This window comes from Pteronotus mesoamericanus, unplaced genomic scaffold, assembly GCF_021234165.1.
Source record: "Pteronotus mesoamericanus isolate MK-2021 breed Mesoamerican mustached bat unplaced genomic scaffold, CSHL_Meso_final contig_173, whole genome shotgun sequence".
NCBI classification, from domain to species: domain Eukaryota; kingdom Metazoa; phylum Chordata; class Mammalia; order Chiroptera; family Mormoopidae; genus Pteronotus; species Pteronotus mesoamericanus.
Window position 1 is genome coordinate 18,080,888 of NW_026555072.1, and position 72,089 is coordinate 18,152,976.

General features: G+C 44.2%; 3 protein-coding genes and 3 pseudogenes across 3 annotated transcripts; all 6 read right to left on the reverse strand.

Annotated features, from left to right (window-relative positions):
* Window positions 1-2,468: 2,468 nt before the first annotated feature.
* Window positions 2,469-3,497, reverse strand: LOC129065086 (melanoma-associated antigen B2-like; annotated as a pseudogene).
* A 9,460-nt stretch (window positions 3,498-12,957) lies between these two features.
* Window positions 12,958-14,001, reverse strand: LOC129065087 (melanoma-associated antigen B2-like). Its single transcript, XM_054566347.1, has one exon. The coding sequence runs from the start codon at window positions 13,999-14,001 to the stop codon at window positions 12,958-12,960; it is 1,044 nt and encodes a 347-aa protein (XP_054422322.1).
* Window positions 14,002-26,193: 12,192 nt separating this feature from the next.
* LOC129065088 (melanoma-associated antigen B3-like) lies at window positions 26,194-27,254 on the reverse strand. The gene is given in 2 exon segments (XM_054566348.1): window positions 26,194-26,318; window positions 26,321-27,254. Coding segments are annotated over 2 exon segments (1,059 nt in total).
* Window positions 27,255-31,701: 4,447 nt separating this feature from the next.
* On the reverse strand, window positions 31,702-42,957 carry LOC129065090 (melanoma-associated antigen B4-like; annotated as a pseudogene).
* Window positions 42,958-45,927: 2,970 nt separating this feature from the next.
* LOC129065091 (melanoma-associated antigen B3-like) lies at window positions 45,928-46,891 on the reverse strand (annotated as a pseudogene).
* Window positions 46,892-56,038: 9,147 nt separating this feature from the next.
* On the reverse strand, window positions 56,039-57,082 carry LOC129065092 (melanoma-associated antigen B4-like). The gene has a single exon (XM_054566349.1). It carries the CDS (start codon window positions 57,080-57,082, stop codon window positions 56,039-56,041), a length of 1,044 nt encoding a protein of 347 aa, XP_054422324.1.
* Window positions 57,083-72,089: the final 15,007 nt, after the last annotated feature.

A 72,089-nucleotide genomic window follows, 5' to 3' on the forward strand; every position in this document is an offset into this window, starting at 1 on the left:
GGGACTTGAGCCTACCTGTTTTTGCCTGTGCCTCCAAAAGATCACAGCAGAGGAGGGATTCATCATAGTCTTGTCAATTGTGATGCTAATTTGTCATCATGCAAGGTTTTTACTTTGACTCTGCACCCTTCCTGGGACAGCACTCTCTGCTGATCTGAGCCAATAGCCCACAGACAAAATCCTCACCTTCCAGAGACCTCAACTGTAAGTAAGTGTTAGGCACAAGCAACCAAGACTCTTCTGAACCTCACAAGGGCTGACAACCGGGATGGAACTTAGGGTCTTGCTGTTCTGGCTGAGTGCTGCATCAGCCTCATTAAGGTTTATTGCTGTCATTTCTATGAGAATGTCATACTCCTTCCACTACTGATCTGAGAACTCTGCCCTTAAACCAGGCTCTCATGCCCCTGAGAAGCTAGAATAAAAAGGGAGGGTATGTTCACCCTGACAGCTGTTTCTCAGGCCTCGGTCTTTGAGAACAGATGGGACTGGTGTCCCTGTGACCCTCTATATTCTAGGGTGTTGTTGTCCCTCTACATGAGGCCCTTTTCTTGGTCTCTATCTCTTGTTTTAAACATTTACTGGCAAATTCCACATCGCTGCAAACCCTTAAGCAGTTACCACTCTGAATACTTGCATGGAATGGCTCCCTCTCCAGTAAAAAACTGTAGAACAAGGTAGGAGTCCCTGGACAGATGATGGACTGCCAGGGTAAAAATACATTGATCTGTTCCTTCTCGTCATCAGCCAAATAAGAATTCTCCTGTAACTTCTGTTCTGACAGATTTACTTTCTACAGGAAAGAGACTTTCCAGGATAATTTTAAGAGGTCCTCATCTTTTGAGGTTATCTAATATTGCAAATGTAGATGATCATACTATCACAGAACACTGTCTTTCATTTATGTATTTATACCTTTCAATTATAATGTTTTTCTTATTGTTCTGACTATATATTCCAATCCAGTAGTTTGGGACAGGGCCATTCCTTTCATCACTTCAGACATATTTTGGAGTACTGCGAAGAAAATGGAAATCAGAGGTACAGGATGTATCTTTGTGCGGGAGGAGTAGAACACCATGGGCTCACTGTAATTTAGACGGGAAGTCTAGTTCAAGCATTGTCATTGAGGAGCCCCAGGAAGTTTGGCACATTATCAAGCTCTACCTGTATGAGCCTCAGATTATCCACTGTAGAATGAGTCTGATGAACCCTGTCTTGTAGGACTAGTGGAATACATGTAACATATGGAAAACATCTGTCACTGGGCTTGTTTTGGAATGAAACATTAGAAAATGGAAGTTGTTACTACGATTATCTCTGACTGTGGATGTTATCATCCCATTCAGCTGGATTCTTTTAAATCTAAGAGATGTCAGAATATAAGCAATGTTCTAGAAAATAAGAAACATCCCATTGGGACAAAATTGTGTTTAGTAACGCAAACTAAATAACATGCTATCTCGCTCTCCCTCTTCACTCTCTTTTTCACTTGTTCCGTATGAAGTAGAAAGAATCTCACCCTCTTTGGTAATGATAGCTTGTCCTACAATCTATAATTGCATGGGTAGGGGCAGGGTCTTCTTTGCCTAAATATCCCAAGTGGAAGCATGAAGACTTCCAAAGAGCTGATGTTCCATCAATGACTGTGTCAAATAAAAGCCATGAACCAAGAGGTCTTATTCACTGTGAATTATCTAAAACATTCTTGAAAAACATGAGCAAATCCAGGTACATATCTCTTTGATTTACACAATGAAAGACTAAAGGTAGTAAGCAAAAAAAGAAAAAAAGGGATCAATTTTATATATGTACTCCACTTTCTTTATCTCTTCATCTATGTGTGAACACTTACTTTGCATCCATGATTTGGTGGTAAGAGATAATGCTGGCTACAGCATAGGTAAAATAGTCAATGAAATTGTAATAACTACATATGGTTCAGATAAGTACTTGGCTTATAGGGGTGAACACTTTGTAAGTTACGCAAATGTCTAATCACTACATTGTACAGTGAATCTAAAATAATATTCTATGTTAACTGCAATTGGAAAATATTTTAAAAGTTGCCAAATTTTACTTTATCTATGCATCTATGTACTTATCTATCTACTGTTCCCAACTATTTTTAGTGTAAACTCCTTCCAAAACTCAAAACATTCTTATTCCAAAGCCTTATTATCTTGTTCTGGTTCACAAAAGTGATAGAAGGACTGCCAATCTGTATTTCAAAAAAAAAAACACCCCAAAAAACCTCATACTACTAACCTGATAAATGGCAATAACTGTGAAATCCATGCCATTCATAAACGTATATTCTGAATCTAAAATAACATTCTATCTAAAATAACACTGCTTAAACATTAAAAAAAAACACACACACAAAGATAAGCCAACAAGTTATTCTGCATATTAGTCAACTGCCTTACAGGCCTTCTCAACCAAAAAGTGAACACCCCACCTGGCATTCACTGAGGGTGGGGGTACTGGCTGGATGTGGCTGTGCAGTGCCCACCAGCCTTGGAAGGACTGCCAGCCCCAGGTTCAGCTTGGGTTCTGGCTTGGGCTCTCTCTTCCTCCTCTTTCAAAGCCTCTTCATAGTAACATGGGAAGGCTCTGGGATCTTGGCCAAAAACTCAAGGATTCTCATCTTGCTGGTCTCAGCGTGGGCCCTTGAACCCCATGGGAGCTCATAGCGTGGAGGATCACTGTTGGGCACCTGCTGGTACACCAGCTATTCTTCCTGCACCAAATCTTGGGTGATAAGCTTCCTGGGTTCCCCAAAAATGAAGTGACTTTCTCCATCATAGGTGTCCATCACATTCAGGGATTCCCAGGGATCCTCCTCAGAGGCGCAGTTTCCACTCAAGAAGATCGTACTTAGGAAAGGTGTCAGAATCCCTTTAATGGGAAATCTCCAACCTCTGCTCAGACTTGCATCATTGGTGTCATCTTGATTGTCGACAAGGGAGTACAAGTTACCATTGGGCTTGGCTTCTTTCAATTCTAGGTCATAGACAAGATCCAAGTGGTCAGAGGCCTTCCTGAGAATCTCAGAAAAGTCTTTCCTGTACTATTTGTGGACTATCTTCAGCATGTTTTCCTTTTTAATGGGCTCCTTTATTTTATGCTGATTCAGAAGATACTCTACCAACTTATTGGCCTTCTGAGATAGTATACTTAGGCCAGAGCTCTTTGTGGAAGGTGAGGCCCTGGAAGAATTTTTACTTTTCAGACCGGAGCCTTTGGCTTTTGCAGGAGGTCCTTCGCGTGAAACACCTGCAGTGGCACTCATGGAGGCTGAAGCAATGGAGATGTCTGGAGAGGGCGAGCACCAGTGGCACTTGAGCGATCGTCACCTAGGACAGAAGAGGAGGAGCAAGTGGCCTTGCTTCTTCTCCTGCAGTGGCCTGAGCACTCTTAAGGCCTTTGGTATCAGCTTTGTTATGCCAGCGTTTCTCATGAGCACGGAGCTTACACTTGTGACCACGAGGCATGATAGTTGTTCAGGATAGTAGACAGGGGTGTGTGCCAACAAAGAGGTGATTTTGGCACCTGGTGGATGGAGAATGAGGGGATGTGAGTGCCTTCAACAGGTAGATTCCACTTTTGTATCATTAAATGTTGCCTCTGCGGGCTTTCTTGTGGGTACTACTCTAGGAACCCAAAAAGCTCCTGTTGTCCTGTTCAGTCTGATTGGTAGGAATCTCATAGAGGAACCCGAGAATCTCTAGAGTGTCTTACGCTGCATCCAATCAGCCCTGCATATATTTTAGTCAAGTTACAGCAGGTGATATCTGTGTAGATTCCTTAGTTCTGGCATGTGGGGTACTCTCAGTTCATCTGAAGTATTATCATGTCAACTCTGGGCGGAGCCTGGGCACCTTCCCCTCTGCTCCTCTGATGTTGATGCCTCAACATTCCCTGGGATGCAGGAAAAGAAACTAGAGGGGAGCGTCAGTCCTCCTGCTTATCAGGGGACACCCAGTGTTGAGTGTTTAGTGGGCTCCTTGGTTTCCTGAGTTCATGTGAATCCTCAGTTGTCAGCCAAGGTCCTCACATTGGCTCCCTGGCCTGGCACCACTCTCCTTTCTGTAACCGGAGGCTGGACCTACAGACTAAGGATCTCATCTCCTGTGGACCTGATATAAAGAAATGAAGGGGAAGCTCAACTTGGAAACCTTTCCTTGAGATTCCTTGGGCTGATAGCAAAGGGTTGGGAAGGGCGCTTTGATGTCCCCTTTATTCAGGGTTGACTGCTTGCTTGAACCTTCTCTCATATTCCTCATTGGGCTTCTGGTAAAGAACTTCTCACAGTAAGAGCCAACCTCCTCAACCCTATAAAAGGATATGAAGGGGACTTATGTGAAAAAACCTGGTCTACCAAGAGTTGCAAGCAGGTATGTGTTTCAGTACAGGATCTCATTGTAAGGTCTAAATTTGAATCCTACTGGGGTCATGATTTTTCTGTCTTAACCTGGGACCACTCCACTCACTTCTCTTTCCCTTGAGGGCAGACTGATGGGCACTCCAGCCTGACATCTATCTTGATGTCTGCCAGGGTGGAAAACAGGGAGGATTCTTTGCATCCCCACCAGCATGACGTTCCCACAGTCATCAATGGTCTCTCCGAGAAGCCTGGCATAATATCAAATCCCGCCACCTATGACAGAGGCTACCCTATTTCACCTGATCTGTCCCCTCCCTGAGATGGCCTGAGAAGAAGTGAGTGTAATTCATCTTGGCGACATGCCAAACTCCCAGTGCTGAAAACAAGGATGAGACTTTAGGCGTCCCCCCCCCACCCCGCCCCCGTCTCCCCACCCCCGTACTTTCTGGGCAGGGTCCGCCATCCTCCTCACTGTCACAACCCTGAATCCCCTTAGGGACCTGCTCCTGTTTTCGATTTGGGCTTCCTCCAATAAACCAATGCTCTCAGCACCCTGAGACCAGCGCTAGAGGAAAGGGAGGCCCAGCTCAAACCGCCAGCTCAGCCCGGGACGCCTTTGCTGAGTTGGGGAGTGGGCGGGTGCAGCCCTCGCCTCCCTTAGTTACCACTAGAGGGGATGATACCTCGCTTTTTCTGTCTCCTCTGCCTGGTGCTTCCTAGAGCTGAGGGCTGGGTTGCTGCTCCTTGGGGCCCCCGTTTGTGCAAAGAGCTCCGCCCTTAAGCGCTCAGGCCCTCGTCTTGAAGGCAGTTCGGACCTACACGTCGCCTATCCTCCGAATCAGGCTACTTGCTTGGAGCAAGGAAAGCCTTCTCACTAACACGTGCGAGGCTGAATTCAGCTCGATGGCTCTGTTGGGGCCTCTCCGACTCTGACGGCAAGGGAAGGATGGGATCGGTACTCACCTTCGCTCTGGGAGGGCTGTGGTTTCTATTGCTCCCTCACAGGGTCCTCACCTTGACTGGAGGCCTGTCCTGAGAATCCGCCCTCAGCCGGAAAGTTGCTGTCAGTACGCCATGAAAGGCCCTCGCTCCGAAACCAAAGTTGGTGGGTCCTATCTGGCAGGGCTGTCCTCGGTGCCTGACACTGGAGAGCCGCGCCGGGCTCTGCGGGACCCCGTTACTTAGGAGTCGGTGGGCCCACGGTCCTCACTCAGGGTCTGCTCTTCTGTGTCTTCTGAGTCTGGGCTCGTCCCTCTAGGGATCCGGGTGGTCCCGGCCGCAAACCAAGTGCTCTCTCTACTGAGACCCAGTGTGGCAGTTGGGGTGGGCGGCTTCTGATGGGCGCCCTGGGCCTTACAGGCCTGATGAACGGAGGGACTCTGTGAGGCTCCCGCTTTGTAGGGGAGGTCCTCTCCTTCTGAATTGAGTGTCATCACCTTGCCTCGGTTATATGCCAGACTCCTTTCTTTGCAGAGCTGGGCTTTGACCCTATTAGGCAAGGCCCTTTCCCGTCCCGAGACCATCCATGTCGAAGATGTGGACTCCTCAAGGGTAGCTCCTTTGGGTTTCCCAGAGCTAAGGAAAGTCCTGGACTCTATGTGGCCCCTCTGCTTTTTGTGTGCTACTCTGTTCTTTGGCATGTCACTTCCTAACACTGAGGACACTCACATAGATGGATTCCTGTTAGAGAATCAGTCATTACCTCTGCCAGACAAACTGCGTAAATTACTCTAGGCCTCAACATCCCTGAGACTTCCCAGGCTCAAATCAGCCTGACATCTCTGCCAGGGGCTTCTCGGAATGAGAGCAGAGAAGGTTTTGTGATACCTTTTCTTATGCTGTGGGTGCTACCCCTAGTCCAGTTCAGGATCCTTACTTTAACAGATGACCAATTCTGTAACTTCGGCCTTTGCATTCCCTCCCCTGCTCAATTTACATTATATTCCACTATTCTCAGAGCTCAAAGTTGGAAATCACAGGATTCCTCATATGATCATGGTCCTTCGAGGCCTCCAAGGACAGATGAGAGGGTTGTGACTCTAGGATCTTAGTGTTCTGGCTGCTGCCTTCTAACCTTCCTTACATACGATCTTCACCCTATCTGTCAGAGCCTCAGACTTTTTCTACTGAACCGAGACACCCTCCTTAAGTTTTTGTTTGATCCCTATATTTTGGGATAGTTTTCCCCCTAAGCCCTCAGTCATGGGAATCCTCAACTTATCACCTCTCTCTTGAGTAATGGATTCCTGGGTAGTGACACCTCCCTGCTAATACTTGGGAAGTTTGTTTATTGCAAATCTGCAGAAAATGGGCCTCCTCCACGAGTGATGTAAGATTCATTACCTGCAACACATATCAGAGCCCATGGGCAGTGCTGTTAGAGAAAAGAAAGCTGTCATATTCTTTCTTTTCATGAGCCAGACCTAGGAAGCATAGAAAGGTAGAGCCTGATGTGTGTAAACGCTGATATTTTGACCCTGTCTGATACTGCGTATGTAGCTATCTTTTATCCCTATCTTTTATGTGGGCATTCTCATTGATTTTGTCATATAATCTGTCCAGTGTTTTGGTCACAGGGTCTTCTCTTTTATCACTTGAGCTCTACTTTGGAGTAGTAGACAGAAGTGAATTAACTGACACATGGTCAGCTGGTTGCAGTTTTCCAGTGTGAGCTCTGGACAAATCCCGTCCAGGGGGCCTGTCCCACTGCTGTCACTTATTCACTGTCTATGAGTCTCAGGTTCTGCCTTTGTCATGGGGTTTAGTTAGCCTTCTACTGTAGGGTTTCCAGATTGTGGTTAATGTATGGAAGTCATGTGCATAGTGCCTAGAATGCATTGAGATTTTGTCCAGTATCTGTTATGCCTATGATGATGATTATTTTGACCCCAGAAAATACCACTCACCTTAAAAAATAAACAATATTCTGTAGATATCAGAGAATATGTGTCACTCTAGTACACAGAACACCAAATCAGTTCAAAAGGCTATTTGCGAAGCTCTGAGTAAACTTCATCCCATTAAATCATATTTTGAGTGTAAGTGTGTTTTTCCAGCTGAATACTACTCAAATCTTCTAAAATTTGGTTCAAAGACTAACTTCCTTCCCACCTACCTGCACTTCCATACAAACCTCCCCTATCATCATTAATTTCACCATAACGTAAAATCTATTCTTGTCTTAGTCACTGCCAAGTGACAGCAACAAAAGATTTTGAATTCCATTTTAACAGAATGGGTTCTGAGTCCCTAACACACAGCAAAGAGAGCCAGACTGATGGCTGCTGAGTTCCCGTCACAGATGATCTCCCTTATTTCTCAGATTCTCCCTGGAGATGAAGTACATACAACACCTGTCTGTGAACTGTGGTCACATGCAGTGGAACAGGAGCACAGGATGCGCTCCATCCCTGTCCCAGGTGGAGATTCCCTCTGGTTTACTCACAATTCCAAAGTAACTGGTCAAGGTAGGTTTCCTTCCAGGTGTCTTTTTTTCCCTTTATTGTTGTTCAGTTACAATTGTCCCCATTTCCCTCCCATTACTGTCCCCTGCCCTACCCACCTCCCTTCCACATTCAATCGTCCCATCTATTCTTTGTTCATAGATCCTTTATACATGTTCTTTGACATGACTTTGCCTTTTTTCCCCTTTTAGTCCCCTCCCCCAACCCTTTGTGCACTATCAATTTCTTCATTTTTCTTTATTGTTGTTCAATTACAGTTGTCTCCATTTTTCCCCTATTATTCTCCCCTGCCCTACCCAACCCCTTCCCACATTCAATCCTCCCACCTCCATTGTGTTTAGCCATGAGTCCTTTATACATGTTCTTGATGATCCCTCCCCTATCTTTCCCCCATTATCCCCTTCCCTTATATCTTCTGGTTACTGTCAGTTTGTTCTTTATTTCCACATGTAAATCTTTCAACTATGAGACCCACTATCTAAAGGTCTGGCCCCTGTCCGCCATTATCACAGCCTCATCTAACCCACTATGCTCTGAACTTCATTTACCTCCCACTGCAAGTCTTTCACTTTCCTGGTGTTGCACTACCGTGCCGGATGGCATCTATACTAGGCCCCTAATCTGGAACCTCCTGCTGTGCGTATAACCCCTTCATTCTACTGGTCTTCTAGATCTGATGGAGAATCTGACCACCTATTTTATATGAAAACTGCTCTTAGACTTTAAAATCTTACAGTCAGTGGTCCCAGAAGGTGTGGTTCAGTGGATTTAGTGCTGGCCTGAGAACCGAAAGATCACTGGTTCCATTCCCAGTCAGGGCACATGCCTGGGTTTTGATCCAGGTCCCAGGTTGGGGACAAGTGAGAGGCAACTGTTTTTCTCTCTAATACAATGATATTTCTGTCTTCTTCTCTTCCCCCCTCTCTAAAAATAAATAAATAAATAAATAAATAAATAAATAAATAAATAAATCTTTTAAAAAATCCTATGGGCAACAAAGGCAGGGTCTGTTTCTCATAGCATCGTAATACTAGTCTGGAGCTTACCAAAGAATACATGCTACATTAATATTTGGAAATGTAAAGTGCAAGTGTACAAGAAGTCAATCTTATTATGATTTAGTTTCTCCCACATCCTTCAGTTAGCTGAGCTAATCCATGTCCATATACTTCAATTGTGAATAAATTATAAAAGGAATAAAACAAATGAAGAATTGAAAATATTTTACATTTTTTCCATTGTCATGATAATACAGAACTTACTGTGTGGTAATATCCCCTCTCCCCCACCTACTTACCTTTCTTTCTTTTCTTTTTTTCAAAAATCCATATATCAATGTTATGGTATCTTGTTCTAAATAGGAAATGATCTAGCAATTTTCAATTTTTACCTAATACCAGAATTCCTACATTTCAGTTTGCTAATCTCCCATAAATGTGTGATCCATGTCACTCATATACTTATGTTCTGGAACTAGATAACCTCATATTGAAAGGAACAACATTAAAAAGAGAAAAAAAGATAAACCTCCAATTTCCCCATACTCTACAGGAACACAGTATGCACTGTGTTTGCAGAAGCCCCACCTTGGCTCCTCACTGGTTAGAAGACTGGCTGCTTTCTTGAACCACAAAGTAAAGACTCTGCCTGCGGCCTCACTGGGATGAGAGAAGTTCGGGACATGCGCTGGACAGCAAACTGGCCGTGGCAGCAGTAGGGGAGCCCTGGCTGCAACTCTGACATGATGTGGATATACCATGTATTTTCAATCACTATGGAGATGCACATTTATATATTTTTGTATTGTTGAGTGTGTGCCTTAAGGAAAAGTTTTCAAAGTGTAATGCTGGCTCAGGGTAAATGTTTAGTTTTGTTACATATTGTCAAATTTAACACTAAGAATTTTTGCAACAATGTTCTTAAGTGATATGGGAAATAAGTAATATTCTTAAGTAATATAATAATAAAGTGATTTTGAGCTTTTTATCTGGTCAATATATTTGTTTCATTTAAAATTTTGGAAGTTTTGATTTTTTTATGCTCTGCAATAATTTGTGTGAGGAAATTTATACATTTGCAGTAGTAAGAGAATAGTGTAACCAGTGCTCCAGGTACTCATTTCCCAGCTGCAGCCATATCAACACACAGTCTTGTGTCATCTTTTATCACCCTCAGCTCCTAAGTTATTTTGAGGCAAACATCTGTAACAATATTTATCTTATTATGTACCTTTAAAGGTGAAAGTTCTTAAACATAACCACAGTACCACAAGGGCACTGGCAGTCAAAATTCCAAGATGGCCTACCAGATTCCTGACTCCTGGTGTACATACATCTTCTTCCACTTAATTCATCAAACACTAACCTAGGTGCTGCCATGAGAGATTAGGCAGATGTAATTCAGGTCTCAAATCTGATATTGTTAAAATGAGATTATCTTCTGGGCCAGATCTAATGAAGTGAATCCTTAAATGGGATGGGGCTTTTCCCAGTGAAACAAATCCAAACGGTGAGAGGGAGGTTCTCCCTGCTGGCTTTGAAGATGGAAGGAGCTGAATGGCATAGCACAGAACTAAGAGTGACCTGAGAATGGTCCCTAGCCTACAGCATGCAAGTAAATGGGAATCTTTGTCCTTCAATATCTGGTAGCTGAATTTTGCCCCCCAAATGCATGGTATTGGAAGGAGCTCCTGAGCTCCACATGAGAACAAGGCTACCAGTTGCAACGAGTGCAGAGTTGTGAGATTTCTGAACTAGGGAACCCAGCTGTTCCATGACCAACTCCTGACCTATGGAACTGTGAGGTACTCAATGTCTGTAAGGTGAAGGTATTAACTTTGTGGCAATTTGTCATAAAGTATTATAGCATATACAATGAAAAAATTTTATCTATGGATTATTTTTTCTCATAACTAGATCATTTAAGGTATAATGGCTTGGCTATGTTTACACATCTCATACTGTATTACTATTTCCTTTCATCCTGTGCATTACTTCCCCAGGGGTTATTTTATAACTGAATGTGTGTACCTTTAGGCCATTTTCACCAATTTGCCCACCTTCCAACCCCCGCCCCCCCACCTTCCCTCAGCAAGCACCAGTCTGTTCTGTGAGTTAACTTTTTAGTGCGTTTTAAAGATTCCACATAAGTAATACCATATAATATATGCCTCTGTCATTTGTAAAGTTTCTAATGAAGTAACACTATTTGAAAATCATTCCTTATTTCATCTAACCCATGCTTTCACAAATATCAGGAATTCTTTCTTTTTTATGGCTGAATGATTTATCTTTTTCTCTGTGTTTGTGAGTGTGTGTGCTAGTATCCCATTTCCTTTGTACATTCATTCACTGATGGTTACTTAGGTTGTTTCCATGTCTTGGCTACTAAAATTAATATTGCGATGAACATGGGGGTACATATACCCCTTCATGTTAGTGATTTCATTTACATAAGTAGCCAATAGTGGAATTACTGCCTAAGATGATAGTTATACTTTTAACTTTTTGAGGCATCGCTATACTGTCTTTTATAGTGGCTGCATCAATTTACATTCACGTAAACTCATTAATTTTTTAATAATCTAGGGATATCCAGGTATATAACTTTTAAAATTAAGAAAAGATGGAAGGGCATAAGGCAAACTCATAATTGACCAACTTTTATATCTTTCTACCTCTGTCTATTCTGATCCAATCTAATTTGGGGTTTTTTTTTCACTTTAGCAAACATATCACCAATGGAATGCAATGCTGTCTTCTTCAGGATCACAAAAGTAATTTAAGGATTTTCAATGTGTATTTCAGACCACAAAACTCTTACTCCTAAACCGGACATACACAAGAATAAGTGTGTGATCCCTGTCTTTCACATACTTACATTCTGAACCTAAACAGACTTTCTGTTGCTAAAACACCACTTGTAAATTAACTCAAAATAGAAGTCAACGAGATATCTGTGCACATCAGGAATACTCGTCAACAGGCATTTCCAACCACAATGTGAAGACTCCACCTCAGACCTCTATCAGGGTGACAGAAGCGACTGGATATGGCCCTGGGTCACCCAGTGACCTCCCAATGGGACTAAATTCTGCTTAGAGACAAAAACTAAATAATATGCTATCTCTACTCCCTCTTTACTTTACTTTTTACCTGTTCCTTGTGAATTAGAGAGAATCTCAACGTCTTTGGTAATGATAGCTTCTCCTACAGTCAAATTGCATGGGCAGGGGCAGTGTCTTCTTTGCCTAAACATCCCCAGTGTAAGTATGATGACTTTCAAAGCGCCAATGTTCTATCAAGACTGTGCAAAATAAAAGCCATGAACCAAGAAGTCTTATTCACTATGATTTATATTCTCAAACAATCTTGTAAAACATGAGCAAATCCAGGTACATATCTTTACAATCTACACAACAAAAGACTAAATGTAGTAAGGAAAACAAGAAATGACCAATTTTATATATGTACCACATCTTTTTTATCCATTCATCTACAGATGGGACATGTAGTTTGTGTCCCTGTCTTGGCTGTAACAGACCAGCTGGGTACAGCATAGGTAATATAGTCAATATCATTCTAATAACTATATCTGGCTTAGATGGGTACTAGTCTTCTGGAGAACACTTTGTATTTTTGGTAAATTTCTAACCATTATACTGTACACCTGAAACCAACATAATACACTATGCCAATTGTAATTGAAAATTTTTAAGTGACCAATTTTATCTTTATTTACCTACATACTTACTCATCTATATATCTATTCACTGCTCCTATTTTAATGTAAACTTATTTCACTTAAAGATATTACTATTCTAAAACCATGTTATCTTGTTCTAGATCACAAGAGTGACTTGACAGTTTGCCAATTTATATTTCAAAAATAAAACTTTTACTCCTAACCTGACATATGGTAATAAATATGTGATCCATGTCATTTATAAACTTATACTCTGAATCTAAGAAAACATTCTGTCCTAAAGCACACCTTTTCAAAATGCACAAAACGCACAAAGGTAAGCAAACAGGATATTTTGCATATTAGGAGAAACTGTTTAACAGGCCTTTCTAACCAAGAAGTGAAGGCTCCATCTTGAGGTCACTCAGGGTGAGAGTAGTGGCTGGATGTGGCTGTGGGGTGACCGCTGGCCTTGGAAGGACATCCAGCACTGGATTCAGCTTGGGCTCTGGCTTGAGCTCTCTCTTCCTCATCTTTCAAAGCCTCTTCATAATGGGTGCGGAAGACAGTGGGGTCATTATCATTGAGCTTGGCCAAAAATTCCAGGATTTTCATCTTGCTGGTCTCGGCTAGGGATTTTGGGCCCCACAGGAACTCGAAGCGTGGAGGATCACTGTTGGGCACCTGCTGGTACACGAGGTATTTTTCCTGCACCAAATCTTGGGTGATAAGCTTCCTTGGCTCCCCAAAAACGAAGTGACTCTTTCCATCATAAACACCCATAATTTTCAGGGATTCCCAGATCAAATTCTCAGAGGCACGGTTGCCATTCAAGAAGATGACACCCAGGAGAGGCATCAGAATCCCTCTTACAGGAAATCTCCAGCCTCTGCTCAGACTCCCATCACTGGCGTCATCTTGATTGTCAACAAGGGTGTAGTAGTTTCCGTTGGACTCAACTTCTTTTAAGTGTAGGCCATAGAGCAGAGCCATGTGTTCAGAGGTTCTCCTGAGGATCTCAGGGAAGTTTTTCCTGCATGATTTTTGGACTAACTTCAGCATATCTGCCTTTTTAACTGGCTCCTTCATTATATACTGATATAGCAGGTACTCTACCAACATACTCGCTTTCTGAATTAGAAGATCTTGACCAGAGCACCCAGTGGAAGTTGAGGCCTGGGAGGAACTTTTACTTTTAGGACCATGGCTTTTGGCTTTTCCAGTAGATCTTTCGCATGAAACACTTGCTGTGGTACTGGTGGTGGCTGGAGCACTCGAAGGTGCCTGGAGAGGACCATCACCAGTGGCACCCAATGAAGGGTCACCCAGAACAGAAGAGGAGGAACAAGCGCCCTCTACTTCTTCTCCTGCAGTGGCCTGGGCACTAGTAAGACTTTGGGTCTCAGCTCTGTTTTGGCGGCGTTTCTCACGAGCACGGAGCTTACTCTTTTGACCACGAGGCATGATGACTGTTGTTCAGGAAAGCAGAAAGGAGTGTGGGCCAACAAAAAGGTGATGTGGGCACCTGGTGGATGGAGAATGAGAGAATGTGAACACCTTCAACAGGTAGATCCAGCTTGGCTCTATTGAAGGCTGCCTCTGTAGGCTTTCCTGAGGGTGCTACTCTAGAAACCCACAAGGCTCCTGTTCTCCACATCAGTCTGTTTGCTAAGAATCCCACAAGGGAATCACTTAACCTTTAGAGAAGGTCTCATGCTCCATTCTACTAGAGTGCCTTGATTTTATTCAAGTGACAGCAGGTGACATCAGTATATATCCCTCTGTATGGCATGTGGACTCCTCTCAGTTCATCAGTAGTATTATCATGTCAACTCTGGGCAAAGCCTGCACACCTTCCCCTCTGCTTCTCTGAAGTTGACAACTTAACACTCCCTGGGACCCAGGAGAAGAACTGAAAGGGAGCCTCAGTCCAACAGCGTATTAGGGGACACATAGTGCTGAGATTTTAGTGGGCTCTTTTGTTTCCTGAGTTCATGTGGATTCTCAGGTGTCAGTCAGGCTCCTCAATTTGGATTCTTGTAAGGACTGGCACCTCCGCCCTCTCTTTAACTCATGACTAGACCTACAGATTAAGGATCTCACCTCCCTTAGAACTGATATAAAGAAATTCAGGGAAAACTCAATCAGCACATCCCTGAGATTTCATATGCTGATAGTTAAGAGTTGGAGTGGATGCTTTGATGACCCCTTTATGCAAGGTTGGCTGGTTCATTGAGCTTTCTCTTATATTCCTCAATTGAGCTCCTGGAAGAGAACTGCTGCTCACAGTACTATCCAACCTCCCCGAGAACCAATAAGAGGATATGAAGTTGATCTTATCACACACAAAAAAGAGTGGGGGTTGTTGCACACAGGTTGATGTGCTATGGTAAGTGGTTCCACACAGATCTCAATTCAAGGTCTAAATTTGAGTCCTGCTGGGGCCATGATTTCTCTCCCTACTAACCTGAGACCACTCCCCTCACATCCTTATTTCCCCTGAGGGAAGACTGATGGGCACTCTAGCATGATATCTATACTTGAGGTTTGCCAGGGCCGAGCACAAGAAGGATTCTTTGTGGTCCCACTGGTATGGTATAGCACGTGCTCACACTCCTCGGGTCTTTAAAAAAAACTAGGCATAACATGAAATCCTGCCACCCATGAAAGGAGGTTGCCCCCTTTGAACCGAACTGTCCCCTCCCTGAGATGGCCTGGGAATAAGCGATTGCAACTCATCCTGGCGACATGCCCAATCTCACAGGGCTGAAAACAGAGCTGAGACTTCAGGTGGCCCCCCACTTTCTGGGCAGGGTCCCCCATCCTCCACACTGTCACAACCCTAAATCCCCTTAGGGACTGGCTCTCCTTTTCGGATTTGGGCTTCCTCCAATAAACCAATGCCCTCACCACCCTGAGACCACCTCCAGAGGAAAGGAGGGCCCAGCTCAGGCTGCCAGCTCTGCCCAGGCCCCTTTTGCTGAGTTTGGGAGTGGGCGGCTGCAACCCTCGCCTCCCTTAGTTACCACTAGAGGGGATGTTACTTCGCTTTTTCTATCCTCTGCCTGGCGACTCGTAGAGCTGAGGGCATGGTTAATGCCCCTCTTTCGGCAAGTCGGGCTACTCACGTCGGGCAAGAAAGGCCTTCTCACTAACACCTTCGAAGCCGAATTCAGTCCCACAGCTCTGCTGGGGTCTCTAAGAACCCTAACGTAGGAAAGGGGGACAAGGGGGGGCCCACCTTCGCTTTGGGGGGGGTGTGGTTTCTGCAGCTCCCACTCAAGGTCGTCACCTTGACTCAAGACCGGTTCTGAGAATCCGCTCTCGGCTGGAAAGCAGCTGTCGGCGCGCGCCAGGAAAGGCCCTCCTCCCAAGCGGAAGTCGGGGGGTCCTATCTGGCAGGGCTGTCCGCGGTGCCTGAGACCGGAGAGCAGCACGGGGTTCTGCAGGACCCCATAGCTTAGGAGTTGGGGGACCTCGGTCCTCACTCAGGGTCTGCACTTTTGTGTCTTCAGAGCCTGGGCTTGTCTCTCTAGTGATCCAGGTGGTCCCGGCTGCCAACAAAGTGCTCACTTTCCTGAGTCCTAGTGTGGCAGTTGGAGCGGACAGCTTCTAATGAGCGCCCTGCGCCTTACAGGCCTGACAAGCGCAGAGGGACCTTGTGAGGCTCCCGCTTTGTGGGGGAGGTCCTCTCCTTTAGTCCTGAGTGTCCTTGCTTTGCCTTGGTTATGTGCTAGACTCCTGTCTTTGCAGAGCTGGGCTTGGATTTTATTAAGCAAGGCTCTTCCCTCCATGAGACTACCCTCCTGGAATACATGAACTCCTCAATAGTAGTGCTTCCTCTCCCCCAGGGCTAAGGAAAGCCCTGGTCTCTAGGTGGAACCTCTGGTTTTTAATGTGTCCCCTTACAACACTGAGGATACTCACATAGATGGATTCCTGTTAGAGACTCCATCGTTCCCTCTGCCGGACCAAAATTGCCTACATTACATGGATGTCCTCACCTCCCCAAGACTTCCCAGGCTCAAATAAGCCTGACATCTCTGCCCGGGGATTCCGAGTATGACAGCAGAGGAGATTTTGTGATACCTCTTCTCATGCTGTGGGTGCTACCCCTATTCCAGTTCAGGGTCCTTCCTTTGACAGATGACCAGTCCTGAAACTTTGGCCTTTGCTTTCCTGTCTTTGCTCTTCTTACAGTAATATTGCACTTTGATGGGAATTCGAAGTCAGAAATCAGGTTGGTCCTCATATGGTCATGGACCTTCAAGGCCTCCAAGGATATACAATAGGGGTTCAACTCTAAGACCTTGGTATTCTGGCTGGTTCCTTCCAGTCTTCCTTACTTAGGATCTTCATCCTATCTGTCAGAGCCTCAGACTCTTTCTACTGAGCTGAGATACCCTCTTTAACTTTTCTTTGATCCCCATAAATTGTGATGATTATTTCTTCCCCTTAAGACATGGGAGTCCTGAACTTGGCTCCTGTCTCTAGATTAAATGTCTCCTGGAAAATGACACCTCCCTGCAAACACATGATCCATTTCCCTATTGCAAATCTGCAGAAAGTGGGCCACCTGTTTATGGGGGATGTAAAATTAGGAAACTGCAGTGCAAATAGGAGCCCAGGACTTGGGCTTTTCTGTCTCAGAAAAGCCAGCTGATACAGTATTTCTTCTCACTAGTCAGACTTAGGAAACATAGAAGCATAGAGCCAGCTGTATGTGAGTCCTGATTGACCTTTTTTTGGTAGTTTTATTCATTTATTTTTAGAGAGAGGGGAAAAGAGGGAGAGAAACATCAATGTGCAAGAGAAACATGTGTCAGTTGCCTATTGCACACTCCCAACCAGTGACCTGGCCTGCAACCCAGGCATATGCCTTGACCAGGAGTCGAACCAGTGACCTTTCAGTTTGAGACACAATTTCCAATCCACTGAACCACACTAGTTGTGTCCTGATTGATCTTTTCAGGTATCTTATATTACACATATAGATGATCATATTGTCACAAAGACTGGTTTATTTCTCTCTTTTTTTTTCATATCTTCTATTTATTTGGGTATTCTTATTGTTCCAGTTTTGGAATCCAATCTAGTGTTTTGTTCACAAGGCTCTCCCCTTTATCTTCTGAGATACACTTTGGAGTAGTAGACAGATGTGAATTAACTGACTCATGGTCAGCTGGAAGGAGTGCTCTAGTATGAATTCTGGACAAGTTCAATTCAGGGCATGTAGTCTCATCCTTGTCACTTATTAGCTGTGTGACCTCAGGTACATTAGCCACTCTGTGAGCCTCAGGTTCTGCATTTGTGAGGAGGTTTGTTAAGTCCTGTCTTTTAGAACATGCAGATTGTAGTTAATGTATGTGAACACGTGGCTAGGTGTCTGGAATGCATTGTGATTTTGCACAATGTTTATTATGTCCATTATTAGGATTATTTCAACCCAAGAAAAATACCACTCACCTTTAAGATTTATTTTTTAAGTATATTTTATTGATTATGCTATTATAGTTGTCCCAATTTTTTCTCCTCTTTATCCCCCTCCACCCTGCACCCCCTCATCCTCCAGCATTCCTCCCCCTGCCTTAGTTCATGTCCATGGGTTGTACCTGTAAGTTCTTTGGCTTCTCCATTTCCTATACTATTCTTAATCTCTCCCTGTTTATTTTATGCCTACCAATTATGCTGCTTCTTCCCTGTATCTTTTTCCTCTCCATTCTCCCCTTTCCCACTGATAATCCTTCATGTGATCTCTATTTCTGTGATTCTGTTCCTATTCTAGTTGTTTGCTTAGCCTTTGTTTTTTAGGTTCAGTTGTTGATAGTTGTGAGTTTGTTGTCATTTTACTGTTCATAGTTTTTGATCTTCTTTTATTTCCTAGATAATTCCCTTTAACATTTCATATAATAAGGGCTTGTTAATGATGAACTCCTTTAACTACCTTATCTGGGAAGTATTTTATCTGCCCTTCCATTCTAAATGATAGCTTTGCTGAATAGAGTAATTTTGCCTTAAAGATTTAAAAAATCCTGTAGATGTCAGAAAGTATTTGGTACTTTAGTACATGAACCACCAAGTCAGTCCAAAATGTTTTTTACAAAGAAACTCTGAGTACATTTCTTCCCATTAAATCATAATTTGAGTGTGAGGGTGTTTTTGCATATGAATACAACTCAAATCTGCTAGAAATTGATTCAATGTCTATCTTTCTTCCAAAGTAGCTTCCTTTCATACAAACCTTCCTTTCATTAATTTCACCAGCAGGTAAAATCTATACCTCTCTTAGAGTTTACCAAATGATAGCAAAAGGAACAAGGTGACAAAAAAATTTTGAATGCCATCCTAGTAGAATGGGCTTTGACCCCAACCTATAGCAAATACTGTCAACTCGATGGTTGCTGAGCTTCCAAACACAGATTATCACCCTCATTTTGCAGACACTCACTGGGGATGAAGTGCATACAACACCTAGTCTGTGCACTATTGTCATGTACACTGGGACAGGAGCATAGGATACACTCCATCCCAGTCCCAAGTGGTGATTCTCTCTGGTTTACTCATCATAACAAAGTAAATAGTAAGGGTAGTTTTCCATTCCTGGAGTAAGTGTTAAACTTTTGATACCAACTATCTGAGGGTCTTGCCCCTGCTCACCATTTCCACAGCCTCATCTAGTCCACCATGCTGTGAACTTCAAATTACCACCCACTGCACAACTTTCAGTTCTCCATTCTCTAATTTTCTTGACCTACAGCTGTGACACTAGACCCTTCATTGGAACCTCCTTCCTTGCTTGTGACTCCTTAATTTTACTGCTCCTTGGAATCCTATGGAGTACCTCACCATGTTTTTTATATGAAAACTGCTATTAGAATATAAAATCCTATTGGCAATGCAGGTAGGCTCTATCTTTTCTTAGCATTCTTAGTACTAGCCAGGAGCCTTTTAAACAGCAGATGCTAAATTAATATTTGGGCATGTAAAGAGTGAGTGTACAAGAAGTCAAACTTATAATTTAAATTCTCTTACATTCTTAAATAAGCTAAGCCAAGCCAGTACCATATACTGCAATTTTACAAAGAAACTGAGTAGAATAAAACAAACTTAGATTTGACTACGTTTTACTTTTTTTTCACATCTCATGATCATACAGACTTTACTGTGAAGTAATTTCCTTTTTCACAAAAATCCATATTCCAATCTCATTCTCTGTCTTGTTCTGAATAACAAGAAATTGATGATATATGCATTTGTGTCTTTAAAGTAATATTGGAATTAAGTAATATCTTTAAGTAACATAGTAATTAAGTAATTTTGAGCTATCTTTACCTGGCTTAAATAATATTGTCATACTTGTTTCATAAAAAGCTTTTGGAAGTTTTGTACTACTTTTTAAGCTCTGGAGTAATTGTGTGATGAAATTGTCTGCAGAAGTAAGAGAATAATGTAATCAACTCTCCATGCACTCATTTCCCAGCAACAGAAAAATCAACACATAGTCAGTCTTGTCTCATCTATACCCACCCTCAGTCACCAGGTTACTTTGAAGCAAACATCAAATAACAGTTTTTATTTTATTATGTACCTTTATTGGGTAAAGCTATTAATTACAAACAACTGCAATACCGAAAGGACACTGACAGAATTCCAAGATGGCCTCCCAGATTACTGACTCCTAGTATACACATACCTTCTTCCAGTTAATTAATGAAATACAAATCTAGGTGCTGCTATGAGGAGTTTACCAGATGTAATTGAGGTTCCAAATCTGATATTCTTAAAATGGGGATATTATCCTCCATGGGTCAGACCTAATGAGGTGAGTCCTTAAATGGGATGGGGTTTTTCATGGTGAAAGAAATCCAGCAGCTGAGAGGGAGCTTCTCCTTCCTAACTTTGAAAATAGAAAGAGCTGCATAGCATAGCAAAGACCTAAGAATGACCTGAGAATGATTCTTGGCCAAGAACTAGCAGGCTAATGGGTGGGTATCTCAGTCCTTCAATTTCTGGTAAGTGGATTCTGTCCCAAACATGCATGGTATTGGATGGAGCTCCTGAGCTCCATGTGAGAACACTGTTACTTGATACAGTGATTGCAGCACTGGGAGGTTTCTGAACTACAGATCGCAGCTACTGTGTGCACACAATTCTGACCAATGTTACTGTGAGTAATGAAATGTATGTGGTTTGAAGTTTTTAAATTTGCAATAATTTGTTATAAACTAATATACACACTGAAAAATTTTTACCGAGGTTTTTTTTTCTTGTGATTAGATCTTTTTACACCACTTGACTATGTGCACACAAGTAATACTGTATTGTTAACTCTTACTGTTCACCCTTTACATTACCTCCCCAGGGCCTGTCATTATATAACTGAAAGTTTGTACATTTTGGCCACCTTCTCCCATTTTGCCCACCTTCCACCCCTGCCTTCGGCAACCACCTATCTGTTTTGTGTATCTGTGAGTTCATTTGTGTGTGTGTGTTGATTCCACATTTAAGTGATACTATACAGTATTTGCCTTTATCTGTCAGTTTAAGAGTTTCTGTTGAAAGAGCATCACTTGAAAATTACCACTAAAAATAAGACAATAATGTATTGTATCATTCAAGAATACTGGTCCACAGGCTTTTCTACCCACAATGTGAAGACTCCGCTCCAGACCTCACTCAAGGAGAGACTACAGCTGCATATGACCCTTGACATTCTTTGGCATTGAAAGGAGTGCTGGCCCAAAGTGCAGCTTAGAATCAGGCTCTTCTCATCTTTCAAAACCTCTACCTGAGGGGTGGGAAGGCAGCAGGGATGGTATCATTGACCTTGGACACAAACTGCAGGATTCATCTTGGTGGCTTCAGCATGGGCTATTGGACCCAATGGGAACTCATTGCATGGAGAATCACTTTTGGGCACCTCCTAGTTCTGCAGCTTTCTTTTCTTGCAACAAATCTTGGGCCACAAGCTTCTAATAATCTCCAAAGATGAAGTGTCTATTCCCACTATAAATGCCTTAAATGTTCAGGAATTCCCACTCTCTTCTTCAGTGGCATAGTCATTATTCAAGATGATCACACCAAGGGTAGTCATCGGAAGCTCATCTTGTGAAGTCCCCTGCCATCGTTCAAACACACATTGATGGTGGTGTGCAATTTGGAGACAAGGTTATAGGAGTGACTATTGGGCTTGATTTTGTTCAATTCTAGTCCAAAGACCAGCTCCATGAGTGTAGAGGCTCTCCTGAAGGGCTCAGGGAAGTGTCACTTGTACCTTTGTTTCACAGACTTCTGCATGTATGTCTTCATAATGGTTGCTTCATTCAGTATTTCTACACCAGGAATTGCATTGACATCCCCACCCTCCTGAATGGAAGGTCTTTCAGTTCTCTCCATAGAGCAACTTGTACTTTCAGAGCAACTTGCCCTTTCTCATAATGGCTTTTGAAACCTTTTTCAGAATTTGTGCATGAAATGCCTGTAGAAGTAATGATGGAGGATGGAAATCTATGAGGCTCTGAGGATGCGAGCAACAAGGAAATCCAAAGGAGCACTTCCAAAGCAGGAGATGAGGAGAAGTGGGCTCTTCCTTGCTTCAGTAGCATGAGAACACTTGAGATGGTATGTCTTACTCTGGGCCTGGAGTGATTTCTCAAGTGGATGATGCACCTGGAAGTGGGAGAGTGTGATGGTGTGAACATCTTGAACATGCAAATTCCACCTTGATTTTAACCAAGACTGCCACAGCAGATTTTCTTGAGAGAACTGCTCTTGGGCCCCACAAATCTCTCCAATCTCATCAGTTTGTGTATGGCACATATGTACAGTCTTCTGTATGTCAGTTATAACTCACTGAAATATGTTTTTTAAAAAATAAAACAAGTCAGTATATTCTTACTGTACTATCGAACACTATTGCTTCTTGGTATTTACTCAAATGAGTTGAAAACATATATCCACAAAAAGCACCTGCACAAGATAAAACTAAATGTAAACTGTCAGTGAAAAATTAAATATAAATGACATTTTAAAACCCTGCACACATATATTTATTGTAACTGCATTTATAACTGCCAAAACTTAAAATCAACCAAGATGTCTTTTATCAGGTTAATAGATTTCTAAACCATGGCACCTCCAGAGAAAAGTTATGAGGTGTCAAGCTATGAAATGACATGGAGGAACCTTAAATATGTATTATTAGGTGGAAGAAGCCAATCTTAAAAGGCAACATTCTGCATCATTCCAACTGTTTGACTTTCTGGAAAAGCCAACACCATAGGAAAAGTAAAAAGGTCAGCTTCTGCCAGGGAATAGGAGGTAAGGAGGGATGAATAGGTGGAGCACAGAGCATTTTTAAGGCAGTGAAGCTACATTGCACAAAACTATAATGTGGTTACAAGTCATGATACCTTGTCAAGTTCCCAGAATGTACTTCATCAAGAATGAAATCTAATGTAAATATGGACTCTGTGTGCTAACAACATGCCAATGTAGGTTAACACGTTGTACTAAATGTACCACTCTGTGGCAGGATGGTGTTCTTGTGGGTGGATGTGAGTGCTTCTGGTAAGAGGGTATATGGGTAGCCTTTGTGCTTCCTATTAAGTCTGCCAAAAAGCTAGAACTGCTGTATGAAACAAAAGCAAGTAAAAACAGGTGGGAAGGGCCTCAGTCTCACCCCCAGTTTGTGGATTTAAGTCTTGAGTGCAGGCTGATGCCCTATGATGGTGATCCTTCTGAGGGTTCCGACTCAGTACCCTAAGTCTGACTCATGTGAAGGCCTAAGATTTCTCTCTCTGCTAAAGTGTGGTCTCTGCCCTCTGATCACACACCAACTCCCCTATTATCCATGAGAAGGATGTGAGACCCTCTCTGCCTGACATTTATTCCTGCATCGCTCATGAAAATGAAATATAAAGAATTTGGTGAGATCTCCACGGATAAGAGTTTGGTGGTCTCTGAACTCTTTATGGTACCCACCTTCCTCCTGGAACACCTTGGAAATCTTACCTCTACTTGTCTGAGCCGACAAACCTCAGAATCAGTTCTTTACTTTCTTCACCTCTGAAGTGGAAATCAGGTTTAGTCATATCCTGTCAAGGCTGTTTCAGGACTCTGAGGGTTGACAGTTGTGTTGGGTGTTTATGAGCCATATTATTCTGTGTGGGTGCTTCTCTCATTCTTCATTCAGGGTCCTCACCTTCATATGTGTCAGAGACTAGGACCCTTCCCTCTACTGACCTCGGGTTATCCTGCTAGGGTGGCCGCACAAGTCCCTGAGAACCCTGAAGAGTAAGTGAGGGGATGCTCAGGCTCACAATTGCCTGGCAGTTTGCTTTCCCTTGTCCTGTAAGTGAATTTTTGTACTGGTTCCTCTTTCTTGATCCAAAACTTTCTGGTAAAGACAGCATCTCTGTAAACTCTTGACCAGTTTCCCTACAGCAAACTCCTCAGAGAATGACTCCCTGGCTCAGGAATGAAGTGAGATAGGGGCATTGTAACCCCAGGCAGACCCCTGGACAGATGTCCTGTCCATGAGAAAATAATACGTCAACATATTCCTTCCTTTTCCAGCTAGACTCAGCTCCTGGTGTACCTTCTGTTTGAGATTAAAATTTCTATCCTGTTGCACCTTCTGTTTGAGATTAAAGATGCTGTCCAGAATGGTTTCGTGAGCCCCTGGTCTTTTGAGGTGCACTGATTTGGATATGTAAATGATTATATTGTCAGCAAATGCTGTCTCTTTCTCTCCTTTTCACACACCTCAATTATTTAAAAATGCTTATTACTCTGGCATGCATTTCAATCTAGTGTTTTGGACACAGACTCATTTTTTTAATCACCTAAGATACATTTGGGAGAAGTGAGAAGAAAGGTGGAATGAAGGGACACAAAGTTGGCCTCAGCTTGAGAGGGAAAATGTAGATTTCAGACTAATTCAGTCCAAGGGTCTAGTTGCTATCCTTTCTGTTAACAGTCACATGCAATCAGACACATTAGCAAACACCATGAACCTCTGTCTCTTCCTCTGTGCAATGGGGTTGAAAAGCTCCAACTTGGGGGCCAGTAGAATGTATATAATGCATGCAAAGTGCTTGGCTTGTATTGACTTAAAGCGATGCCAGTTCTTACTATGATTAATTTGTCCCCCGTAGTGTCACCCCTTACACTGATACTGAGTTTTTAATCTGGGAGATGTCAGAGACTATCAGTGCTCTAGGACAAAGAAAACGCTATCAGGCAAAATGCTGCTTAGTCTGGAGAAGTCAGTTATATTCCTCTACCCACCTCCCCGTCTTTGAGTGTGTTGGTCATTGTCCATTAGAGTGAGGTAGACTTCCTCAGTAGATGTACCAAAAAACTCTCAAAATATGTTTCAAGGATCAAAGTCTTGCCTGCTTCTTTGCTCCAGTCTTTCCAGACCACTCCTAGTTTCATTCATGTAACCACCAGCAACAATTTAACCTTGCCAAGAGTTGGTCACATTACACACAATCTAACCAAATACAAATGTCTTTTTAAAGGAACAGACTCTGACTCCTGCCGCTCAAAGCAAAGAGTATCAGGCCAAAGATTTCTGGGCATTCCCTCCTAAAGGGAACATTACACTTATTGCTTTTCAGATTCCCTGGAGACCTTGTGTTTAAAATATATAACTTGCACACTGTGCTCACCTGCACTGGGACTAGAGCACAGGACATGTCCCATCCCTGACCCAGGTGATTTCTGGCTGGGTTATTTGGAATTTCAAAGTAACTGTTAAGTGCATTTTCCCATTCCAGAATTCGTCTTCAACTCTGTGGCTTGCCATCTATCTGAGGGTCTGGCCTCTGCACTTGATTTTTGCAGCATCATCTAGACCACCATCCAGGTAAATGAACTGCCTTCCCATCAAGGGACTTTTTTTTTACCCCCCAGATCCAACGCTGCCTCACCCGAGGGCACTAACACTTCACTACATTTCTCTGGAACCACCTTTCTCCATTCTTATCCGGTATTTTCACTTGGTTTTTGCGTCTTACGTTGTATACTACCATTCCCCCAATATGATAGCTATTTCTCAGCGCTATAATTTTTATGGCCCATGTCGTCTTCTCACCTCTCTCAGTATTAGCATGGAGCCTTCTAACAGCAGATGTGCAATTACCATTTGGGGATTAAATGAGCCTGCGAGCATGGAGGTTAATTTATTACAGTTTAATTCTACATTCTTGAATTAGTTAGGCACGCACTCCTATTAATAACTTTAGAAAGCACAGAGTAAAAGGGATTTGAAGGCAATACTGACAATATTAATTTTTTACTATTTAGTAATTCCATATCTTTTATTGTTTTATATATTTAATTTCAAGGCAATGCATATGTTAACTTGCACCAGATTACTTAACAAAATGAAAATTTTCTCAATTTGTTGTACAAAACAGCAAAACTCTCACTCTTAAACTGATAAACACATGTGACTAAAATAATTAACTTAGCTTATAATGAAAGATAAACCTTAAATTAGCATTAAATCCATTGAAAAACAGGAGAAAGTAAAAATACAGATAAGTCTCCAAATTGCCCACACAGATTAGGAACACTAAGGTATCATACCTTGTGTTCCCTCAGTCACACCCAGCTCTCCTCTGTTTGGAACACTGGCTGCTCTCTTCAACCACAACATGAAGACTCGGCCTCAGCTTCACCAAGTGTGGGTGCAGCCTGTGGACATGGCCCTGGATGGATCACTGCCATGGCGTTGGTGTGAGTTCTTAGTGGAGTGGTGGCTTGGGCTTTTCCTCATCTCGCAAAGCCTCTTCATACCAGAAGGGGAAGGCGTCGGGGACGGTGTGATTAATCTTGGCCCAAAACTCCAGCACTTTCATCTTGCTGGTCTCGGCGTGGGCTCTTGGACCCCACAGGAACTCATAATGTGGAGGATCACTGTCGGGCACTTGGCGGTACTCCAGGTACTTGAGTTTGACAAAATCTTGTGTGATGAGCTTCTTGGGCTCCCCAAATAGGAAGTGTCTCTTTCCGGCATATATTCTCATCTTGTTCAGGAATTCCCAGATCTTTTGCTCAGTGGCGCAGTTGCCGTTAACGAAGATCATGCCCAGGATATTCATCAGGAGACCAGTCTTAGGAAATCCCTTGCAGCCACTCCTCACCGTTGCATTGTTGGGGAGATCCATTTTGCTGACCAGAGTATAGGAATTCTGTGTAGCATCAACTTCCTTCAAGTCAACACCAAATACCACCTCCATGCTGAAAGATGCTCTTCTGAGGATCTCATGGAAGCAATTTTTGTATTTTTTATTGACAATTTTCAGCATATCTGCTTTCCTAATAGGTTGTTTCATTCTGTACATCTGCATCAGGAACTGTACCACCATACTGGCCATCTCAGTCAGACGATCTCTCTGAGACTGCACCAGGGAAGGCGGGGCCTTGGAGGAACTTGGCTTGTTCTCCATTTTGCAGCTGGCTCCTTCAGATAACCCTGTGCTTGAAACACCTGCAGGTTGAGTGATGGTGGATTGGGCTCTCTGAGGCCACTTGACAGTACTACGTGACCTAGCACCAGGTTTCCTCTGCTCCACAGCTTCTAAAGGAGGAGGAGATAAGGAGACCAGTGCTTCCTCCTTGGCTTCCCCCTGTTCCTGGATTGCACCTTGGGCCAGGTGGTGTTCCTCACGGATGCAGATCTTTCCTTTACGACTCCGAGGCATGATGACTCTCAAGGACAGTAGTCAGGAGTGTGAGTGGGATGGCACGTTATCTGGGCATGAGAGAGGAGAAGATGAGAAGGTATGAGCACCTTCATCACAGATATACTACTTTGACATTCAGAAGGCCACTTCCCTAGCTCTCCTGGAGGGCAGTGCTCTAGGCACCTACGGGGCTCCTGCTCTGACCAACCTGTCCTCTGAGAGCCCTGTTGAAATCATTAAAGTGAGCCTCAGGCTACAGCTGAACAGCCCAGCCCAGTGTTTACTAGGCTTGACTGCAGTGGTAGACAGGTCTAATTTTTGTGGAGCCCCGTCTGCTGTGGAGTGTGGGGGTCTCCCTAGCTCCCATTCAAGACCACCATATCAGGTTTTGACAGGGCATGCCCCCCCCCAGGCTGGTCTAAATTTACACCTTAAATCCAGGCCCTCATCATCTTGGCATCTTAAAAGGAAACAAAGGGGCCCCTCAACCTACCACCCTTGCTAGGTGTCATCCACTGCTGACCGCTCCATGGGACTCATTGTCCTGAGCTCAGTGTGGTCCTCAGTTCTTATTCAGGATTCTCACCTTCACTCTAGGTAAGACCCTAGACACCTGTTTTTGTGGATCTGATGTCCCTATATTCAGAAATGCTCTCACCAACAACATACTATGAAAATAAAATAGGGTTCACATATATCTGATACCCAGGCCTGGGCTCCTCAGTGCAGCAAACAAGGAGAGGGGAACTCTCTGTTCTCTCCTACTCTTTTTTTTTGGCTGGGGGGTGGATGATACCAGCACCCTTAATTCAGGATCCTCCCCCTGGATCTCCTGTCTCTCCAGAATTGAGACTGCTCAATGAGTCCAACACACTTAACTGTCTGGGACTCTCCAGACAGAAATGATGAGTGTGGCTCACACTGACAGGTATTCTGGTGGTCTCTAAGTCCGCACTTAGGTCCTCATTTGATATCTACGCACGCCAGAGTCTCCTTCCTCTACCAACCTCCAAACAGAGCCCTCACCTCTGAGCTCCTGGGTAAATCAGGGCCTTTCAAATGACTACCTCTGTCTGGAGACTCCCAGGACTGAGAGTAGGGGTGTTATTTTGTGTTTTCATCTTTAATGGGAAGAGATTGCCTCATTAGCACCCAGGGCCCTCCCTTTTGCTCTAGTAAGGACTGAGGTTTCCTTGATCTGAAGAATCAGAGCAAGTATCTTAGACCAAGGCCTTCCTCACTCAGTCTGTCCAAAGTGCTCTTAGAGACTTTCCACTGTGGATCTCAGAGGCGAGACTTTTTAGGCCCACTTTAGTTCTGGCAGTGGGTGTGGACTCAGAAGTCCACACTCAGAGCCTCACCTTAGACTTCAGATCAGTTCTGGTACTTCATCCTTGGGGGAAAAATATTGGTGAACCAGGAAAAAATGATGATGATTTATCTTTCTTTTCAAAGGTCAGAGTTAGCCTTTTGGCTTCTGTTTTATCTGATTTAGGTGCTAACAGGAAGGACCTGACCAGGAGGGCTCTGTGATCCCTGTGTTTGAAGTTATCTGACCCTGCTTATGCAGTGAATCATATTGCCACTGAATATATCTTCTTCTCCTGTCTATGCATAACTTTAATTTTCTTGTGGTGTTCTTAGTTGCTTTGGTTATGTATGCTCATTCTATTGTCCTAACACACAGAGTCCTTGTTTTTATTCCCTGAAATACATTTTGGAGTATTAAGGAGCACAAGATCTACTTTAAACAGAGAGGAGTGGAATGAACTGTGTGAGCTGGAGAGGAATTCAGACCAGGAGACTTGTGCCAACCTTGTCACTTATGAGACCAGTTAACTCAAGGATATTCCCAAACTCTAAGACACAGAAATTGCAATCAACCAAAATGCTGCTGAACTAGGACAATTATGTAATATGTTCTCATCAGAGGATATAATATATCATCTATTGGAGAGTCTGTCACCCTTGAATACGACTCAAAGTTCTTGGAAGTTTGTCAACGACTTGTATCTTCCCTCACAGCTGCCCTTCCATCTTAATCGCCATTATTTTCTTATTCATTTAACCACCAGCCCAAATCTAGACCCTGCTTAGCATTCTCCAAATTACATACAAGATACGTTAATTGAGAACCTTTTTAACGGAGCAGTCTCTGACTACCCATCTCAGGGTAAATAGTGCCAGTCCAGCATATGGATACTGGGCATTCCACCTCAAGACAGTTTCACCCTATTGCTCAGAACCTTCCATGTGATGATGTACATACAACATGTACTAGGGCCTTTGTGTTCAATTGCACTGAGAAGAAAACAAAGGACACCTTCATCCCAACCCCAGGTGCAGAATGTCTTTGGTTTACCCACAACGCCAAAGTGAATGTTAAAGACTATTTTTGCATTGCAAGCTAATCTTTCATCTCTGAGAGAGTCCTCCATCTAAGTGAGGGTTCAGTCTCTGATCTCCACTCCCACAGCCTCCCTTAGCCCGCCATGCATCCTCACTTATATTACCCCTCACTGAGGGATTTGCAGTATGTAACACTCCAAATTGCTTGGCCTCAAAGTATTTACATTTGATTGCTTTCACCTCAAACCTACTCCCCTTCTTTATCTTTTCTTTTTATTTGTTTTTTAAGTCATAGAGAATATGTCCACATCTTTTCATAAGAGAGCAAGCCCTAGATTCTAAAGTTTAATGGGCAGGAACTGGGTTTTAATGTTGTTGGTTTTTTTATTACTTTTGAAAGCATCCTCAACACTGGCATGAATTCTTCTGGAGCTCTCATTCACAATTAATGATTAGGAAATAAACCAGAGAGTGAGCATGAGGTCTCATTATTAAGATTTAATTTTTCTTATATTTCCAATTACTCTAAGCAAATCTAGGTATATAATTTTTACTTTTATAAGAAGAAACACTAGAAGGAATTAGGCAAACCAAGAATTGACATTCTTTTCCTTATTTATATTCTTTTTTGGCCTAGTATATCCTAGGCACTGTCTTGAGACTACAACCCCAAATAAGATAAAATATCTTCTCTATTTAAAATCAAAATATCAAGGTATAATTGACATATATAAATCTCTGCACATTTAATATGTACAGTTTGGTGAGTTTGGAGATAAGAATACACCTTTAAACACATATCCCCTGCCTCCAAAAGTTTTCTCCTCTTCTACGTATGTATGTATGTACGTATTATATTGGAAGTACAAGAACAATGAACAGAACATTTACCTTTCTGTCAATAATGTATCTAAAATATTGTAAACTACAGGCTCTATGGCATAGAATACATTTCTAAGACTTATTCACCTTATATGACAGAATCTTTGTGCCCTTTAACTGGCACCTTCCCATTGCCCTGCTTCCCAGCCCCTGGAAAAACCACCATTCTACTCTGTTTCTATTAGTTTGACTATTTTAGATTCCTCATATTAGTATCATGTACTTATTCTACTGTCTGGCTTATTTCATGTAGCATAATGTCCTCTAAGTTCACCTCCATTATTATAAATGGCAAGGTTTCCTTCTTTTTAAGTCTGGATAACATTCCATTGAATGTAATACCATGTTTTCTGTATCTGTTTTCCATAAATGTACATATAGGTTGCCTCCATTTCTTGCCTATTGTGAATAATAGGCAAAAATCTCTCTTCAAAATCCCAATTTCAATTTCTTTGGATAGATACCCAGAAGTGGTACTGATAAATTATATAGTAGTTCTCTTTTAAAATTTTTGGGGAACCTCCATACCTTTTTTCCTAAGTGGCTGCACCATTTACATCCTGGTTACATGATAAGTTATTTTTTTCCAAGTATTTACACTTAATCAGCTTACTCTTTAGTTCGGGAGAGAGCAAGGCAATCAACTTCATTATTTTTGCTGCGGTAAGAACACTTAACATGACAATACTCTCTTAACAAATTTTCAAGTGCACAATGGACTATTGTTAAATATGGGCACAATGTTTACAGCAGACCTCTAGAACTTATTTGTCTTGCATAACTGATATACCCGTTGAACAGCAACTCTTCATTTCTCCCTATACCTAACCCCTGACACCACCATTCTACACTGTGTTTTACTTGTTTGACTATTTTAGATGCCTCATATAAGTGGAATCATGAAGTATTTATTGTTGTTTGACTGACTGACTTCATTTAGATTACTATCTTGTAGGTTCATTCATGTTGTCCAATATGACAGGATTTCTTCCAATTTTAAGGCTAAAAAATTGTATGTATATATCACGTTTTCTTTATATATTTATCTGTTGACAGATATGTGTGTGGTTTACATAATTGGTCATTGTGAATAACATTGCAATGAACATGGGTGTGCAGATATCTTTTTGAGATTCTGATTTCATTTCCTTTCGATACATACTCAAAGTGAGATTGTTGTAACATGTAATAGTTCCAATTTAACAATTTTTAAGGAACTTACAAATTCTATTCTCTAATGGCAGTACCAATTTAAATTCCCACCAACAGTGTGCAAAGTTCCCTTTTTCTCAGTGAATGGAGGATCACTGTTAAGCACCTACTGGTACACCAGGTATTTTTCCTGCACCAAATATTGAGTGATAAGCTTCCTGAGTTCCCCCAAAATGAAGTGAATTTCTCCATCATAGATGCCCATCATATTCAGGAATTCCCAAATCTCCTCCTCAGAGGCACAGTTGCCATTTAATAATAATATACTTAGGATAAGCATCAGAACCCCTTTTATAAGAAATCTCCAAGCTGTGCTGAACTTCTCATCGCTGGTGTTATCTTGATTGTAGATAAAGGTGTAGAAGTTACCTTTGGGCTTGACCTCTTGCAATTCTAGGCCATAGACTAGATCCATGTGCTCATAAGCTTTCCTGAGAATATCAGAAAAGTCCTTCTTGTACCATTTGTGCACTACCTTCAGCATGTCTGCCTTCTTAATGAGCTCCTTCATTTTATCCCAATGGAGCAGATATTTTACCAACTTATTCACTTTCTGAGATAGAATATTTAGGCCAGAGCTGTTTGTAGAAATTGATGCCCTGGAAGAATTTTTACTTTTACCAGCACAGCCCTTGGCTTTTACAGCAGATCCTTCACATGAAACACCTGAAGAAGCACTGGTGATGGTTGGTTGGGGCACTCAGTGGTGCCTGAGAGGGCCAGCACCTGTAGAGCTCAAGGAAGCGTCTCGCAGAACAGAAGAGGAGGAGCAAGCAGCCTTTTCTTCCTCTCCTGTAGTGGTATGAGCACTCCTAAGACATTAGGTCTCAGCTCTGTTATGGCAACTTTTATTACAAGCATGGAGCTTACTCTTATGACTACAACAGCATGATGGATGTTTTTCAGGAAAGCAGACAAGAGTGTGGGCCAACAAAGAAGTGATTTGGACACCTGGTGGATAAAGAATGAAGGGATGTGGAGACTTCCGGTCAAGATGGAGATGTACGTAAATGAGGATCTCCTTCTTGCACAACCACAGCAAAATTATAGCTAAATTACAGAACAACTATCACTCAGGACTATTAGAAAACTGAGCTCTATGTTTTCTACTGACAATGAAGAAATTAAAGAAACCACATTCATCCTGACAAGTAGGAGGGATGAAGAAGCAGAGATATGGAATAAGCTGGTCCCGAACCCACTGTGTGGTAGATATAAACTGGAGGGATATCTTGGGAGTACGGGATCCCAGCCCAGCCAAGGGTTCTAGTGCCAGGAAAATATGTCCCCATAACTTCTGGCTGTAAACCCAGTGGAGGTTTGGTTGGCAGAAGAAACGGCAGGAATCTCAGGCATTTCCTCTTGGAGGGCCCCTGCACATGAACTCACTCAGGTTCCTTCCCTTTGCACTCCAGCACCAGTGGCATACGAGGAGGAACTGAAGTGTCTGGTGATAGGGCGAGAGCTGGAGGACAGTTTTCTCCTGGACAGAACTGCATCCATTGTTTCTTAGCCCTCCCACACACAGAGCCACAGCATGGACAACACCATATCTGAACTCCATCAACCTGGCTCACAACGTTAGCCCTGCCCTAATGATTACCTAAGGCTCCATCCCATCCAAATTCAGGGCCCACCCAAGCTGGTAACAGTGGTTTTTCTATATCAATAGCTGGGCTAGGTGGAGGCTTCAGACCTTCCTAAATCTGCTCAAACAAACAACAGCTGAGCCCAACCCCTGCACGTCTCGCTGAATGGCTCCAGGATTGGCACCAGCAGCTGTCATATGCAGAATGCTTTATAGCTTATGCCATGAGGCCCCAGAGAGAACACAGATGGTGGCTGACCTTGGCCTGCACCATTGGGGAAACCTCAGAGCTTGCGCATTCAGTTGACAGCTACAGGCCACAGCAGACCACCACCGCTCAAACACCTCCTCAAGCCATGCAAGGAGGTGGTTGGTGGCCAGTGGAAACAGCCAGCCCTACCAGCTGTCTGGCCTGGGGAAATCTCTCCAATTGACCTGCTAACAGCAATCAAGACTCAACTACAAGAGGAAGGAGTACTCAGCCCACAAGGAGAGTGTAACTCAGGTACCGAGTTTAGGGGAGAGGGGAGGCTGTGCCACTGGACCCTAGAGGAAACCTACTACTTTAGGTCATGCTACCAAGACATGGAGTCAAAGCAGCTCTACTTAATATTAGAAACAAATACAGGAAGGATGTCAAAATGAGGACACAAAGAAATATGGCCCAAATGGAAGCACAGAACAAAACTACAGAAAAACAACCAAACAAAATAGACATAAACACTCTATCAGATGCAGAGTTCAAAACACTGGCTATAAGGATGCTCAAAGAACTCAAGTGGGTATTTCGATAGCATAAAAATGATGCAATCATAAATGAAGGTGACACTAACTGAAATAAAGAAAAATTTACCACGAATCAATAGTGGAGTGGATGAAGCCAAGAATCAAATCAACTATTTGGGACATAAGGAAGCAAAAGACATCCAATCAGTACAGCAAGAAGAAAAAAATATCAAAAAAAAAAATGAGAATAGTGTAATGAGCCTCTGGGAAAACTTCAAGCGTGCCAACGTTTGTATCATATGGGTGCCAGAAGAAGAAGAGAAAGAGGAAGAAATTGGAAGCATACTTGAAAAAATAATAAAAAAACTTCTCTAATATGCTGAAGGAAATAGGCATACTAGTCCAGGGAGCACGGAGTCCCAAACAAGATGGACGGAAAGAGGACCACACCAAGAAACATCATAATTAAAGTGCCAAAAGTTAAAAATAAAGAGAGAATCTTAAAAATAGCAAAAGAAAAGCAAAAAAAAAATTACCTTCAAAGGAGTTCCCATAAGACTGTCAGATGATTTCTCAAAAGAAACATTACAGGCTTAAAGGGATTGGCAGGAAGTATTGAAAGTGATGAAAAGCAAAGACCTACAACCTAGAATATTCTATCCGGCAAAGCTATCATTAAGAATCAAAGGGCTGATAAAGTGCTTCCCAGACAAGGTAAAGTTATAGAAGTTAATTATCCCCAAACAATTATTATATGAAATGTTAAAAGGACTTATTTAAGAAAAAGAAGATCAAAACTATGAACATTAAAATGGCAAAAAATACATAATCATCAACAATTGAATCTAAAAAATAAACTAAGCCAACAAGCAGAACAGAAACAGAATCATAGATATGGAGAATATTGAAATGGTGGCCAGTTGGGAAGAGGGTCTGAGGGAGTGGGGAAAAAGGTGAAGAAATAAAGAAGTGCAAATTGGTAGTTACAGAACAGGCAAGGGGATGTTAAGAGCAAGTATAGGAAACAAAGTTGCCAAAGAAGTTACATGCATGACCCATGGACATAAACAAAGCACAGGGGATCATCGGAAGAAGTGGGGCATGCTGCATGAGGGGGGCAAAGGGTTAAAAGTTAGGAAAATGGCAATAGCACCATAAATAAAAAAATAAAATAAAAAAGAGATGTCAACACCTTCAAAAGGTAGATTCTACCTTGGCTTTATAGAAGGCTGCGTCTGCAGGCTTCTTTAGGTCACTACACTAGAAACCTACAAGGTTCCTGTTCTTCAGGTCAGTTTGTACCCTAAGATTCCCATAGAGTAACCAGAGAAACTTTAGAGTGAATATTACACTGGGATCTACCAGTACTGCCTTGATTTTACTCAAATGACAGCAGGCAGTGTCAGTGTAGCCCTCTTTGTTCTAGCATATGGGTTCCTCTCAGTTCACCTTCAGTATTATCACATCAACTTGGGCAGAGCCTGGGTAACTTCCCCCTGCTACTCTGACATTGACACTTCAACACTCACTGGGACCCAGGAGCAGGAAGTGGAGGGGAACCTCAGTCCACCTGTGTATTAGGGGACACCCACTGCTGAGAGTTTAGTGGGCTCCATAGCTCCTGAGTTCATTTGGATCCAAAGTTTTCAGTCAAGCCCCTCACCTTGGTTCCTTGTAAGGCCTGGCACCTCTCTCCTTTCTTTAACTGGTGGCTGGACCTACAGATTAAGGATCTCACCTCCCTTAGACTTGATATAAAGGGAAGCTCAACCAGGCAGCCCATCCCTGAGATTTCATAGGCTGAGAGCAAAAGACTGAGATGGACACTGAGATATCCCTTTTATTCAGGGATGGTTGGTTCCTTGAGCCTTCTCTCATATTCCTCAATTGGGGTTCTGGCAGAAAATTTGTCAGAGTAAGATCCAACATCCTCCAGACCCAACTGGAAGATATGAATGTGACCTTATTGGACCAAACCTGGTCTCCCAAGAGTGGGGTCTGCTGTTAACAGGTTGAGGACATATGTGCACAGAGGATCCACAGAGGATCCCAATTCAAGGTCTAAATTTGACTCATGGTAACATCATGATTTCTCTCTCTGACAAGCTGAGACCACTCCTCTCACTTCCCTACTTCCCTTGATGATGACTGATGGGCATTCCTGTATGACACTTATCCTTAAGGTCTGCCAGCATGGAAAATAGGGAGGATTCTTTGGGGTCCCACTGTATGGTGTGGCACATGCCCACAGTCATAAATGGTATCTCTGAGAAACGGCAGAGCATGAAACACTGCCACCCATGAAAGGAGGCTGCCCCGTTTGACCTAATCTATCCTCTCCCTGAGATGGCCTGGGAAGAAGTAAGTGGAACTGATCTTGGAGACATGCCCAACCTCCCAGAGCCGAAAAGAGGGCTGACACTTCCGGTGCCCTCCACCTACTTTCTCGGCAGGGTCCGCCATCCTCCACACTGTCACAACCCTGAATCCCCTTAGGGACTGGCTCTCCTTTTCAGATTTGGGCTTCCTCCAATAAACCAATGCCTTCACCACCGCCAGAGGAAATGAGAGCCCAGCTCAGCCTGTCACCTCAGCCCGGGTCGCTTTTGCTGAGTTGGGGAGTGGGCGGGGGCAGCCCTCGTCTCTCTCAGTTACCGCTAGAGGGGATGTTACTTCGCTTTTTCTTTGTCTCCTCTGCCTGGTGCCTCCTAGAACTGAGGGCTGGGTTGCTGCTCTGTGCGGCCATATTTTAGGACACAGGTTGGCTCTTAAGCACTCAGGCCCTCATCTTGAAGGCAGTTTGGACCTACATGTTGTCTGTCTGCTGAATAGGGTTACTCCCATAAAGCAAGGAAGGCCTTCTCACTCACATACACATTCGAGGCCGAATTCAGTCCCACGGCTCTCCTGGGGCCTCTCAAAAGCACGATGGCAGAGGAGGGATAGGGGCGCCCACCTTCACTCTGGGAGGGCTAGTTTCAGCAGCTCCCACTCAGGGTTGCCGCCTTGACTCGAGGACCGTTATGAGAATCCGCCCTCAGCTGGAAAGCTGACAACAGCGCGCTACAGGAAAGGCCCTCGCTCCCAAGCGGAAGTAGGTGGGTCCTATCCGGCAGGGCTGTCCGCGGTGCCTGAGAACGGAGAGCCACACGGGGCTCCGCGGGACCCCGTTGTTTAGGAGTCAGTGGGCCCTAGGTCCTCACTCACGGTCCTGCTTCTGGGGGGAGATTTTATTCTTCAGCACTGAGTGTCCTTGCCTTGCATGGGTTATATGCAAGACTCTTGCCTTTGCAGCACTAGGATTCGATCCTTTTAGGCAAGACCCTTCCCTCCCCGAGACCACCCTCGTGGAAGGCGTGGACTCCTCAGTGGTAGCGCTTCTGGGTTTCCCAAGGCTAAGGAAAATCCTGGACTCTATGTGGCCACTCTGGTTTTTGCCTTGCCCCTCTGGTTTTTCGTGTCCCCTCATAACACAGGATATTCATATAGATGGATTCCTGTTAGAGAACCAGTCGTTCTCTTTGCCAGATGAAAACTGCCTACATCACATGGTGGCTTTCACCTCCCCGAGACTTCCCAGGCTCAAGTCAGCCTGACATTTCTGCCAGGGGCTTCCCAGTGATGACAACAGAGGAGATTTTGTGATACTTCCTATTATGCTGTGGGTGTTACCCTTAGTCCGCTTCAGGGTCCTTACTTTGACAGATGACCAGTCTTGTAACTTCGGCCTTTATTTCCTGACTCTGCTCATGTTACGTTAATATCCCACTTTCCTGAGTGTTCCAAGTTGGAAATCTGGGTGACGTCTCTTCGAGGCGTCCAAGGACAGACAAAAGGGGTGCAACTCTAGGACCTTACTGTTTTGGCTGCTTCCTTTTTGTCTTCTTTACTTATGGTCTTCACCATGTATATCAGAGCCTCCAACTCCTTCTACTGAAGTAAACCTCCTTAAGTTTTAGATTGATCCCTAAATTTTGGGGTGATTGTTTCCTCAGTCCTCAGTCATGGGAGTCCTCAGCATGGCTTCTGTTTGTTGATTAAAGGCTTCCTGGGAAATGAAACCTCCCTGCAAACACGTGAGCCATTTCCCTATTGCAAATCTGCAGAAAGTGGGCCACGATTCCTTGAGTGATGTAAAATTAGGAAAACTGCAGCACAAATCGGTGCCCAGGACATGTGCTGTGCTGTCAGGGAAAAGAAACCTGATATATTCTTTCTCTTAACCAACAAAGCTTAGGGAAGTTCCCAAGTATCCACTTCCTACCTAGAAGGGTAAAGCCAGATGTTCCTGGGCCTCAGTGAACCTTCTCAGGGTACCTGATTTTGCATATGTAAATAATCATATTGTCATTAAGACTGATCTCTCCTTCATTCACATCTCTCATTTTTTTAGTATTCTTAATGCTCTGGTTAGGCAAGCCTATGCAGTGTTTTGGTCACAGGGTCTAACTTTTTGTCACTTGAGATACATTTTGGAGTAGTACACTTTAGTGAACTGACTGACACATGGTCAGCTGGAAGGAGTTCACCAGTGTGAGCTTTGGACCATCCCAAAGTAGGTAGCCTAGTCCCAGCCTGTCACTTATTCACTGTACGAACTCAGGTACATTAGCACACTCTGTGAGCCCCAGGTTCTGCATTTGTGATAGGGGTTTGTAAACTCTGCTTTGCAGAGCTCATAGATTGTGGTTTATGTACGTAAAACACAAAGCACAGTTCCTGTAAAGATTTTATATTTTGTACAATGTCTGTTATGTCCATGTTTAGGATTATTTTGACATGAAAAAATAATACTCACCTTAAAGGATTAAAAAATCCAGTATATATAGGAGAATGTGTGACATTTTAGTTCATGGAACACCAAATTAGTCCAAAATGCTTTCTACAAAGAAACTCTGAGTAAATTTCCTCTTGTTAAGTCATATTTTGAGTGTGGGGGTGTTTTTGCAGCTGAATACAACTCAAATCTACTAGAAATCGGTTCAATGTCTAAGTCTTTTTTCCCTCTTAGCTGCCCTTTCATACAAACCTCCCCTATCTTCATTAATTTCACCACCACCTAAAATCTACACCTCTCTTAGAGTTGGGTAAATGACAACAACAGCAACACAATTGAAAGATTTTGAGTGCTGTTTTAATAGAATGGGCTCTGATTCCCTGACACACAACAAAGAGTGCCAGCCCCATGGCTTCTGAGTTTGCAATCTCAGATTATCACCCTTATTCTGCAGATACTCTCTGGAGATGAAGTGCATAGAACACCTTGTCTGTGCACTGTGGTCATGTGCACTGGGAGAGGAGCTCAGGATGCATTCCATCCCTGTCCCCAGTGGAGATTCTCTTTGGTTTATTCACAATTCCAAAGTAACTGGTAAGGGTAGTTTTCCATTCCAGAAATAAATCTGTATTATTTGATTACCACTATCTGGGGGTCTGGCCCCTGTCCACCATTATCACAGCCTCATCCTGCCCCGCATGCTGTGAACTTCAAATTACCTCCCACTGTATGACTTTCACTTTTCCGGTCTCTAATTGCCTTGCTTTACCACATCTACACTACACCCTTCATCTGCAATTTCCCTCCCTGATTGTAACCTCTTCATTTTACTGGTTCTTTACATTTGATGTAGTATTTCACCAGGTACTTCATATGAAAGCTGCTCTTAGATTCTAAAATCCTGTGGGAGATGCAGGTAAGGTTTATTTTTCTTAATATTATTAGTGCTAGTCAGGAATCTTCAAATGAGCAGATGCTCAATTAATATTTGGACATGTATAGAGGGAGTGTACAAGATATCAAACTTATTATGATTTAATTTCCTCTACGTTCTTGAATAGGCTGAGCCAATCCAGATCTACATACTGCAATTTTACAAAGAAACTGAAAGGAAACAAACCAAGAATTGATTATGTGTCATTTTTTTCCGTATCTCATGCTCATGCAGACTTTACTGCAGGATAAATTCCTTTTTCACAAAAATCCATATTCCAATGTTGTGCTATCTTGCTTTGAATAACAGGAAATTATCCAAGGATTTTCAATTTGTTACATAATAGCCGAATTCCTATTTTCAACCTGATAATCTCCAGTAAATGTATGATCTGATAATCTCCAATAAATGTATGATCCATGACACTCATAAACTTAGGTTTTGGAGCTAAATAATCCTCACCTTGAAAGTAATAACATTTAAAGTAGAAAAAAAGAAAAGACAAATCTACAATTTACCCATATTGTACGAGAACATAGAGATGTTATGTACTCTGTTCCCAGGAGCCCCACCTTGGCTACTCATTAGTTAGAAGACTGGCTGCCTTCTTTAACCACATATTGAAGACTGTGCCTCTGATGGGAGGAGTTTCAGGAGATGCCCTGGGCTCCTAGGCTGTGTGTTGATTTTGCAGTACTAAGCAAGCCCAGGCTGCAGCTTTGGTTCAGGTTCTCTCTTTTTTATCTTTCAAAACCTCCTCATAATGAAATGGGAGACTGGGCATGGTGTCAAAGACTTTAGCCAAAAATTCACCCATTATATGTATATATAAGAAAGCATCCCATATTAATCTACAAAGATCATACTCATTCATTTTCACAGCTACTTAGTACAGTGTGGGTATATGATGGTTTTAAAAAAATAATATATTGATTAACATTTATGTATTTTCTTATTGTTGTGAATGTGTATTTAGGACAAGTCTTAAAAATGTGAACTAACTGGGTCATAGGTAAATGCATAGTTTTGTTATATATTGTCAAATTCTGCAAGTTTGCATTTGGAGAATTTTTGCTTCACGTTCTTAAGTAATATTTTTTTCTGCCCTGAATCTTAGGCGACAAGTTTCCAAAAATCTCCAAAGAGGAAGTAAAGTGCCACCTTCAATTACAGATGCCTTAAATATTCAGGAATTCCCAATTTGTTTTTCAGTGGCATAGCTGTTGTTCAAGATGATCACACTCAGGAAAATAATCAGAAGCCCATTCTTGCAAAGTCCCCTGCCATCGCTCAGGTTGCATTTTTTGGTGTTGTGCAATTTGGAGACAAAGTTATAGGATTGACATTTGTGCTTGACTCTTCAAATCTAGGCCAAAAACCAGCTCCTTGAGTGTAGTGGCTCTCCTAAGGGCTCAGGGAAGTGCTCCCTGTACTTTTGTTTCACAGCTTTCTGCACATATGTTTCCATAATGGGCAGCTTCATTTAATATTTCTGCATCAGGAATTGCATTGACATCCCCAACTTCCTGAATGGAAGGTATTTCAGTTCACTCTCCGTAGAGCAACTTGTACTTTCAGAGCAACGTGCACTTTCTCACATTGGGTTTTGAAACCTATTTCAGACTTTGTGCATGAAATGCCTGTAGGAGTAATGATGGAGCATGGGGATCTTTGAGGCTGTAAGGGATGCAAGCCATGGGGGAATCCACGGTAGCACCCCCAAAGAAGGAAATAAGAAGAGGACATTTTTTTTTTTTTTGCAGCAGTGGACTGAGAACACTTGAGATTGTGGGTCTTACTCTAGACATGGTATGTTTTCTCACCTGGATGATGCACCTGGAAGGGGGAGGATGTGATGGTGTGGGCACCTGGAGCATGGATATTGTACCTTGGCTCTAACCAGGACCGCCGCAGCAGGCTTTCTCGAGAGCACTGCTCTTGGACTCCACAAGGCTCTCCAATGTAATCAATTTGTGTACGTTACCTGTGTATAGCTTTCTGGAGGTCAATCATAAATCACTAAAACATCTTTGTTTAACATAAAACAAGTAAACATTATCTTACTGCACTATCTATCAATATTGCTTCTTGGTGTTTACCAAAATCAGCTGAAAATATATATCCACAAAAAACCACCTGCACAAGATAATACTGAACATGAGTTGTAACTGAAAAATTAGAAATAAATAACAATTTTAAAACCCTGCACACATATGTTTATAGGAACCGTATTCATGATTGAAAAAACTTAAAATCCACCGAGATTTCTTTTAGCAGGTCAATGGATACCTAAACCGTGGTGCCTCCAGATAAAACAAATGAGCTTCCAAGCCATGTCCTTACAAGGACGTGGAGGGAGCTTAAATACATTTGACTAGGTGAAACAAGGCAATCTTAAATGTCTACGTTCTGCATGGTTGCATCTATATGACATTCTCGAAAAGCCAGCACCATAGGAAGAGTAAAATGATCAGTGATCTCCACAGGTCAGGTGGTAGGGAGGGATGAATAGGTGGAGCACAGAGCATTTCCAGGGCAGTGAAACTACGCTGCACGAAACTGTAAGGTGGCTATCAGTCATGATACCACTGTAAAACTCCCAAAATGGACAACCTCACATATGAAGTCTAATGTAATTATGGACTCTGTGTGCTAACAATGTGTCAATGTAGGTTCACAGAGTGTAGTAAATGTACCACTCTGTGGCAGGATGGTGTTCCTGGGGGAGGCTGTGAGTGCTTCTGGTAGCCTCTATGGTTTCTATTCATTTTGTTAAAAAGCTAGAACTGCTGTATGAAACAATAGCAAGTTAAAACAGGAGTGAGAGGCCTCAGTCCCACCCCCAGTGCTGGGGATTTAAGTCTTGAGTGCAGGCTGAGGCCCTATGATGGTGGTCCCTCTGAGAGTTCCAACTCAGTACCCTAAGTCTGACTTGTGTGAAGGCCTAAGGTTTCTCTCTCTGCTAAAAGTGGGTGGTCACCCTCTCACCACACTCCAACCCCTGTCTTACCCCTGAGAAAGATGTGAGGCCCTCTCCGCCTAACATTTATTCCTGCATCTCTCATGTCAATGGAATAGAAAGAATTGGGGGAAGTCTCCAGTGATAAGGGTGTAGTGGTTTCTGAACACTGTATGGTACTCACCTTCCTCCTGGCACAGCTTGGAAATCCTGCCTCTGCTCACCAGAGTCCATGAACTTCAGAACCAGGTCTTTGCCTTTTTGACCTCTGAAGCGGAAATCAGGTTCAGTCATATCCTGTCAAGGCTGTTTCTGGACTCAGAGGGGTGACAGCCAGGTCGGGCATTTATAGGCCACACTATTCTACGTGGGTACATTCCTCATTCCTCATTCAGGGTCCTCACTTTCATATATGTCAGAGACTAGGACCCTTCCCCTTCATGTCCCCAGGTTATGCTGCTACGGTGGCCTCACAACTCCTGAAGAGCCATGAAGAGTAAGTGAGGGGATGCACATGATGACAACTTGGCTGGCATGTTTCTCTCCCCAGACCAAAAAGGGAATCTTCCTTATGGCTCTTATTTCTTGATTCAAACCTCTCTGTAAAGACCATATGTCTGTAAACTCTGGACCAGATTCTCTACTGCACACTCCAGAGAATGGCTCCCTGTCCCAGAAATGAAGCAAGTTAAGCACATTACCCGAAGGCACAGGCCACAGGACAGATGTCTTCATAATGAAAAACGAATGCATCATGGTATTCATTCCTTTACCAGCTACACTCAGCTTCTGGTGTAACTTCTGATTGAGTAGATTTAAATTTCTATCCAGAAGATGCTGTCCAGAATGTTTTAGTGAGAGTCTAAACTTTTGAGGTGCACTGAATTTGGATATGTAAATGATCATATTGTCAGAAAATGATATCTCTTTATCTCCTTTGTTCACATGTCTCAATTATTTCAAAATGCTTATTACTCTATTAGGTATTTCAATCTTGTGTTTAGGGCCCAGACTCCTTTTTTTCATTACCTAAGATAGGTTTGGGAGAAGTGAGAAGAAAGGTGAATGATGGGAAACAAAGTTGGCCTCGGCTTCAGAGGAAAAATGTAGACTTCACAGTAATTCAGGCCAGGGTTCTACTTCCTACCCTTTCTCTTGATAGTCGTGTGCAATGAGACATATTAGCGAAAGCCAGGAGGCTCAGTCTCTTCATCTGTGTAATGAACTGGTAAACTCCAACTTGGGGGCCAGTGGAATGTACATAAGGCATGCAAAGTGCCTGGCTTGTATAGACTTTAAGGGATGCCAGTTCTTACTATAATTAATTTGTCCCCTGGAGTCCAAGCCACTACACAGACATTGAGGTTTTAATCAGGGATATGTCAGAGAATATTGGCACTCTTGGTCATAGAAAACCCTATCAGGCAAAATGCTGCTTAGGAAGGACAACTCAGTCCCATGTCCCCTCTCTGTCTAAAGACTATGTTGTTCAATGTCCACTGGTGAGATGTAGACTTCCTCAGTAGGTGTACCAGAAAACACCTCAAATATGTTTCTAGGATCAGAGTCTTGCTTCCTTCTCTGCTGCCCTTCCTTCTAGATCACTCCTAGTTTCAATCATGTAACTACAAGCAACAATTTAACCTTGCCTAGATTTGGCCACATTACACACATGGTAATCTAATGAGAATGTCTGTCTGCCCGCTTTTCTTGGAATTTCAAAGTAACTGTTAAGTACAGTTTCCCATTCCAGAATTCGTCTTCAACTCTGCGGCCCGCCATCCATTTGAGGGTCTGGCCTCTGCTCACGATCTTCACAGCATCATCTAGCCCACCATTCAGCTAAATGAAATTTTCTCCCATCGAGGGACTTTTCACAAGATCCAACACTGCCTCGCCTGAGGGCACTTACACTTCACTGCTCTCCTCTGGATCCACCTTTCTCCATTCCTGTCTTTAATCTGGTTTTTGGGGCTTACATTGTATATTACCATTTCCCATTATGAAAGGCACCAGGCCTAGGCCTTCTTGGCACTTCTCCCAGGATTAGTATGGAGCCCTCTAATAAGAGATGTGCAACTCTTTGGGGATTAAATGAGCCTGTGAGCATGGAGCGTGACTTATTACAGTTTAGTTCTGCAAAAAACATTTTTTTTCTTTTAAAAACTAAGATCATTTGTAATTGTTGCTGTATTACAGTTGTACCATTTGTGACCACTTTTCCCTCCATCTCGCAGTCCAAGCCCCACTCTGACAGTGAACTCCCACACTGTAGTCCATGTGCATAGGTCGTTCATACATGTTCTTTGTCTAGTCCTTTTCCCTTCTTGCCACCATTGTCCTCCTCTCCTCTCCCTCTGGACATTCGTGGTCTGTTCCATTTCCCATGCCTGTGGTTTGATGTCATTCATTTATTTTGTTCATTTGATTCCTAAGTGAGATCATATGGTATTTGTCTTTCACTGACTGACTTATGTCACTACATTCTAAAACTAGTCAAGAATATGCTGGTATGTAGAACTGTATAAAATACAGAGTAAAGCCCTGGCTGCTGTGGCTCAGGTGGACTGAGCGCCGGCCTGCAAACCAAAGGGTCTCAGGTTCAATTCCCAGTCAGGGCACATGCCTGGGGTGCAGGTGAGGTTCCCAGTAGGGGTGCGTGCAAGAGGCAAAAACATACTGATATTTCTCTCCCTTTCACCTGTCCTGCCCCTCTGTTTAAAAATAAATTTTTTTTTAAATCGCTACAGTCTCAAGGTACCTAGGAGGAAAGAAATTATTTTTTAAAAAAAGAGCACAGGTGATTGAATCTCCAATATTGACAATGTTAGTTTTTCCATATTTGGTGATCCCATATATTCAACTGCTTTGTATGTGTCCATCTTCAAGGAAATGCACGTTACCCTGCACCAGGTCTCTTAAGAAGATGGAAGCTTTCCCAATTTGTTTTAGAAAACCGCATTACTCTCCCTCGTAAGCCCGAGAAACAACAAGGGTGACCAATGATATCATTAACTTAGATTCTAATAACAGAATAACTTTTATTAAGCAGAAAACACACTGAAAATTAGGAGGAAGTAAAAATACAGATGAACCTCCAAATTCCCACACAGAATAGGAACACTAAGGTATCCTACCCCATGTTTCCTCAGTCACACCCAGCTCTCCTCTGCTTGGAACACTGTCTGCTCTCTTCAACCACAAACTGAAGACTCGGCCTCAGCTTCACCCGGTGCGGGAGCAGCCTGTAAACATGGCCCCGAGTCATTCACTGCCATGGCGTTGGTGTGAGTTCTTCGAGGAACTGTAGCTTGGCCTTTTCCTCATTACGCAGTCTCTGGTGGTGGTGAGATTCATCTTGGCCCAAAACGCCAGCACTTTCATCTTGCTGGTTTCGTTGTGGGCTTTTCGACCCCACAGGATCTCGTAACATGGAGGATCTCTGTTGGGCACCTGGCGGTACTCCGGGGATTTGAGCTTCACAAAATCTTGGGTCAAGAGCTTCTCTGACTCCCCGAATAGGAACTGCCTCTTTCCGGCATATAGTGTCATCTAGGTCAGGAATTCCCAGATCTTCTGTTTAGTGGTGCTGTTGCTGTTCTTGAAGACCATGCCCAGGATATGTATCAGGAGATCGTACTTGGGAAAGGCCCTGCTGCCACCGCTCACTCTCCCAAGGCTGGGGACATTCATTTTGCTGACCAGGGTAAAGAATGCTTCGCGCCATCAACTTCCCTTAGGTCAGCGCCACATACCACCTCCTTCTTGGAAGACGCTCTTATGAGGATCTCATGGGAGCGATTTTTGTACTTTTTCTTGACACTTTTCAGCGATTCTGCCTTCCTAATACACTGTTTAATTTTGTACCTCTGCACCAGGAACTGCACCAGCATACTGACCATCTCGGTCAGCCTGTCCCTCTGAGAGTGCACCTGGGTAGGTGGGGCCTTGGAGGAATGTGGCTTGCTCTCCATGTTGCAGTTGGCTCCTTCTGATAATCCTGTGCTCAAAGGTCCAGCAGACTGAGTGATGGTGGACAGGGCTGTCTGAGGCCACTTGACAGTGCTAAATGACTTAGCACCAAGCTTCCTCTGCTCCCCAGCTTCAATAGGAGGAGGGGGCGAGGAGGCCAGTGCTCCACTGTGGCATCCCCCAGACTCTGGGCTGCACCTTGGGACTGATGCAGATCCGGACAGATCTGGAGCTTCCTTTTTTGACCGTGAGGCATGATGACTGTCAAGGACAAAAGTCACAAGTGCAGCAGGGAGAGCAGGCGATCTGGGCATGAGAGGAGAGAGGATGAGAGAGCGTGAGCACCTTCTTCATGTAGATCCTACCTTGACCTTAAGAAAGCCACTTCTATAGCTTTCTAGGAGGGCAGTGCTCTAGGCATGTACAAAGCCCCTGTTCTGACCCACTTGTCCTCTGAGAGCTCTGTGGAAATCATGAAAGTAGCCTCATGTTGTAGTCGAGCAATCCTGCGCAGTGCCCCCTAGACCTGACTACAGTACAAGGCAGGTCAAGGTTTTGTGAAGCTACATGTGCTATGGAGTGTGGGGGTCTCACCATTTCCCACTCAACACCACCATATCAGCTTTAGCAGGCCCTGGGCCCCTCCTCTGGGCTGCTCTACATTGATACCCTAAACGCGGGGCCTCATTGTCTTGGCATCTTGAGAGGATCCAAAGGGGCACCTCCACCGACCACCTCTTATGGGGACACCCGCTGCTGACAGCTCCATGGGACTCATTGTCCTGAGCTCGGTGGGGTCCCCATCCTCATTCAGAGTTCTGACCTCCACTTCAGGAAAGGCCTTGGACACCTGCCTCTGCGGATCTGATGTTCCTATACTCAGAAAGGCTCTCACCAACAACATACCATCAAAATGAAAGAGGGTTCACATACAGATCCCCTGCTCAGGGTTACAGTGCTAGGCTGATAAGTCCCCATATCTTCTGGCTGTGAAACCAGTGGGGGTTCGATCAGCAAAAGAAACTGTGGGACTCTCAGATGCCTCCTCGTGGAGGGTCCCCACACAGGGACTCCCTCAGATCACTCCCTCTCGGCTGCAGTACCAGGGCGGCACCCTGAAGGGCACCCATGGCCTAGGGGCAGGAATTGAAGTGTCCAGCATCAGACTGAGGGCTGGGTGAGAGCTTCCTCCCAGGAAGAAGTGCAGATAGTGGCAACTGTTCTGTTCCTTAGCCTCCCCCACACACAGTCACAGTGCAGGCAGCACCGTGTCTGAGGCTCCATCAACCTGGCTCACACGGCTCACCCCGCCCTAATGATTACCTCAGCCTCTGTCCCATCCTAATTTTTGGCCCACCCAAGCTGGTAACAGTGCCTTTTTCATATGAATGGGTGGGCTATGCACAGGCTACAGGACTTCCTAAAGCTGCTCAAACAGGCAAGAGCCGAGCGCAGTCCCTGTACCTCTTGCTCAGTGGCCCCAGGACCAGCACTGGAAGCAGTTATTTACAGATCACTTTACAGCTTATGCCCTGTGGTCCCAGACAGGACACAGTTGGTGCAGACCCTGGCCAGCACAGGACAAGAAACCTCAGGACCTGCGCACCCAGGGGACAGCTGCAGGCCAAGTCAGAGCACCACCAGGCAACTGCTGCCACAAGCCTCAGAGGGACAGGTTTCTTGGACAGTGGCCAGAGCCAGCACTACCAGCTGTAGGGGATGGGTAAGTACCTCCCGGTGACCTGAGGACAGCAATCAGGATTCAGTTATAAGTGGGGAAAGCACTGAGTTCACAAGGAAGACAAAACTTGAGTGTCCGGCTTGGGGGCTAGGGGAGGCCGAGCCACTGGACCCTACAGGAAACCTACTACATCAGGCCATGCTTCTGAGGCGCAGAGTCAAAGCAACTCTACCAACTCTTAGAAATGGAGGAAGACTGCCAAAATGAGGAAAGAAAGAAATAAGGCTGAAATGCATGAACAGAACAAAATTTCAGAAAAAACCTGAACTAAACAGAGAGGAGCAATCATAAGCACTCAGGCCCTCTTCTTGAAGGCAGTTTGCACCTACATGTCTTCCCACTGCCGAATGGGACCACCTCAATCACATATTACAGGCCAAAAAAGGTCTCATGTGTGCTGGGGCTTCTCACAACTGGATGGCAGGGCAGAGAGGTGGGGAGGGAACGCACCTTCTTTCAGGGAGGGCTGTGGTGTCCGCTGCTCCTGCTCAGGGTCCTCACCTTGACTCAAGGCTCGTCCTGAGAATCCGCCCTCAACTGGAAAGCAGCCGGTTGCACACACTAGGAAAGGCCCTCGCTACAAGGGCAAGCAGGGGGGGTCCTATCCAGCAGGGCTGTCCTCGGTGCCTGAGAGAGGAGAGCCACGCGAAGACCCTCAGGAGCCCGTTGCTGAGGAGTCGGTGGGCCCACGGTCCACCCTAACGGTCTGCACATCTTTGTCTTCAGAGCCTGGGTTCGTCCCTCTAGTGATACGGGGGGTCCCAGCTGCCAACCAAGTGCTCACTTTCCTGAGTCCCAGTGTGGCAGTTGAGGCGAATGGCTTCTGATGAGCGCCCTGCGCCTTACAAGACTGACAAGAATGGAGGGACCCAGTGACGTTCCTGTTCAGTAGGGGAGATCATCTCTTTCTGCACTGAGTGTCCTCGTCTGGCCTCGGTTATATGCCACTCTCCTGTCTTTGCAGAGCTGGGCTTCGATCCCATTAGGCAAGGCCCCTCCCTTCCTGAGACCACCCACATCGAAGGAGTGGACTCCTCAGTGGTAGAACGTCGGGGTTGCCCAGGAGTCGGGAAAATCCTGGACTCTCTGTGGCCTCTCTGTGTTTGGCATTGCCCCTCAGGTTTTTTGCGTGTCTGCTCATAACACTCAGGTTATTCACCTAGATGGATTCCTGTTAGAGAATCAGTTGTTCCCTCTGCCAGACGAAAACTACTTACATTGCACAGAGGCCCTCACCTCCCTGAGAATTCCCAGGCTCAAATCAGCCTGACATCTCTGCCAGGGGCTTCCCAGGATGACATCAGAGGAGATTTTGTGAGACCTCCTTTTATGCTGTGGGTGCTACCCTTAGTCCACTTTAGGGTCTTATCTTTGACAGATGACCAGCTCTGTAATTTTGGTCTTTATTTCCTGACTCTGCTCATGTTAAATTAATATCCTATTATTCTCAGAATTCAAAGTTGGAACTCAGTGTGATCTTTATATGATCATGGTCCTTTGAGGTCTCCAAGGACTGACAACCTGGAGTGCAACTTTGTGACCTAGCGTCCTGCCTGCTGCCTTCCAGTCTTCCTCACGTCTGGTCCTCGCCATATCTGACAGAGCCTCAATCTGCTTCTACTGACTGAGATACTCTCCTCATGTTTTTGTCTGATCCCTACATTTTGGGGTGATTTTTTCCTATGTTGTCACTCATGGGGGTCCTCGATGTGTCACCTGTCTCTTGATTAATGCCTTCCTGGGTATTCAGACCTCTCTGCTAACACGTGAGCATTTTCCTTGTTGCAAATCTGCAGAAAATGGGCCTCCTCCACGAGAGATGTAAGATTCATTACCTGCAATAAATATCAGAGCCCATGGACAGTGCTGACAGAGAAAAGAAAGCTGACATATCCTTTCTTTACATGAGCCAGACTTTGGGAGCATACAAGGGTAGAGCCTGATGTGTGTAAACCCTGACTGATATTTTGACCCTGTCTGATACTGCGTATGTAGCTGATCATAATGACTCTCAGCATGATCTCTCCCTTCATCATATCTCTTATTTATGTGGGTATTCTTACTGCTCTTGTCACATAATCCATTCAGTGTTTTGGTCACAGGGTCATCTCTTTTTATCACTTGAGCTCTACTTTGGAGTAGTAGACAGAAGTGAATTAACTGACACATGGTCGGCTGGTTGCAGTTCTCCAGTGTGAGCTCTGGACAAATCCCGTCCAGGGGGTCTAGTCCCAGTGCTGTCACTTATTCACTGTCTATGAGTCTCAGGTTCTCCCTTTGTTGTGGCATTCAGATACCTTCTCCTGTAGGGTTTCCAGATTGTGGATAATGTTTGGAAGTCATGTGCATAGTGCCTGGAATGCATTGAGATTTTGCTCAGTATCTGTTATGCCTATGATGATGATTATTTTGACCCCAGAAAATACTGCTCACCGGAAAGAATAAACAGTATTTTGCAGTTACCAGAGCATATGTGGCACTCGTACATGGAACTGCAAGTAAGAACAAAAGACTGTTTGCAAAGAAACTATGAATTGATTTCCTCCCTTGAAATCATATTTTGAGTGTAGGGGTGTTTTTTTCTGGCTGAACACAGCACGAATCTTCTAAAATTTGGTTCAAAGTCTAACTTCCTTCCCACCTAGCTGCCCTTCCATGCAAACCTCCCCTATCTTCATTAAGATCACCATCATGTAATATCTACTCCTGTCTTACTGTTTGCCAAATGACTGTAACAGCAAGAGCAACAACACAACAAAAAGATCATGCATGCCATTTTAATAGAATGAGCTCTGACTCCCTAACGCAAAAAAGAGCCAGCCTGTCAGCTGCTGAGTTTCTGTCACAGATGGCCTCCCTTATTTCGCAGATACTCTGTGGAGACGATGTGCATACACCACCTTGTCTGTGCACTGGGGTCATGTGCACTGGGACAGGAGCTCAGGATGCGTTCCATCCCTGTCCCCAGTGGAGAGTCTCTCTGGCTTCCGCTCAATTCCAAAGTCACTGGTAAGAGTACATTTCCTTTCCAGGTGGAAGTCTTTCGATGGTGAGACCCAGTAGCTGAGGGTCTGGCCCTGGCCCACCATTATCACAGCTTCATCTAGCCCACCCTGCTCCAACCTTCACTTACCGCCCACCACACATCTTTCACTTTCCTGGTGTTGCACTACTGTGCCAGATGGCATCTATTCTTGGCCCCTAATATGGAACCTCCTGCCCTGCTTATGACCCCTTCATTCTTCTGGTCTTCTAGATCTGATGGAGAACCTGACTGTCTACTTTATATGAAAACTGCTCTTAGACTTTAAAATCCTATGGACAGCGAAGGCAGGCTTTGTTTCTCTTAGCATCCCCAACAGAAGTCTGGAGCCTACCAAGGAGCAGGTGCTAAATTAATATTTGCACATGTAAAGAGCAAGTGTTTAAGATGTCAATCTTATTATGATTCAATTTCTCCCACATCCTTCCTTTATCTGAGCTAATGCATGTCCATGTAGTTCAATTTTACAAAGAATCTAAAAGGAATCAAAGAAACAAAGACATGAATACATTTTACATTTTTTTCATTGTCATAACACATGATTTACTGTGGGGTAATACCCCCCCTCCACACTTTTATTTAAAAACAAAAATCTGTATTTCTGTGTTATGGTGTCTTGTTCTGAATGGCAGGAAATAGTCCAGCAATTTTCAATTTTTACACAATACCAGAATTCCTACATTTCAGTTTGGTAATATCCCACAAATGTGTGATCCATGTCACTCGTATACTTATGTTCTGGAAGTGGATAACCTTGTATTGAAAGGAACAACATTAAAAAGAGAAAAAAAGAAAACACAGACCTCCAATTTCCCCATACTCTACAGGAACACAGTATGCACTGCATTTGAAGGAGCCCCATGTTGGCTCCTCACTGGTTAGAAGACTGGCTGCTTCCTTGAACCACCTTGAAAGTGAAGTCTCTGCCTGCAGCCTCACTAGGGATGGGAGGAGTTCCGGGATATGCCCTGGACGGCAAACTGGCCGTGCAGCAGTGGGTGAGCCCTGGTTGCAGCTCTGACGAGGTTGGTATGCCATAAGTTTTTCAATCATATACAGATGAACATTTGTATATTTTTATATCTTTGAGTGTGTGCTTTAAAGGACAGGTTTCAAGAGTACAATGTTGGCTCATGGGTAAATGAATATTTAGTTTTGTTACATGTTGACCAATTTAACACTATGAGAATTCAGCAACTGTGTTCTTAAGTAATATGGGAAATAAGCAATATACTTAATATAATAATAAATTAAGTAATTTTGAGGTACTTTCACTTGATTTGTATAATATTATTATACTCATTTTATCTAAAATTTTGGAAGTTTTTCTTTACTTTGCATGCTCTGCAAGAATTTGTGTGACGAAATTTCTACATTTGCAGTAAGAAGAGAATATTGTAACTGCAGGTACTCATTTCCCAGCTTCGGCAATATCAGCACGCCACCAATCTTACCTCCTCTATATCCACCCTCAACCCCCAAGTCACTTTGAGAAGACCATCCATAACAATATTTATCCTATTATGTACCTTCAAAGGTGAAAGCTCTTCATTACAAGCATAACCACAGTATTGCAAGGGCACTGGCAGTCAGAACTCCAAGATGGCCTACCAGATTCCTGACTTGCTTGCACATATATATTCTTCCAGTTAACTCATCAAACACTAATCTAGGTGCTGCTATGAGGGATTGAGCAGATACAATGGAGGCCCCAAATATAATCTTCTTACCATAGGGAGATTATCCTCCATGGGCCAGACCTAATGAGGTGAATCCTTAAATGGGACGGGGCTTTTCCTGGTGAGAGAAATCCAAAGGGTGAGAGGGAGGCTCTCCTTGCTGGCTTTGAAGATGGAAGGAGCTGCAGAGCATAGCAAACACCTAAGGGTGACCTGAGAATGGCGCCTAGCCGACAGTATGCAGGCAAATGGGAACCTTAGTCCTTCCGTTTCCGGTAAGTGCATTCTGCCCCAAACATGCATGGTATTGGAAAGAGCTCCGGAGCTCCGCATGTGGAGAAAGCTACCAGTTGCAATGAGTGCGGAGTTGTGAGGTTTCTGAACGAGGGAACCCAGCGACTCCATGCCCAACTTCTGACCTATGGAACTGTGGGAGACTGAACGTCTCTACGCTGAAGGTGTTAAATTTGTGGGAAAATGTCATAAAGTATTGTAATACACACACTGAAAAAAATTTTTATCTACAGATTTTTTTTCTTAAAATTACTTAAGATATAGTCCTTTGGCGATGTTCACACACCTAATAGAGTAGTATTATTACTTTCCGTCCTGAACATTGCAACCCCAGGGGCCATTTATTTTATAACTGAACATGTGTACCTTTTGGTCACCTTCACCAAAATTTCACCCACGTTCCACCACCACTCCCTCCCCCTGGGAAGCACCAATCTGCTCGATCTGTGAGTTAATTTTTCAGTTTGGCTCTTTTAAAAATTCCACATATAAGTGATGCCATACAGTATTTGTACCTGTCATTTGAAAAGTTTCTAATGAAAGAACACCACTTGAAAATCACCCTTTATTTCACGTAGCCCATTCTGTCACAAATATCAGGAATTCTTTAGTGCTGAATGATACATCTTTTTCTCTCTGTGTTGAGTGTGTGTGCAAATTATGACAATTCCTTTATAAATTTATCCACTAATGGTTACTTTGTTTCCATGTCTTGGCTAATGTAAATAACATTACAATGAACATGGGGATACATATACCCCTTGACATTTGTGACTTTATTTACGTAAGTACCGAAGAGTGGAATTGCTGCATAATATGGTAGTTTTATCTTTCTGAGGCATCTCTATACTGTCTTCCATAGTGGCTGTGTCAATTATACATTCCCCTAAACTCATTCATTTTTGAATAATCTAAGGATATCCAGGTCTATAACTTTTGAACCTAAGAGTGAATGGAGTAAGGCAAACCTGTAATGGACCGACTTTTATATTTTTCCAACTCTCCATGTTCTGATCCAATCTAACTTTGAGTTTTCAAATTACCAAAAATATCCCTTATGGAATGCCATGCTGCCTTCTTCAGGACCACAAACGTGACTTAAGGATTTTCAATGTGTATTTCAGACCACAAAACTCTTACTCCTAAACCTGACACATACAATAAGTGTGTGATACTTGTCTTTCACACACTTATATTATGAACCTAAACAGACTATCTGTTGATAGAACACCATGTGAAAATGAACCCAAATTGAGGTCAGCGAGATATCCTTGTACATCACCAATACCGGGCAACAGACATTTCCAACTACAATGCAAAGATTCTACCGCAGACCTCAACAGGGTGACAGTAGTGACTTGATGTGTCCCTGGATCACCCACTGAGCTCCCAAAGGTACGAAATCTGCTTAGAGATGAAAGTTAAGTAATGTGCTACTCCTTCACCCCTTTTTACTCTCCTTTACTCTTTTTTTTAATGAAGTATGGAGGATCTCACCCTCTTTGGTAATGATAGCTTCTGCTACAATCTGTAATTGCATGGGCAGGAGCAGGGTCTTCTTTACCTAAACATCCCCAGTGCAGTCCTGGATGATGAAGCTCAGTGGATTGAGTGTCAGCCTGTGAACGAACGGGTAGCTTGTCGGATTCCCAGTAAAGGCACAAGGCTGGGTTGCACGCCAAGTCCCCTGTTGTGGGCACACAAGAGACAACCACACATCGATGCTTCTCTCCCTCTCTTTCTCCTTCCCTTTCTCTCGCTCCAAAACAAATAAATAAAATCTTCACTAAAGAACATCCCAAGTGCAAGCATGAAGACTTCCAAAGAACGGATGCTTTATTAGTGACTGTGTCAAATAAAAGCCATGCACCAAGAGGTCTGATTCACTCTCATTTACATTTTCAAACATTCTTCAAAAAGGTAAGCAAATCCAGGTACATATCTTTACAATTGATACAACAAATGACTAAATGTAGTGAGGCACGCAAGAAATGACCAATTTTATATATGGATCCCATCTTCTTTATCCATCCCTCTGCACATGGACATGTAGTTTGTCTGTGTTTAGCTGTAACAGATCATGGAGGATACAGCATAGTTAAAATAGTAAATAACATTGTAATTAAGTACATATGGTTCAAATGGGTAGTAAATTTCTGGCAGTGAACACTTTCTGAGTTATATAAATGTCTAATATGTTCCACACCTAAACTCAGAATAGTGATTGTCAACTGTAATTAACATTTCTTTGAAGGGCCATGTTTCACTTCATCTCTGTATTCATCTATAAATTTATCTATCTACTGCTCCCAGCTAATTTAGTGTAAGCTTCCTTCTAACCTGAAAAGATACTCTTATCGTAAAGCCATGTTATCTCATTCTGGATCACAAAAGTGATTAAGGATTGCCCATCCGTATTTCAAAAGAGAAAAAAACACACACTCTTATTACTAACCTGATACAGGGCAATCATTGTGAGTTTCATGACATTCATAAACCTATATTCTGAAACAAAAACATTCTGCATACAGGAATACTACTTAATCATTCAACATAAACACAAATATAAGTCATCAAGTTATTCTCTATATTAGCCAACTGACTTACAGGCCTTTCAACCAAAAAGGGAAGACCCCCACCTGGCTTTCACTCAGGGTGACGGTCCTGGCTGGATGTGGCTGTGCAGTGCCCACCGGCCTTGGAAGGACTGCCAGCCCCGGGTTCAGCTTCAGCTCTGGCTTGGGCTCTCTCTTCCTCATCTTTCAAAGCCTCTTCATAGTAACATGGGAAGGCTGTGGGATCGTTATCACTGATCTTGGCAAGAAACTCGAGGATTTTCATCTTGCTGGTCTCAGCTTTAGCTCTTGGACCCCACAGGAACTCGTAGCATGGAGGATCACTGTTGAGCACCTGCTGGTACACCAGGTATTCTTCCTGCACCAAATCTTGGGTGATAAGCTTCCTGGGTTCCCCAAAAAGGAAGTGATTTTGTCCATCCTGGATGCCCATCACACTCAGGAATTCCCAGAGATCCTCCTCAGAGGCGCGGTAGCCCTGCAAGAACAGCATACTCAGGATAGGCATCAGAATTCCTTTAATGGGAAATTTCCAAACTCTGCTCAGACTCTCATTGCTGGCGTCATCTTGATTGTCGACAAGGATGTAGAAGTTACCACTGGGTTTGACTTCTTTCAATTCTAGGCCATAGACCAGATCCATGAGCTCAGAGGTCTTCTCCAGAATCTCAGAAAAGTCCTTCTTGTACCATTTGTGGACTATCTTCAGCATGTCTGCCTTCTTAATGGGCTCCTTCATTTTGTACTGATTCAGCAGATACTGAACCAACTTATTTGCCTTCTGAAACAAAATACTTACGCCAGATTTCTTTGTAATAGCTGAGGCCTCAGAAGAATTTTTACTTTTACGAACACGGCCCTTAGCTTTCCCAGCAGATGTTTCGCACGAAACACCTGCAGCAGCACCGGTGGGGGCTGGGGCACTCGGAGATACCTGGAGAGGGCCAGCACCAGTGGAGCTCGAGGGAGCATCCCCCAGGATGGAAGAGGAGGAGCAAGCGGCCTCTTCTTCCTCTGCATTAGCGCCCTCAGCACTCTTAAGACTTTGGGTCTCAGCTCTGTTTTGCCAGCGTTTCTCACGAGCACGGAGCTTACTCTTGTGACCACGAGGCATGATGGTTGTTGTTCAGGACAGGGGCGTGCACCTGCCAAGAGCTGATTTGGGCACCTGGTGGATGGAGAATGAGAGGATGTGAATACCTTCAACAGGTAGATTCCATCTAGGCTTCACTGAAGGCGGCCTCTGTAGGCTTCCTTGAGGGCGCTACTCTAAGAACCGACAACATTCCTACTCTCCTGGTCAGTCTGTCCGCTAAGAATCCCATACAGGAACCACAGAACCTTTAGAGAGAGGCTCATGCTGCATGCCACCAGCCCTGCCTGACTTTACGCAAGTAACAGCAGGTGATGTGTCACCCCTTTTGTTCAGGCATGGAGGGTCCTCTCAGTTCCTCTTCCGTATTAACACATCAGGTCTGATTAAAGCCTGGCCACCTTCTCCTCTGCTACTCTGACATTGCCACCTCTACACTCCCTGACACCCAGAAGGAGTTGGAGGGGAGCCTCCGTTCACCTGCGTAGCAGGTGCCGCTCAATACTGAGAGTTCAGAGGGCTCACTTGTTTCCTGAGTTCATGGGGACCCTCAGCTGTCAGTCAAGCTGTTCACCTTCGCTCCTTGTGAGGCCCTGCACCTCTCCTTCCTTTACCTGCTGGCTGGACCTACAGACTAAGGATCTCACCTCCCTCAGACCTGACATAGAGAAATGCAGGGGAAACTCAACCTCACACCCCATCTCTAAGATATGCTGGACTGAAAGCGACGGGAGGGGGAGTGGATGCTTGCATGTCCCCTTTATTCAGAATTGGCTGGTCATTTGAGCCTTCCCTCATATTCCTCAGTTGGGCCCCTTGTAGAACAGTCCTCACAGTAAGAGCCAACCACCCCCAGACCCAAAAAGAGGACACGAGGTTGACCTTATGTGACTCAAGCAGGTCACCCAACAATGGGGACTGTTGCACGCAAGCTGAGGTCCTATGGTAGGTGGTTCCAAACAGAATCTCAATGAAGTTCTCAATTTGACTCCCGCTGGCGCCATGATTCTCTCTTAACCTGGGACCACTCCTCTCATTACCCTCTCTCCCTTGATGATGACCGATGGGCACTCCTGTAGCACACCAATCCTTAACGTCTGCGGGCGTGTAAAACAGGGAGGATTCTCCGTGGTCCCACTGTACAGTGTGGCCCATGCCCAGTCATTATGGTCTCTCTGGAAACGGCAGAGTATGAAACACTGCCACCCATGACGGGACGGTGCCCCCTTTTTCCTGATTGGCCCCCTCCCTGAGATGGCCTGGGGAGAAGGGAGTGCGACTCATCCTGGTGACATACCCCACCTCCCAGAGCCGAAAAGAGGGCTGAGACTTCCGGTGCCCCCCCCCCCGCTATTTTCTGTGCAGAGTCCCCCATCCTCCACACTGTCACAACCCTGAGTCCCCTTAGGGACTGGCTCTCCCTTTCGGAATCAGGCTTCCTCCAATAAACCTATGCCGTCACCTCCGTGAGACCACGTCCAGGGGAAAGGAGAGCCCAGCTCAACCGGCCAGCCCAGTCTGGCCTGCCTTTGCTGAGTTTGGGAGTGGCAGTTCCAGCGGTCGCCTCCCTTAGTTACCACTAGAGGGGATGATACTTCACTTTTTCTTTGTCTCCTCTGCCTGGCGCCTCCTAGAGCTGAGGGCTGAGTTGCTGCCCTTTGCAGCCCCCGTTTTGTGCACTGAGCTCGGTGCTTAAGCACTCAGGCCCTCATCTGAGGGCAGCTCTGGCCTGCATGCAGTCCATCTGCCGAATCGGGCAACCCGCTTGGACCAAGGAAAGCCTTCTCACAAACACGTGCGAGGCCGAATTCCACCCGATGTCTCTGCTGGGGCATCTCAGAGTATGACAGCAAGGGAGAAATAGGGTCGGTACTCACCTTTGCTCTGGGAGGGCTGTGGTTTCTGCAGGTCCCAGTCGGAGTCTTCACCTTGACTCGAGGCCGGTCCTGCAAATCCACCCTCAGCTGGAAAGCCGCCGTCTGCGCGCCAAGAAAGGCCCTCGCTCCCAAGCGGAAGTAGGTGGGTCCTATCCGGCAGGGCTGTCCGCGGTGCCTGAGAACTGAGAGCTGCACGGGGCTCTGTCGGACCCCATTGTTTAGGAGTCAGTGGGCCCTAGGTCCTCACTTAGTGTCGATACTTCTGTGTGTTCAGAGCCTGGACTCGTTTCTCTGGTGATCTGGGGAGTCCCGACAGCAAACCAAGTGCTCACTTTCTTGAGTCCCAGTGTGGCATTTGGGTTGGACGGCTTCTGATGGGCGCCCTGGGCCTTACAAGACTGATGAGGTGAGGGACCCAGTAAGGCTCCCACAATGTCGGGAGGTAGCCCATCTTTCAGCACTGAGTGTCCTCGTCTTGCCTCTGTTATGTGCCAGACGTCTGTCTTTGCAGAGCTGGGCTTAGATCCTGTTAGGCAAGGCACTTCCCTCTCTGAGACCACCCACGTGGAAGGCGTGGACTGTCAGTGGTAGTGCTCTGGGTTGCCAAGGACTAAGTCCAAGGCTCTATGTGGCCACTCTGGCTTTTGGCATTGCCTGTCTGTTTTTTCCCCTGTCCACTCATAACACTCAGGATACTCACATAGATGGATTACTGTTAGAGAAACAGTCGTTCCCTCTGCCAGACGAAAACCGCTTACATTACACGGAGGCCCTCACCTCCCTGAGACTTCCCAGGCTCGAATCAGGCTGACATCTCTGCCACGGGCTTCCTCAGGGATGACAGCAGAAAGGATTTCGTGAGACCTCTTTCTATGCTGTGGGTGCAACCCTTCGTACAGTTCAGCGCTCTTATTATATGAGAGGAACAGTCCTGTAATTTCTGCTTTTGCTTTCCTGCCTCCTCTTATGTTACCTTCATGTCCCGCTTTCTTGAGACTTCAAAATTGGAAATCAGGGTGATCCTCATGTGATCGTGGTCTTTTGAGACCTCCAGACACAGATAATAGGGGTTCAAACTGGGATCTTAGTATTTAGCATGGTTCCTTCCACTTCTTCCTTCCTCACTATCTTCACCAATACCCGTCAGAACCTCGGAGTCTTGCTGAACTTAGATACACTCCTTAGGTTTTTTTTTCTTAACTCCCATACTTTGGACTAATTGGTCCTGAGCCCCGAGATTAAAGGCTTTCTGGTAATTGACACCTCCCTGCAAACACAGTAGCAGTTTCCCTATTGCAAATCTGCAGAAAGTGGGCCACCATTCCAAGGATGATGTTAAATGAGGACAGTGCAGCACAAATTGGAGGCCAGTACATGGGCTGTTGGGTCAGAGGAAAGACAGCTGCTATCTTACTTCTCCTCACCAGCCAGACTTATTGAATAAAGAAGGATAGAGAGAGATGTTTATAAGCTTGATTTATTTTTATGAAGATTTTATTGATGCATTTTTAGGAGAGGGAGCATGAGGAAGAAAGAGCGAGATAGAAACATGAATGTGCACGAATGCATGTGTCAGTTGCCTGTTGCACACTCCGACCCTGGGACCTGGCCTGCAACCCAGGCATGTGCCCTGACCACAAATCGAACCGGTGACCTCTTGGTTTGCAGAGGCATGTCCAACCCACTGAACCACACCATTCAGGCCCTGGGGTTCTTTGCAAGGTACCTTATACTGCATATGTGGATGATCATAATGTCACTAAGGCTGATCTCTTCTGTTTTGTATTCATCTTTTATATATTTGGGAATTTTCATTGCTCTTGTTTTCGAGTCCATTCAGCGCTGTGGTCACAAGTTTCTTCGTTTTCTCCCTGGAGCTACGCACAGAGTATAGACACATGTGAATTAACTGACTCCTGGTCAGCAGGAAGGAGTGTGTTTGTGAGCTCTGGACAAATCCAGTGCAGGGGGTGCAGCCCCAGCCTAGTCACTTATTAGCTGCATACACTGAGGTACATTAGCAAACTCTGTGAGCCCCAGGCTCTGTGTTTCTCAAGGGCGTTTCTTAAGCCCTGTCTCCTAGACTCGTGGATGGGGTTTATGTGCATAAAGCACATGACAAGTGGCTGGGATGCATTGAGATTTTGCACAATGTCTGTTATGTCCATGATTGGGGTTTTTTTGACCCCAGAAAATGTCACACACCTAGAGGCTAAAACAAATCTAGCAGATGTCAGAGAATGTGTGTCACTTCAGTACACGGAAACCAAATCAACCCCACATGATCTTTACAAAGAAACTCTAGGTAAATTTCCTCCCGTTAAATCATATTTTGAGTGTGTGGGTGTTTACCCTGCTGAATAAACTCAAATATTCTAGTGTTAGGGTCACAGTCCAAGTCTTTCTTCTCACTTAGCTGCCTTTTCATACAAACTTCTCCCATATTTTATTAATTTCCCCATCAGGAAAAATCTACTCTTCTCTTAGAGTTTGACATGATAGCAACAGCAAAACGGAGCAGGAAGATTTGACTCCCATTGTAATAGAATAGGTCTGGCTTCCCAGACCCCTGCAAACAGTGCCAGCCCAATGGTTGCTGAGTCCCCAGACACTCACTAAAGCCACACTTTGCAGGAACTCTCTGGGGGTAAGAGGCATAAAACACCTACTCTGTGCACCAGGGTAAACTGTACTGGGCCAGGAGCACAGGATGTATCCCATCCTTATCCCGAGTGGAGATTCTCTCCTGTTGACGCATTGTTACAAGGTAACGGGCAAGGGGAGCTTTCCATTCAGGGAGGAAGTGTCAAAGCTCCTATAGGTCTGGCCCCTGCTCACTGTTATCACAGCATGTATCTAGCCCATCAAGCTGTGAACCGAAAATTACCTCTCACTGCAGGACTTAAAGTTTCCCGTTCTCAAACTTCCTCGCCTTATAGCTTCTACACCAGACCCCTCATCTGGAACCTCCCTCCCTGCTTGTGACCCCTTAGTTTTACTGCTCCTTTCAATCCCATGGACACTCTCACCACGTTTTTTACATGAAAGCTTCTCTTAGACTTTAGAATCCTCCGGCAGCACAGGTAGGCTCAATTTTTCTTAGCATTCGTTGTAGGAGCCGGGAGCCATTCGAAAAGCAGATGCTAAGTTAATATTGGGACTTGTGAAGAGGGAGTGTAGAGAAGTCAAACTTCGGATTTAAATGCTCGTACATTCCTGAATACGGTGAGCCCCCTCGGGTCCCTTCACTGCAATTTTACCAAGATACTGAATGAAATGAGGCAAACTGAATTGCGTACGTTTTACGTTCTTCTTTTTCACATCTCACAATCACACAGACTCTACTTGGAGGTAATTTCCTTCTTCACAAATATCCATGTTCCAGTGTTATGCTGTGTTGGTCTGCGTAACAGGAAATTACCCAAGGACTTGATTCTCCATTTGTTACAAACTTCACTAGGAATGGGAGGAGACCCGGGACAGCCCTGGAGAGCAAACTGGCCTTGGCTGAGTCCTGGAGCCCTGGCTGCAGCTCTCACTCAGGCTCTGTCTTTCTCATGCCCCAGAACCTCCTCATAATGAAGTGGGAAGCCACTGGGCATGGTCTCACACACCGTAAGCCACATCTCACACGTTATATGCGTATACGAGAAAGCACCCCATGCAAATAACAAAAACATCTTCACTCGTTTTTGTAGTTCCATACTACAGTGTGGATATAAGATGATTTCTAAACCTACATATTGGAGAGCATTTATGTATTGTGCTATTGTTGTGGTCCTATATTGAGATTAAGTCTGAAAAACGCAAATTACTGGTAACTCACAGGTAAATGCATCACTTTTTTATATATTGTCAAATTCTGGAAGTCGGTGTTTCAGAATTTTTCCATCAAGGTTTTTAGGTAATGTTGGAAATCATAGTTTAAGGAATATAATACAAATTTTGAGCTGCATTTAAATTTCCTGAATAATATTGTCTTACTTGTTTCTGTCATTACTGTTCCAAAAAATAAAAGCTTTTGGAATTCTCTTCACTTTCCACGCTGTGGAATAATTGTGTGATTAAATTTATACATTTGGTGTTGTAAGAGAATAATGTAATCAACATCCCCAGCACTCATTTGTCAGCTCCCGTAAAATCTGCACATAGTCAGTGCTGTGTCATCTCTATCCATCCTGACCTCCAGGTGATTTTGAGGCAAACATCAATAACAATATTTACCCTATTCTTCACCTTTAAAGGGGAAAACTCTCAATAAGAAACATAACCATAGTACTGCAAGGACACTGGCAGTCAGAATTCCAAGATGGACTTCCGGATTTCTGATTCCTGGTGTACATTCATCTTCTTCCAGTTAATTCATGAAACACAGATCAAGGTGCCACTATGACAGATTTAACAAATGTAACTGAGGTCCCAAATCTGATATTCTTAATTGTGTATATTATCCTCCATGTGCTATGCCCCATGAGGTGAGCCCTTAAATGGGATGGAGCTTTTCCTGGAGACAGAAATCCAGAGAGAGAGAGAGAGAGAGAGAAACAGAGAGAGAGACAGAGACAGAGAGAGGCTCTCCTTGCTGGCTTTGAAGATGGAAGGAGCTGCATAGCATAACAAGGACCTAATGGTGACCTGAGAATGAGCCCAGGCCAACAGCGAGCAAGCAAATGGGCATTGCAGTCCTGCAGCTTCTGGTAAGTGAATTCTTCCACAAACATGCATGTTATTGGAAGGAGCTACCGAGCTCCATGTGAGAACACAGCTACCTGATACAGTGATTTCACAGATCCCAGCCTCTCTGCCCACAGTTCTGACCTAGAGAACTGTGAGATAGTGAATGTCTGTGGTTTGAAGTTCATAAATTTGCTGTAATTTGTTATAAAGTAATACACACGTTGAAAATTTTTTATCTAGACTCTTTTTCTCCTTCTTGTAATTAGATCTTTTCATATCTCTGCTGACTCTGTGCACACATGTAACACTGTATTATTAGCTCTTACTGGTCATCCTGTGCATTTCCTCCCCAGGGACTATCATCACATAACTGAAAGTGTGTCTACTTGAGCCACCTTCACCTATTTCATCTTCAGTCAACCCCCTCCTCAGGCAACGACCAATCTGTTTTCCGTGTCTATGAGTTCATTTGTGCGTTTGTGTGTGTTTTCTGAAGATACCACATTTAAATGATACTATGCAGTATTTGCCTCTCCGTGTGTGTGACAAAGTGTCTTTTAATAGAACACCACTTGAAGTTTGCCACTTATAATAACTCAATAATGTATTTGTGCCCCTCTGGGATGCCGGTCAACAGGCCTTTCCACCCACAGTGTGAAGGTTCCCCCCAGACCTCCCTCAGGAGCGAATAGCTGCTGCATGTGGCCCCGGACATTCTCTGCCTTGGAAGGAGTGCCCGCCCTCGGTGCAGCTCGGCCGCGGGCTCTCTCCACCTCATCGTTCGAAGCCTCTTCGTGAGGGGTGCGAAGGCAGCAGGCATGGTATCATTACCTTGGGCACTAACTGCAGGATTCATCTTGGTGGTTTCAGTGTGGGCTCTTGGACCCAACGGGAGCTCAGTGCTTGGAGAATAGCTTTTAGGCACCTCCTGGTGCTGTAGATTTTGTATTTGTTGTTTTTTCCTTTTTTGCACCAAATCGTGGGTGGGAAGCTTCTAATAATCTCCACGATAAAGTGCCACCTTCCATTATAGGGGCCTCAAATATTCAGGAATTCCCTCTCTCTTTCTCAGGGGCAGAGCAGTTCCTCTGGATGATCACACCCAGGACGGTCATCGGAAGCCGATTCCTGCAAAGTCCCCGCCAACACTCAGACACACATTGTCGGTGGTGTGCCATTTGGAGACAAAGTTATAGTAGTGATTATTGGGCTTGACTTTATTTAATTCTAGCCCAAAGACTAGCTTTGTGAGCTTAGTGTCTTTCGTAAATGGTTCAGGGAAGTGCTCCTTGTACCTTTGGTTCACAGCCTTCTGCATGCATGTCTTCATAATGGGCTCCTTCATTCTATATTTCCACGTCTAAAATTCCATAGCCATCCCCACCTTCCTGAACAGGAAGGTCTTTCAGTTCACTCTCCGTAGAGCAACTTGTACTTTCCCAGCCACTTGTACTTTCATAGCAACTTGCCCTTTCTCATACTGGCTTTTGAAAGCTTTTTCAGACTTTGTGCATGAAGTGCCTGATGAAGTAATGAAGGAGGCTGGGGATCTTTGAGTCTGTAAGGGATTCTAGTCATGGGGGAATCCAAGGTAGCACCCCCAAAGAAGGAAATAAGAAGGGGACATTTTCTTTTTTGCAGCAGTGGACTGAGAACACTTGAGATTGTGGGTCTTACTCTAGACATGGTATGTTTTCTCACCTGGATGATGCACCTGGAAGGGGGAGGATGTGATGGTGTGGGCACCTGGAGCATGGATATTGTACCTTGGCTCTAACCAGGACCGCCGCAGCAGGCTTTCTCGAGAGCACTGCTCTTGGACTCCACAAGGCTCTCCAATGTAATCAATTTGTGTACGTTACCTGTGTATAGCTTTCTGGAGGTCAATCATAAATCACTAAAACATCTTTGTTTAACATAAAACAAGTAAACATTATCTTACTGCACTATCTATCAATATTGCTTCTTGGTGTTTACCAAAATCAGCTGAAAATATATATCCACAAAAAACCACCTGCACAAGATAATACTGAACATGAGTTGTAACTGAAAAATTAGAAATAAATAACAATTTTAAAACCCTGCACACATATGTTTATAGGAACCGTATTCACGATTGAAAAAACTTAAAATCCACCGAGATTTCTTTTAGCAGGTCAATGGATACCTAAACCGTGGTGCCTCCAGATAAAACAAATGAGCTTCCAAGCCATGTCCTTACAAGGACGTGGAGGGAGCTTAAATACATTTGACTAGGTGAAACAAGGCAATCTTAAATGTCTACGTTCTGCATGGTTGCATCTATATGACATTCTCGAAAAGCCAGCACCATAGGAAGAGTAAAATGATCAGTGATCTCCACAGGTCAGGTGGTAGGGAGGGATGAATAGGTGGAGCACAGAGCATTTCCAGGGCAGTGAAACTACGCTGCACGAAACTGTAAGGTGGCTACCAGTCATGATACCACTGTAAAACTCCCAAAATGGACAACCTCACGTATGAAGTCTAATGTAATTATGGACTCTGTGTGCTAACAATGTGTCAATGTAGGTTCACAGAATGTACTTACTGTACCACTGTGTGGCAGGATGGTGCTCGTGTGATTGCCTGTGAAGGTTTCTGGTAAGAGGGTATAGTTGTAGTGTCTGTGCTTTCTATTCAGTCTGCGAGAAAGCTAGAACTGTTGTATGAAACAACAGCAAGTAAACACAGCAGTGAGAGACCTCAGTCTCATCCCCAGTGCTGGGGACTTACGTCCTGAATGCAGGCTGAGGCCCCACGATGGTGATCCCACCGAGATCGCCATCTCGCTACCCTCCGTCTGACTGGTGTGAAGGCCTAGGAATCCCCTGTCCGCTAAAGTGGAGTCTCCACCCTCTCATCACACTCCACCACCTCTCTTACCCCTGAGAAGGATGTGAGAGCCTCTCTGCCTAAAGTTTATTCCTGCATCTCTCATGCCAATGGAATGGAAAGAATTGGGGGAGGTCTCTACTGGTAAGACTTTGGTGGTCTCTGAACTCTCTATGGTACCCACCTTCCTCCTGGTCACCTTGGAATTCCTACCTCTACCCACCAGAGTGGACAAGCCTCCGAACCAGGTCTTTACCTTCTTGACCTCTGAAGTGGGAATCAGGTTCAGTCATACCCGGTCAAGGCTCTTTGGGACTCTGAGTGGTGACAGCCCCTCTGGGGCACGCACGGGCCGCAGTATTCTGTGAGGATACTTACCTCATTCCTCATTCAGGGTCCTCACTTTCATGTGTGTCAGAGACCAGGACCCTTCCCTCTGGTGACCTCGGGTTGTCCTCCCAGGGTGGCCTCATAAGTCCCTGAGGGTACCTGAAGGAGAAGTGAGGATGTACTCAGACCTACAACTTGCCTGGCATGTTGCTGTTCCCAGCCCAGTAAGCGAATCTCCCTTACGGCTCCTGGTCCTTGAGTCCAATCTTTCTGGTAAAGGCCATATCTCTGTAAACTCCTGAGAAGTTCCCCTACAGCAAACTCTTCAGAGAATGGCTCCTTGTCCCAGGAATGTAGTGAGATAAGGATGCTGTAACCCCAGGCACAGATCCCAGGACAGACTTCCTGTCAAAGAATAAAGAATAGATTGATGTATTACTTTTCCAGCTAGACTCAGCCTCTTGTGTAACTGCTGTTTGAGTGGATTTAAATTCCTGCCCTGAAGACACTGTGCAGAATGGTTCTGTGAGCCATCATCTTCTGAGGTGCACTGACTTTGGATATGTAAATGATCGTATTGTCTGCAAATGTCATCTCTTTCTCTCATTTATTCACAAGTCTCAATTATTTAGAACTGCTTATTACTCTAGTGTGTATTTCAATGTAGTGTTTTGGGCACAGAAACTTTTTTTTCCACCTAAGGTAGGTTTGGGAGAAGTGAGAAGAAAGGTGAATGAAGGGACACAAAGTCAGCCTCAGCTTCAGAGGAAAAATGTAGATTTCAGAGTAGTTCAAGCCAGGGGTCTAGTTCCTACACTTTTTCTTAAGAGTATTATGCAATCAGGCACATTAGCAAAAACCAGGAGCCTCAGTCCATTCATCTGTGTAATGAACTGGTAAGCTCCGACTTGGGGGCCAGTGGAATGTATATAATGGATGCAAAGTGCCTGGCTTGTATAGACTTTAAGGGATGCCAGTTCTTACTATAATTCATTTGTCCCCTGGAGTTCAACTCCCTACACTGACACTGAGTTTTTAATCTGGGAGATGTCAGAGAATATCAGAGCTCTAGGTCATAGAAAACCCTATGGCCACATTCAGTTTGTTCCTTATTGCCATGCTTGTGATTCTATTTTGTTCATTAGTTTATTCTGCTCATTAGGTTCCTCCTATAAGTGATATTTCTCTTTCACTGACTGGCTTATATCACTACATTCTAGAATTAGTCAAGTACATGCTGTGATTTATAACTATATAAAACACAGAGTAAAAGGGATTGGAAAGGCAATATTGACAATATTAGTTTTTCTCAATTTAGTGGTTCCATATCTTGCACTGCTTCATATCTTTACATTTTCAAGGAAATGCATACGTTCCCTTGCACCAGATCACATAAGAAGATGGAAGTTTTCCCCATTTGTTTTGCAAAACAGTAAAACTCTCCCTCTTAAACCCAATGAACAACAAAGGTGACAAATATAATGAACTTACATTATAATGGCAGATAAACCTTCATTTAGCAGCAAATTCTTTAAAAAACAGGAACAAGGAAAAATGCGGGTGGATCTCCACATTGCCCTCACAGAGTAGGAAGGCTAAGGCATCATGCCCTGTGTTCCCTCCGTCACACCCAGCCCTCCTCTGCTTGGACAGTGACTGCTCCCAGGGCTCCTGCTCGGAGGAGCAGTTGCCATTCCTGAAGATCATGCCGGGGATATTCATCAGGAGACGCTACTTGGGAAATCCCTTGCTGCCACTGCTCACCCTCCCATTGCTGGGGAGATCCATTTTTCTGACCAGGGTATGTGAATGCTTTGAAGATTTAACTTCATTCAAGTCGTTCAAGTCAGCATGCTGCAAGATGCTCTTCTGAGGAGCTCATGAAAGGGATTTTTGTACTTTTATTGACCACTTTCAGTGTTTCTGCCTTTCTCATAGGCTGTTTCAATTATACCTCTGCATCAGGAACTCCACCACCATACCAGTCATTTCGGTCAGACAGTCTCTCTGAGACTGCACCATGGAAGGTGGGGCCTTGAAGGAACTTAGCTTGTTCTCCATTGTACACTTGCTTCCTTCAGAAAATCCTGTGTTTGGAAGACCTGCAGACTGAGTGATGGTGGACAGGGCTCTGAGGCCACTTGACAGTGCTATTTGCCCTAGCACCAGGCTTCCTCTGCTCCACAGCTTCAAAAGGAGGAGGGGCCAAAGAGGTCAGCGCTTCCTCCTTGCTATCCCCTGGAAGCTGCGTTGCACCTTGGCCATGTGCTGTTCCACAGGGACGCGGAGCTTCCTTTTTCAACCACGAGGCATGATGACTGTCAAGGAGAGTAGTCAGGAGCGTGGGTGGAACAGCAGTGATCTGGGCATGAGAGGAGAGATGACAGGGTGTGAGCAACTTCATCACGGATATACTACCTTGACCTTAAGAAGGCCACTTCTGTAGCTTTCCTGGAGGGTGGTGTTTCTAGGCACCTACAGGGTTCCTTCTCTGTCCAACCTGTCCTCTGGGGACCCTGTGGAAATCATGAAAACAGCCTCACATTGAAGCTGAGTCGTCCTGCCCAGTGCTCATTAGGCCTGACTATAGTAGTAGGCAGATCAAGTTTTTGCGAAGTCCCGTCTGCTAGGGAGTGTGGGGACTGCGCATTCCCATCAAGAACAGCATATCGACTTTTGACAGAGCCTGGGCCCCCTCCTATTGGCTGCTCTACATCGACACCTAAAATCCAAGTCCTCTCCTTCTTGGCATCTTAAGAGGAACCAAAGTGACACCTCAACCTACTACCTTTGCTTGGGGGCACCCACTGCACACTGCTCGCAAGACTCATTGTGCTGAGCATGGTGGGGTCCTCAATCCTCCTTCAGGGTTCCCACCTTCCCACCAGGTAAGACCTTGGACACCTGCTTCTGCAGATCTCATGTCCCTGCATTCAGAAAGGCTCTCACCAGCACAATACCAACAAAATTAAATGAGAGTTCACATACACCTGACTCCCAAGTCTGCTCTTGACCTCCACACTGCAAGCAAAGGTGGAGACTCTCTATTGTCTCCTATTCTGCAAGGGGGCAGTGAATGCGACCAGCAGCCTTAATTAGGGATCCTTCCCCAGATCTCCTGTCTCTCTAGACGCTTACTTGTCTGGGACACCCCAGACAGAAATGACAGGGGAGGCTCACACTGACAGGTATTCTGGTGGTCTCAAAGCCCTCACTTCAGGTCCTCATTTGATAGCTGTCAGAGGGATAGGCTCCATCCTCTACCGAGTCCACCAGCCTCCAAAGAGAGCCCTCACCTCTGTGAGCTCCTGGGTGGAATCAGGGCCTTTCAAATGGCTACCCCTGCCTGAATACTCCCAGAGCTGAGGGTAGTGTGCTGCTTTGTGCTTTCGTCTTCAATGGGAAGAGATGGCCTCATTAGCATCCAGGGCCCTCCCTTTGGCTCGAGTTTAGGCCGAGGTTCCCTTGATGTGAAGAATCAGAGCAAGTATCTTAGACCAAGGCCCTCCTCCATGAGACTGTCCAGGCAGAATGTAGCCAGAGAGCTCTTAGAGACCTTCCACTGTTGACCTCAGAGGTGGGACATTTTAGGGCCACTTTTGTTTGGCAGGGGGCGTGGACTCAGCAGTCCACACTCAGAGGCTCACCTTAGACTTCAGACCAGTTCTGGGACTTCATCCTCGAGGCAAAATAATTGCAGCGCCAGTGAAAAATGATGCTGATTTATTCTTCTTCTTAATGGACAGAGTTAGCCTTCCAGTTTCTGTTTTACTTGATTTAGGGTCAAACAAGAAGGGGCTGTTCAGGAGGGCCTGCAATCCCTGATTTTGAAGTCATCTGTCATCACATACAAAGGGGTTCATATTGTCACCAAATATACCTGTTTCTCCTCTCTATCCATTGCTTTGATTTTCCTATGTTTTTCTTAGTTGCTTTGGCGTTGTATGCCTATCCCATTTATAGAACACAGGATCTTTGTTTTTGTTCCATGAAATACATTTTGGAATATTAAGCAACATAAGGTCTACTTTAAACAGAGTGGAGTAGAAGAAACAGTGTGGGCTCTAGAGGAAATCAGACCCAGAGCCTTGTGCCAGCTCTCTCATTTATTAGGCTGGTTAATTCGAGTACATTGCCAAGCTCCAAGACACAGAAATTGCAATCAACCAAAATACTGCTCAACACTGACAGTTATGTAATATACCCTCCTAAGAAGATATAATATATCGTCTATTATGATATATAATAAGAGACTCTGTCATCTTGGATACAAGTCAAAGTTCCCGGAATTTTGTCAAAGACTCACATATTCCTACTTCTACCTCCAAACATGCTCCCCCTGCTATCACCACACTGTGGTCCTGTCCATGAGTCCTTTTTCCTCTTTGCTTGATCCCCCGATCCCCTAGCCCACCACCCAGAGCTGTCATCCTGTTCTCTATCTATGAATCTGTCTGAATTTTGCTTGTTAGTTCAGTTTGTTTCTGATTTCACTCAATCGTGGAATGTAATGGACTGATAGCCTTATGCTTTCAAAGAAAGTGGCTAAGTCAGATAAACTTTTTGAGTCCCTGGTCTTTAAGGTTATCCGAAATCATATATGTAGATAGTGGTCTTATTGTGAGCTAAATTTCTCTTTTTCTCCTTTATTCCTATTTAATATTTGTTTTGATATTTTTCTTGCATGAGTGAGAATAGCATGAATTAAGGGGTTCAAGGTCAGCCTCAGGCCTAGAGGAATGGACTAGTGTGTGGTTCCACCCTGTTTCCCCCAAACCACATGAACATCGGTGCATTATTAGACTGTATCAGTGAGCCTCATCTGTGAATTGAATTTGATAAGCCCTGTCATGTAGGACTGAAGGAATGTATATAGTAAATGGAAAGCCCGTGTTGGCACGTATCATATTCCTCCGTCAGATGCCCGGTGGCCGCCCTTCCAAGTGAATTGTTTTACCTCGCTTAGACCTGATATGAAGGAGACTGGGGGAGCCTCGCCCGAGAACCCTGCCTTGTGCTTTCTAGAGCTGCTACCAAAAGGTGGGAGATGGCTCTCTGTTACCTCTTCCATTCAAGTGTAGATGGACACTCTGTTCCCGCGCAGGCTCCAAAATTAGAGTCCTGCCAGGACCTGGAGTTCCCCTCCTTCTTGGCCTGAGGCTTATCTCTTCAAAGTAAGGTCTACACCTCCCTGTGACCTAACAGGAACCAGTAATGATGGCCATTATCTGGCCACACCTCGCCATGGCTCCAGAAGAATGAGAGACATGACAGGCATGTTCAGGCCTTAC

Coding starts and splice junctions, on each gene's coding strand:
- LOC129065092 (XM_054566349.1), bottom strand. CDS start 57,082: ATGCCTCGTGGTCACAAGAGTAAGCTCCGTGCTCGTGAGAAACGCTGG.
- LOC129065087 (XM_054566347.1), bottom strand. CDS start 14,001: ATGCCTCGTGGTCAAAAGAGTAAGCTCCGTGCTCGTGAGAAACGCCGC.